This window comes from Arachis ipaensis, chromosome B7 (genome assembly GCF_059453495.1).
Source record: "Arachis ipaensis isolate K30076 ecotype BB chromosome B7, ASM5945349v1, whole genome shotgun sequence".
Lineage (NCBI taxonomy): Eukaryota > Viridiplantae > Streptophyta > Magnoliopsida > Fabales > Fabaceae > Arachis > Arachis ipaensis.
In genome coordinates, this window is record NC_142442.1 from 89121442 (window position 1) to 89193530 (window position 72089).

The 72089-nt window shown below is 37.8% G+C and overlaps 1 protein-coding gene and 2 non-coding genes across 3 annotated transcripts; all 3 read left to right on the top strand.

Moving 5' to 3' along the window:
* Window positions 1–5344: 5344 nt before the first annotated feature.
* On the top strand, window positions 5345–5452 carry LOC148553298 (small nucleolar RNA R71). Its single transcript, XR_015893751.1, has one exon. It is a non-coding gene; the product is annotated as a small nucleolar RNA R71 (small nucleolar RNA).
* A 15960-nt stretch (window positions 5453–21412) lies between these two features.
* Window positions 21413–21520, top strand: LOC148553299 (small nucleolar RNA R71). The gene has a single exon (XR_015892775.1). It is a non-coding gene; the product is annotated as a small nucleolar RNA R71 (small nucleolar RNA).
* A 21025-nt stretch (window positions 21521–42545) lies between these two features.
* LOC107607370 (uncharacterized) lies at window positions 42546–44313 on the top strand. The gene is made up of 2 exons (XM_088492919.1): window positions 42546–43046; window positions 44266–44313. The coding sequence occupies exons 1-2, from the start codon at window positions 42546–42548 to the stop codon at window positions 44311–44313; spliced, it is 549 nt and encodes a 182-aa protein (XP_088349045.1).
* The last annotated feature ends 27776 nt before the right edge of the window (window positions 44314–72089 follow it).

The following is a 72089-nucleotide window of genomic DNA, read 5'->3' on the forward strand; positions in this document are numbered from 1 at the left end:
TCATTGGTAGGAATTTTAGATAAGCGAATGGAGATGCTTTTCGTTCCTCTGAACCTCTGCTTTCCTGCTATCTTCATCCAATCAGTCTTACTCCTTTCCATGGCTGGCTTTATGTGATACATCACCACTGTCAATGGCTACTTTCGGTCATCTCTCGGGAAAATGATCCAATGCCCTATCACGGCACGGCTAATCGTCTGGAGGCATCACCCTTGTCAATGGCTTCATCTTATCCTCTCAGTGAATAATATGCTCACGCACCCTGTCACGGCACGGCTATTCATCTGTCGGTTCTCGATCATGTTGGAATAGGATTTACTATCCTTTTGCGTCTGTCACTAACGCCCTGCAATCGCGAGTTAGGAGCTCGTCACAGTCATTCAATCATTGAATCCTACTCGGAATACCACAGACAAGGTTTAGACCTTCCGGATTCTCTTGAATGCCGCCATCATTCTAGATTACGCCACGAAGATTCCAGTTAGGAGATCTAAGAGATACTCATTCTAGCTTATTTCATGTAGAACAGAAGTGTTTGTCAAGCACGCGTTCATAAGGGAGAAGGATGATGAGCGTCACACATAAGCATCACCTTCATCACGTTCTTGGGTGCGAATGGATATCTTAGAAGCGAAATAAGAAGAATTGAATAGAAAATAGTAGTACTTTGCATTAATCTTTGAGGAACAGCAGAGCTCCACACCTTAATCTATGGCGTGTAGAAACTCTACCGTTAAAAATACATAAGTGAAGGTCCAGGCATGGCCGAGAGGCCAGCCCCTCTGATCTAAGAACCAGGCGTCCAAAGATGTCCTAAGATCCTAAGATGATCAAAAGATTAGTACAAGGTCCTATTTATAATAAACTAGTCACTAGGGTTTACATGAGTAAGTAATTGATGCATAAATCCACTTCCTGGGCCCACTTGGTGTGTGTTTGGGCTGAGCCTGAGTGTTGCACGTGCAGAGGCCATTTGTGGAGTTGAACGCCAGTTTCTGTGCCAGTTTGGGCGTTCAACTCTGGTTTTGGATCCTTTTCTGGCGCTGGACGCCAGATTTGGGCAGAAGGCTGGCGTTGAACGCCAGTTTACGTCGTTAATTCTTGGCCAAAGTATGGACTATTATATATTTCTGGAAAGCCCTGGATGTCTACTTTCCAACTCAATTGGAAGCGCGCCATTTCGAGTTCTGTAGCTCCAGAAAATCCACTTTGAGTGCAGGGAGGTCAGAATCCAACAGCATCAGCAGTCCTTTTTCAACCTCTGAATCTGATTTTTGCTCAAGTCCCTCAATTTCAGCCAGAAAATACCTGAAATCACAGAAAAACACACAAACTCATAGTAAAGTCCAGAAATGTGAATTTAACATAAAAACTAATGAAAACATCCCTAAAAGTAACTAGATTCTACTAAAAACATACTAAAAACAATGCCAAAAAGCGTATAAATTATCCGCTCATCACAACACCAAACTTAAATTGTTGCTTGTCCCCAAGCAACTGAAAATCAAATAGGATAAAAAGAAGAGAATATACTATAAATTCCAAACTATCAATGAAGCAGAGCTTCAATCATATGAGCGGGACTTATAGCTTTTTGCCTCTTGAATAGTTTTGGCATCTCACTTTATCCATTGAGGTTCAGAATGATTGGCATCTATAGGAACTTCAGATTTCGAATAGTGTTATTGACTTTCCTAGTTCAGTATGATGATTCTTGAACACAGCTTCTTTATGAGTCTTGGCCGTGGCCCTAAGCACTTTGTTTTTCAGTATTACTACCGGATACATAAATGCCACAGACACATAATCGGGTGAACCTTTTCAGATTGTGACTCAGCTTTGCTAAAGTCCCCAATTAGAGGTGTCCAGGGTTCTTAAGCACACTCTTCTTTTGCTTTGGACCTTGACTTTAACCGCTCAGTCTCAAGTTTTCACTTGACACCTTCACGCCACAAGCACATGGTTAGGGACAGCTTGGTTTAGCCGCTTAGACCAGGATTTTATTCCTTTAGGCCCTCCTATCCACTGATGCTCAAAGCCTTGGGATCCTTTTTATTTGCCCTTGCCTTTTGGTTTTAAGGGTTATTGGCTTTTTCTGCTTGCTTTTTCTTTTTCTTTCTATATATATTTTTTTTCTATTTTTTTTTTCGCCCCCCCTTTTTTTTTTTTCTGCAAGCTTTGTTCTTTGCTGCTTTTTCTTGCTTCAAGAATCATTTTTATGATTTTTCAGATTATCAAATAACATGTCTCCTAGTCATCATTCTTTCAAGAGCCAACATATTTAACATTCTTAAACAACAACTTCAAAAGACATATGCACTGTTCAAGCATTCATTCAGGAAAACAAGAAGCATTGTCACCACATCAATATAATTAAGCTAAGTTCAAGGATAAATTCGAAACTCATGTACTTCTTGTTCTTTTGAATTAAAACATTTTTCATTTAAGAGAGGTGATGGATTCATAGGACATTTATAACTTTAAGACAAAGTCACTAACTACTAATGATCATGTAATGAAGACACAAACATAGATAAGCACATAACATAGAAAACGAAAAACAGAAGAAATAAGAACAAGGAATAAATCCACCTTAGTGATGTCCTTGAGCTCTTCTATGTCTCTTCCTTGTCTTTGCTGCTCCTCCTTCATTGCTTTTAGATCTTCTCTGATTTCATGAAGGATGATGGAGTGCTCTTGATGTTCCACCCTTAGTTGCTTCCAATAATTGTGTGGAAGAAAATGTATCCCCTGAGGTATCTCAGGGATCTCTTGATTTGCAGTCAAATGTTCTACCACTGAGCTATAGACCCTTGATGGAAGCTTTTGTCTTCCCTTTCCTCTTTCTAGAGGTTTCTCTGGCCTTAGGTGCCATCAATGGTTATGGAAAAAAAAAAAAAGCTATGCTTTTACCACACCAAACTTAGAATGTTGCTCGCCCTCGAGCAAAAGAAGAAAGAATAGAAGAATAAGAAGAAGATATGGAGGAGATGGAGGGAGATGTGTATTTGGCCATATGGGTGGGATTGGGTGGGAAAGAGATGTTGGATTTTGAAGGAAAGTGGGTGTTTGGATGTGAGTGGTAAAGGGTTAATTAGGGAAGAGTGTTTATTGGGAATAGAGGATGATTGAGAAGAGAGAAGAGAGTGAGTGGAGGTGGGTGGGGATCCTGTGGGGTCCACAGATCCTGAGGTGATCCTGTGAGGTCCACAGATCTTGAGGTGTCAAGGCATTTACATCCCTGCACCAATTTAGGCATGTAAAATGCCCTTGCACACAACTCTGGGCGTTCAGCGCCAGGTTGGTGCCCATTTTGGGCGTTCAACGCCCATTTGCTGCCATTTCTGGCGTTGAACGCCAGAACCATGCTTGTTCTGGGCGTTCAGCGCCAGGATGCTCCCATTCTAGGCATTCAGCGCCAGAACTATGCTCTGTTCTGGCGTTTGAACGCCAGACAGATGCTCCTCCAGGGTGTGATTTTTCTTCTGCTGTTTTTGATTCCGTTTTTGAATTTTTTTGTTTATTTTGTGACTCCACATGATCATGAACCTAAGAAAACATGAAAAACAATAAAAATAAGAATGAGATAAACATTGGGTTGCCTCCCAACAAGCGCTTCTTTAATGTCAATAACTTGACAGTGGGCTCTCATGGAGCCTCACAGATGTGCAGAGCTTTGTTGAGACTCTCCAACACCAAACTTAGAGTTTGGATATGGGAGTTCAACACCAAACTTAGAGTTTGGTTGTGGCCTCCCAACACCAAACTTAGAGTTTGACTGTGGGGGCTCTGGTTGACTCTGCTTTGAGAGAAGCTTTTCAAGCTTCCTCTCCATGGTTGCAGAGGGAGATCCTTGAGTTTTGAATACAAGGGAGTTCTCATTCCATTGAAGGAATATTTCACCTCTGTCAACATCAATCACAGCTCTTGCTGTGGCCAGGAAAGGTCTTCCTAGGATGATGGATTCATCCTCTTCCTTTCCAGTATCCAGGACTATGAAATCAGTAGGTATGTAAAGGCCCTCAACCTTTACTAATACATCTTCTACTTGTCCATAAGCCTGTTTTCTTGAGCTGTCTGCCATCTCTAGTGAGATTTTAGCAGCTTGCACCCCATAGATTCCCAGTTTCTCTATTACAGAGAGGGGCATGAGGTTTATCCCTGAACCAAGGTCACACAGAGCTTTAAAGATCATGGTGCCTATGGTGCAGGGTATTATGAACTTTCCAGGATCCTGTCTCTTCTGAGGCAATGTCAGTTGATCCAGATCACTTAGTTCATTGATGAACAAGGGAGGTTCAACTTCCCAAGCATCAATGCCAAATAATTTGGCATTCAGCTTCATGATTGCACCAAGAAACTTGGCAGTTTGCTCTTCAGTGACATCCTCATTCTCTTCAGAAGAGGAATACTTCTCAGAGCTCATGAAGGGCATAAGGAGGTTCAATGGGATCTCTATAGTCTCTAGATGAGCCTCAGAGTCCTTTGATTCCCCAGAGGGAAGCTCCTTATTGACCACTGGACGTCCCAGGAGGTCTTCCTCCTTGGGATTCACGTCCTCTCCTTTCCTCACAGGTTCGGCCATGGCACTTATGTCAATGGCCTTGCACTCTCCTTTTGGGTTCTCTTCTGTATTGCTTGGGAGTGTACTAGGAGGGATTTCAGTGATTCTTTTACTCAGCTAGCCCACTTGTGCTTCCAAATTTCTAATGGAAGACCTTGTTTCATTCATGAAACTTACAGTGGCCTTAGATAGATCAGAGACTAGATTTGCTAAATTAGAAGCGTTTTGTCCAGAGTTCTCTGTCTGTTGCTGAGTTGATGATGGAAAAGGTTTGCTATTGCTAAACCTGTTTCTTCCACCATTGTTAAAGCCTTGTTGAGGCTTCTGATCCTTCCATGAGAAATTTGGATGATTTCTCCATGTTGAGTTATAGGTGTTTCCATAAGGTTCACCTAAGTAATTTACCTCTGCTATTGCAGGGTTCTCAGGATCATAGGCTTCTTCTTCAGAAGATGCCTCTTGAGTACTGTTGGATGCAGCTTGCATTCCATGCAGACTCTGAGAAATCATATTGACTTGCTGAGTCAATATTTTATTCTGAGCCAATATGGCATTCAGAGTATCAACTTCAACAACTCTCTTCTTCATAGGCGTCCCATTACTCACAGGATTCCTTTCAGAAGTGTACATGAACTGGTTATTAGCAACCATGTCAATGAGTTCTTGAGCTTCTGCAGGCGTTTTCTTTAGGTGAATGGATCCACCTGCAGAGGTGTCCAGTGACATCTTTGATAGCTCAGATAAACCATCATAGAATATATCCAGGATGGTCCATTCTGAAAGCATGTCAGAAGGACACTTTTTGGTCAACTGTTTGTATCTTTCCCAAGCTTCATAGAGGGATTCACCTTCTTTCTATCTGAAGGTTTGAACATCAGCTCTAAGCTTGCTCAGCTTTTGAGGAGGAAAGTACTTGGCTAAGAAAGCCGTGACCAACTTATCCCAAGAGTTCATGCTGTCTTTAGGTTGAGAATCCAACCATAATCTAGCTCTGTCTCTTACAGCAAAAGGGAAAAGCATGAGCCTGTAGACTTTAGGATCTACTCCATTAGTCTTAACAGTATCACATATCTGCAAGAATTCAGTTAAGAACTGAAAAGGATCTTCAGATGGAAGTCCATGAAACTTGCAGTTCTGCTGCATCAGAGAAACTAATTGAGGTTTCAGCTCAAAGTTGTTTGCTCCAATGGCAGGAATGGAGATGCTTCTTCCATGTAAATTGGAATTAGGTGCAGTAAAGTCACCAAGCATCCTCCTTGCATTATTATTATTTTCGGCTGCCATCTCCTCTGCCTGTTCGGAAATTTCTGAAAGGTTATCTCTGGATTGTTGTATTTTAGCTTCTCTTAATTTTCTCTTTAGAGTCCTTTCAGGTTCTGGATCTGCTTCCACAAGAATGTTCTTATCCTTGCTCCTGCTCATATGACAAGGAAGAATGGACAGAAAAATGATAATAATAATAGAGATCCTTTATACCACAGTATAGGGATCCCTTTGTGAGTGGAAGAGAAGGGGGAGACAAAGAATGTGATGTAAGGGAAGAAATGCAACTGTACGAATGGAAGAGATGTGAGATGAGATGTTAGGATATGAATGAATAAATAGAATAGGATGAGAGAGAGAGAGGGAATTTTTGAAAATTATGTTTGAAAAGGAGTTAGTGATTTTTGAAAATTGGTTTTTGAAAATGTGTTAGTAATTTTCGAAAATTAAGATTTAAAAATTAAAACAATTAATAAATTAAAAAGAAATTTTGAAAAAGGGGAGAGATATTTTCGAAAAATGAGAGAGAGAGAGTTAGTTAGGTGGTTTTGAAAAAGTTAAGAAACAAACAAAAAGTTAGTTAGTTAGTTGAAACAAATTTTGAAAAGATAAGAAGTTAGGAAGTTAGAAAAGATATTTTGAAAAGATATTTTTGAAAAAGATAAGATAAGAAGATATTTTTGAAAAGATATGATAGAAATTAGTTTTGAAAAAGATTTGATTTTTAAAATCTCAATTAATGACTTGATTCATAAGAAATCACAAGATATGATTCTAGAACTTAAAGTTTGAATCTTTCTTAACAAGCAAGTAACAAACTTCAAATTTTTGAATCAAAACATTAATTGATTATGTTATTTTCGAAAATTTGATATAAAAATAAGAAAAAGATTTTTGAAAAATATTTTTGGAATTTTCGAAAATAACTAAGAATTTTGAAAAAGATTTGATTTTTGAAAAAGATATTGAAAAAGATAAGATTTTCAAATTGAAAATTTGATTTGACTCATTGGCAACAATTTGATTTTAAAAATTTTTTAAAAAGTCAACTCAAATTTTTGAATTTGATGAGAGAAAAAGGGAAAGATATTTTTTTTTTTTGATTTTTTGAATTTTTATGAAAACATGAAAAATATGCAATGCATGAAATTTTTAGATCAAAACAATGAATGCATGCAAGAATGCTATGAATGTCAAGATGAACACCAAGAACACTTTGAATGTCATGATGAACATCAAGAACATATTTTTGAAAAATTTTTAATGCAAAGAAAACATGCAAGACACCAAACTTAGAATTCTTTAATGCTTAGACACTAAGAATTCAAGAATGCATATGATAAACATGAAAAGACACAAAACAAAAAATCATCAAGATCAAACAAGAAGACTTACCAAGAACAACTTGAAGATCATGAAGAACACTATGAATGCATGATATTTTCGAAAAAATGCAAGATGCATATGCAAGTGACACCAAACTTATGATATGACTCAAGACTCAAACAAGAAACAGAAAATATTTTTGATTTTTATGATTTTCTAATTTTTTTTGGATTTTTATTTTATATTTTTCGAAAAATTATATGAAAAAGAAAATAAGTATTCCAAAATTTTTAATATGAATTCCAGGAATCTTGCCATGTTAGTCTAAAGCTTCAGTCCATGAATTAGACATGGCTCACTAGCCAGCCAAGCTTTCAATGAAAGCTCTAGTCCAAAACACTAGACATGGCCAATGGCCAGCCAAGCTTTAGTCTTTAACACGAGAGTATATTGCTCTTTATAGCAAATTGCAAGCCTCAGTCCAAATAAATTTAGACATGGCTTTACAGCTAGCCAGGCTTTACAGCTAGCCAGGCTTTACATGCTTCATGAAACACTAGAATTCATTCTTAAAAATCTTGAATAAGATTTTTGAAAACATTTTTATTTATTTTTTTTTCAAAAACATATGAGAGATTTTTGAAAATATTTTTTGAAAAATTTTTGAAAATAAAGTAAAAAGAAAATTACCTAATCTGAGCAACAAGATGAACCGTCAGTTGTCCAAACTCAAACAATCCCCGGAAACGGCGCCAAAAACTTGTTGTTGTTGCCGGGATTGGGATCTCAGACGATTCTTGGCACCAAACAGGAACAATTAAGTCCCCGGCAACGGCGCCAAAAACTTGGTGCACGAAATTGTGATGTCCAGGCTCAAACTATTCCTGGCACGTGAGCAACTTGGTACGCGTAATCGTGATTACACATTCATAAATTGTCACAACTTCGATACAACTAACCAGCAAGTGCACTGGGTCGTCCAAGTAATACCTTAAGTGAGTAAGGGTCGAATCCCACGGAGATTGTTGGTATGAAGCAAGCTATGGTCACCTTGCAAATCTCAGTCAGGCGGATATAAAACAGTTATGTGGTTTTCGAATATTAATTAATAAGATAGGGATAGAAATACTTATGTAAATCATTGGTAGGAATTTCAGATAAGCGAATGGAGATGCTTTTCGTTCCTCTGAACCTCTGCTTTCCTGCTATCTTCATGCAATCAGTCTTACTCCTTTCCATGGCTGGCTTTATGTGATACATCACCACTGTCAATGGCTACTTTCGGTCATCTCTCGGGAAAATGATCCAATGCCCTGTCACGGCACGGCTAATCGTCTGGAGGCATCACCCTTGTCAATGGCTTCATCTTATCCTCTCAGTGAATAATATGCTAACGCACCCTGTCACGGCACGGCTATTCATCTATCGGTTCTCGATCATGCTGGAATAGGATTTACTATCCTTTTGCGTCTGTCACTAACGCCCTGCAATCGCGAGTTAGGAGCTCGTCACAGTCATTCAATCATTGGATCCTACTCGGAATACCATAGACAAGGTTTAGACCTTCCGGATTCTCTTGAATGCCGCCATCATTCTAGCTTACGCCACGAAGATTCCGGTTAGGAGATCTAAGAGATACTCATTCTAGCTTATTTCATGTAGAACAGAAGTGTTTGTCAGGCACGCGTTCATAAGGGAGAAGGATGATGAGCGTCACACATAAGCATCACCTTCATCACGTTCTTGGGTGCGAATGGATATCTTAGAAGCGAAATAAAAAGAATTGAATAGAAAACAGTAGTACTTTGCATTAATCTTTGAGGAACAGCAGAGCTCCACACCTTAATCTATGGCGTGTAGAAACTCTACCGTTGAAAATACATAAGTGAAGGTCCAGGCATGGCCGAGAGGCCAGCCCCTCTGATCTAAGAACCAGGCATCCAAAGATGTCCCAAGATCCTAAGATGATCAAAAGATTAGTAAAAGGTCTTATTTATAATAAACTAGTCACTAGGGTTTACATGAGTAAGTAATTGATGCATAAATCCACTTCCTGGGCCCACTTGGTGTGTGTTTGGGCTGAGCCTGAGTGTTGCACGTGCAGAGGCCATTTGTGGAGTTGAACGCCAGTTTCTGTGCCAGTTTGGGCGTTCAACTCTGGTTTTGGATCCTTTTCTGGCGCTGGACGCCAGATTTGGGCAGAAGGCTGGCGTTGAACGCCAGTTTACGTCATTAATTCTTGGCCAAAGTATGGACTATTATATATTTCTGGAAAGCCCTGGATGTCTACTTTCCAACTCAATTGGAAGCGCGCCATTTCGAGTTCTGTAGCTCCAGAAAATCCACTTTGAGTGCAGGGAGGTCAGAATCCAACAGCATCAGCAGTCCTTTTTCAACCTCTGAATCTGATTTTTGCTCAAGTCCCTCAATTTCAGCCAGAAAATACCTGAAATCACAGAAAAACACACAAACTCATAGTAAAGTCCAGAAATGTGAATTTAACATAAAAACTAATGAAAACATCCCTAAAAGTAACTAGATTCTACTAAAAACATACTAAAAACAATGCCAAAAAGCGTATAAATTATCCGCTCATCACTATTGTTTTTGCTCTGGATAAATTCCGAGCCTACTTACTTGGTGCTAAGGTGGTAGTGTACTCAGACCACGCAGCTCTAAAATATTTATTAGCTAAAAAAGAGACCAAACCAAGGTTGATACATTGGATACTGTTGCTGCAAGAATTTGATTTAGAAATTAAAGATAGGAGTGGTTCCCAGCATTTAGTGGCGGACCACTTGAGTCGCCTTGAGCACATAAAGGATGACTCCACTCCTATCAATGATGCTTTTCCATTTGATAGCTTGCACACCATATCTGAAGTAGTCCATTGGTACGCACCTATAGCTAATTATTTGGTTAGTCATACCTTCCCTCCTAATTTCACTAAGCACCAGAAAGAAAAGCTTAAGAGCGAATCCAAATACTACATATGGGATTACCCATATTTATGGAGATGTGGTGCTGACCAAATAATTAGAAGGTGTGTGCCCCAATCAGAATTCTGGTCAATCTTAGAGGCCTGCCACTCTTCAGAGAGTGGTGGACATTTTGGTCCTCAAAGAACAACTAGAAAATTTTTAGATTGTGGATTCTGGTGGCCCACACTATTTAAGGATGCCACTGGGATGATTGGATTTTTGACGGTTTAGAATTTCACTAATGAAGTCTCGTTGTAAAGTATAGTTTCTAAACCAACAATAATCCTTTCATACAAAAATTTTGTTTGTCACAAGTACAAACCCCTAAAATTATAAACCGAAGTATTCAAACCTCGGGTCGTTCTCCCTAGGAATTGCGATAAAGTGTCTTGTTATTGGTTATGAGTTATTTTTGGGGTTTTGATAAGAGACATGAAAGATAAATGGCAAGGAAGTAAACTAATAGCTAAAAAGGTCTTGGCAAGGGTTGGTGGTTAAGGATCTCTATCCCTATCACTAACCACAACATGAGAATTGGCAAGGATCAATCCCATTAAATCATCCTTTAACTAGTAAAGGAAAGTCAAATGAGCTAAATCAATCCAAGTCCAAAACTCCTAGCTCTCCACTAATTGAATTAATGAGAACTAGAGTCAATGGCTCCCAATCATCAATTACTTGGACATTAGTAACTCAAGAGTTCCTAAGTTACCTTCCCAAGCCAAGAGCATAAAAATCTATTCTAACATCCTTCCAAGCATTTCATCAAACACTTGGAAGGCATAAAAGGAAAGCATAGTAAAATTGCAAGGAAAGTAAATCTACACTACTCAATTGCAAGGAATTAAACAACAACAATTCAAATGAACAATAAAGGAACATAAAAACATAACTTGCATTAAAGAGAAATAGAAGAACAAAAGTGCATCAACATAAAAGTAGAGAATTACAAAAATTAAATGCTAAACTAGAGAGAAGAGATGTAGAAGAAGAAGAATTACAAAAGGAAAAATGAATCAAAGCATGAAATTAACCTAGATCTAAGAATTCCTAATCTAGATCTAACATAATCCTAATCCTAGAGAGAAATGAGAGCTTCTCTCTCTAAAACTAACTTTCCCTCCAAAAACTATACTAAATAGCATCAGAATTGAGTTAGAATTGGGCCTGGAAAGCCCAGAAATTGCCCCCAGCAGATTCTCTTTAAATGGGTCACATGCGAACACCGACGCGTACGCGCACGTCACGCGTACGCGTCGCTTAGCAATTTTCCATCCTTGCGTACGCGTTATGTGCATGTACGCGTCGCCTTGCGACCTCGTCGTTTCACGTGTGCGCGTCTGCTGCTCGTGCACGAGGATTGAATTTCTCCCAATCATTGCTTTTCCATGATTTCTCCACTTTTCATGCTTTTCTCTTCATTCCATTGATCCATTCCTAGCCTTTCCAATCTGAAAGGCATATCAAGGCATCTAGTGGAATCAAGGGTGAATTAGAATTAACAATTAAGGGCCTAAAAAGCATGTTTTCACACTTAAGCACAAATTAGGAGACAATCATGAAACCATGCTATTTCATTAAATAAATGTGGGTAAGAGGTCATAAAAGTCCCTAAATTGAGCACAAGATAAACCCTAAAAATGGGGTTTATCAACCTCCCCACATTTAAACCATAGCATGTCCTCATGTTAGATCAAGAAGGAAACAAAGGGTATCAACATTTATTCAATGTAAACTAACTAAATGCAATCTACCTATATGCAACTATCTAAATGCATGCACTTGCTTGGTCAAAACAAATCAACTCCCAAGAATTTCAATATAAGCACAAGGGCTAAAGGTATTAATAACCAACCTAAACCAAAATTGAATTGAGCTAGTAAAGGTTTTACAAACTTGCAAGAAAAGTGATGATCATAGGTGAAAACACGTAATTGAGCAATCGAACCCTCACTGGAACTGTTTGCACTCTATTCGCTCAAGTGTTTAGGGTTGATTCACTCAATTCTCCCCCAATCATGCTTTCCAAGATTTGTTTTTCTTTTAACAATCAACATTTATTTCATGCCTGCATACAATTATCATAACACATATATGGTCAAATGGACTAGAAATTTGAATCTTTGATTAACCTAGACTTTCCCACTTAACCGATGACATCCTATGCAATTTAGGCTAACCTAACTACCCATTTTTCACTTTTTCACATACTCATGTATTTTCTTTTTATCATAACACATATGCATTGATCTTTATTGAGCTTTACTTTGGGGCATTTTGTCCCCTTTTTATTTCTTTCTTTTTCTTATTTTTTTTCTATTTTATTTTTTTTTCTTTTCCATATTATTTTTTTTCTTTTTCTTTTTCTTTTCTTTTTCTCTTTTTTTTTTTCTTTCTTTCAAACTATATACATGAACATCAATGCATAAGGTCAATACATTTAATCAATACATGAGCATGTAGCCAATTCCCAATATTTTCAACAAAAATATAAAACTAACATTTTCTCAACCAATGTCCCATGTTTACTGATAAACTCATATTTTATGACTAATCTTGTGCTCAATTAAGTGTTTTTATCAATTTTTCACCCACTTATACATGTAAATGGTTTTTCTATTCCTTCCATATTTTATGATATATGTGAAAACATGTTTCCTATGCTTTAAAAATATTAAATTTAATTATTATTTATTACCATTCGATCCCGTGATCTATGTGTTAAGTATTTTCAGACTTTATAGGGTAGGAATGGCTTAGAGGACAGAAAGGAAACATACAAAAATGGAAGGAAAGCACAAAAATGGAGTTTTGAAGAAAAGGCTGCGACGCGAACGCGTGGACGACGCGGACGCGTGCCAAGCGCAAAATGGCAGCGACGCGTATGCATGGATGACGCAGACGCGTGCCTAGAGCAAAACACAACTGACGCGCATGCATGACCGACGCGTTCGCGTGATAAGGAAACCTCCATGATGACGCGCACACGTGACCCACGCGCATGCGTGACAGACGCCACGTGCAGGAATCTGCATAAAATGCCCTCAGTGATTTCTGGGCCCCTTTTCGGCCCAGATCCAGACCCATAAACACAGAATAGAAGCTAGAGAATGGGGGAATCAACAAGAACAATTCATACCACATTCATAATTCATAATTTTAGGTTTAGATATAGCTTTTAGAGAGAGAGGCTCTTTCCTCTCTCTTAGGATTTAGGATTAGGATTAGGATTTAGGATTTCTATTATGATTAGGCTACTTCTCTTCAATCACAGGTTCAATGTTCCTTTAATTTATTTTCTACTTTTATTTATTCTATTACTTTAATTGTTATTTATCTTTTCAATTTGGTTTATGAACTCCATGTTAGGATTGATTTTCTTAATTAATACATATTGAGGTATTTCAGATTTATGATTGCTTTCTTTAATTTATGTTATTGATGCTTCTAATTAATCCAAATTATTTTCATTCGAGTAGATTTTCTTAATTAATACATATTGGGATTGCTGATTGATTTGGATCCCTCTAAAGTTAGTCTTTCCACAGGAATTGAGTAGGACTTGAGGAATTAAGTTAATTAGTCCACTTGACTTTCATTTAGTTAGTAAGGGTTAACTAAGTGGGAGCAAAATCCAATTCTCATCACACCTGATAAGGATAACTAGGATAGTATTTCCAGTTCTCATACCTTGCCAAGAGATTTTCTAATTATTAATTTATTTTTCTTGTCATTTAAAATTACTTGTTCCTTATTTCAAAAACCCAAAATTCTACCTTTTCCATAACCAATAATAAATCATACTTCCCTGCAATTCCTTGAGAAGACGACCCGAGGTTTAAATACTTCAGTTACAAATTTTATTGGGTTTTGTTACTTGTGACAACCAAATTTTTGTACGAAAGGATTCTCTGTTGGTTTAGAACTATACTTACAATGCGATTATATTTGTGAATTTTTTTACCGGCAAGAATCTAATTGTCAAAATGGCGCCGTTGCCAGGGTATTGCAACTGTGTGCCTTATTATTGGTTACTGTAAATATTTTCTTTTACCTGTTTATTTGTTTTCATTTTTGTTTTTAATTTTTATTAGCTACTATGAGTTCTCACCCCCATCGCTTTGAGTTTGGTTCTAATATTGTTGAAAGGAATGAAAGCTATAACAGGAATATGCATCAAGGTCAAAACAATCAGAGATGGACGGAGCCTCGAGGATCTGATCAACCCTTTAGGCAACAACACCTTCCAAGATACCATGGACGACGACCATTCAAAAATGCATGTCGAGACAATAGTTATGGTGGATCCCTTCGTGACAACCAACACCCACCAAATTACTATGGTCGAGAGCCATTTCGAGGTGCATACCAAGATGATAGATATGGTGGACCCCCTTGTAGTTACCAACAAGCCCCATCATATGCCCATAAACCACCTCCTCAACATAGCTTGGAACCACCATATTCACAAGCCCCTACCACCATTCACCTCCATTTGACCCTAACCCATATCCACCCCAATTCCAATCCAATTACTCCCAAGAACCACCGCTTCCCTATGCACCATGTCCATATCCATCGACCCGAGAATCACAGGAGCATCTCAAGGAAACAGTGGAAAATTTTCATGCAACCCTTCACCAACTGGAGCAAGCGATCAATTGATTACCTTCCCAATGTTCGGACACTCAAGTAACCCCCATGGATTTATGTGGATAATCTAATGAAGAACGTAGCATGAAGGAGATACTAGAACCTCCAATGGACAGTAAGGAGCATGACTTTGTACTGGAACAAGTGGAGGAATTGAGAATTGTGGAGAATTCCATCAAGAGGTTTGCAATTGATGCTAAGGAGGATAGTGCACAGCCCCCAAAGCAGGTATCTTACGAATAACTGGACGGAACAGCTCAAGAAGCGAGTTTCCTTGATAATGATAATCACGAGTTAGGTTCTCCTAGTAATGAACTTACATCCGCAAGTGAATTCTTTGAGTTTGCAGAATCTTCCCCAAGTGAATACGAAGATGATGCGGTGGTAGACTTTTCTGAACCTCTAAATTATGACTTGAGTGATGAGGAAGATATCGAAGACTTTGATCAAGACGTGGTCGTAGTTGAAGAAGTTTGCAAGGAAGTGGATTAATTCACAGAAGAATACAAGGGAGTAGAGCTTGCAAAACCACTGAAAACACCTATTTCAAGGCCATTACCACCCAATACAAATTTCAAGTGGGTAAAATCCTTAGCCCTTATCCTTACTTTTCCACTTGAATATGGTTTGCTTGAAACAGATGGCTAGCTTAGAGCTCTTTGTGGCTTTAAGAGCTAAAGAGAAATGGTTTGCACTCAGAGCTGGTATGCAAGATTCAATAAAGCTCCACACTTCAATTTGAGGTACATGGATTGGTTTCGAGTTCGATTGAGGGGGTCTCGGAAGATGTTTTGTCATCTTAATGAGAATTCAATTTTCGTATCACCCGGCTGGAAAACTATAGACCAAGACAAAGATGGGTACAAAAGCAAGGTTTAGGATCCTGGAATCTATTCTGACATTCAACACCCCGGTAACCCGAACACCTATTTGAACTTACTCAAGGGCTTTACGTGCCTAGTTTGGGACCCCGGAGGCTGTTAGAATTCCAAACATTGGTAGAGATTTTTGGATGAATTCAAGCACAAGCCACCATAATAGGGAGCTCAGCAAATGTCCAACTTAAGAACTTTAACCAAAAGTGCTAGGTGGGAGACAACCCACCATGTTATGATCATTCCTTTTTCAATTTTAATTTTATTTCATTTTGTTTGTTTGTAAGTTTTATTTTATTCTATTTTATTGAACCTGGAATTATTCATAACATCCATATCAGCACTGCAATTTGCAATCTGCATAAAAAAAAAAGCACCCCACTGGTGCACAAAATTGCGATCATCAACAATGGCGCCAAAGACTTGGTGCTCTCAAACGTGAATCACACTTTGTCACAACTTCGCACAACTAACCAGCAAGTGCTCTGGGTTTTCAAAGTAATAAACCTTACGTGAGTAAGGGTCGATCCCACGGAGATTGTCGGCTTGAAGCAAGCAATGGTCACCTTGTAAATCTCAGTCAGTCGGATTCAAATGGTTATAGAGAATTGATAATTAAAACATAATTAAAATATAAACTAGGATAGAGATACTAATGTAATTCATTGGTGAAATTTTCAGATAAGTATATAGAGATGCTTTCGTTCCTTCTGAACCTCTGCTTTCCTGCTGTCTTCATCCAATCATTCCTACTCCTTTCCATGGCAAGCTGTATGTTGGGCATCACCGTTGTCAATGGCTACATCCCGTCCTCTCTGTGAAAATGGTCCAATGCGCTGTCACTGCATGGCTAATCATCTGTCGGTTCTCGATCATACTGGAATAGGATTTACTATCCTTTTGCGTCTGTCACTATGCCCGGCACTCACGAGTTTGAAGCTCGTCACAGCCATCCCTTCCCAGATCCTACTCGGAATACCACAGACAAGGTTTAGTCTTTTCGGATATCAGGAATGGCCATCCATGGGTTCTAACTTATACCACGAAGACTCTAATATCTCGGACTCGGTCCCCTATATTAGATATCTAAGAGATACTCATTATGTCTTGTCTTCATGTAGAACGGAAGTGGTTATCAGGCACGCGTTCATAGGTGAGAATGGTGATGAGCGTCACATAATCATCACATTCATCATGTTCTTGGGTGCAAATGAATATCTTAGAATAGGAATAAGCTTGAATTGAATAGAAAAATAGTAGTACTTTGCATTAATACTCAAGGAAGAGCAGAGCTCCACACCTTAATCTATGGTGTGTAGAAACTCTACCATTGAAAATACATAAGAACAAGGTCTAGGCATGGCCGAATGGCCAGCCCCCAAAATGTGATCAAAGGATCAAAAGATAATCCAAAGATGATCCAAAAGATGTAAATACAATAGTAAAAAGTCCTATTTATACTAAACTAGTTACTAGGGTTTACAAAAATAGGTAAATGATGCAGAAATCCACTTCCGGGCCCACTTGGTGTGTGCTTGGGCTGAGCATTAAAGCTTTCATGTGTAGAGGTCTTTCTTGGAGTTAAACGCCAGTTTGTAACCTATTTCTGGCGTTTAACTCTGCTTTGCAACCTGTTTCTGGTGTTTAACTCCAGAATAAGGCAGAGAGCTGGCGTTGAACGCCAGTTTGCATCATCTAAATTCGTGCAAAGTATGGACTATTATATATTGCTGGAAAGCTCTGGATGTCTACTTTCCGACGCGATTAAGGACGCGCCATTTGGACTTCTGTAGCTCCAGAAAATCCACTTTGATTGCAGGGAGGTCAGAATCCAACAGCATCTGCAGTCCTTCTTCAACCTCTGAATCTGATTTTAGCTCAAGTCCCTCAATTTCAGCCAGAAATTACCTGAAATCACATAAAAACACACAAACTCATAGTAAAATCCAGAAATATAATTTTTATTTAAAAACTAATAAAAATATACTAAAAACTAACTAAATCATACTGAAAACTATGTAAATACAATGCCAAAAAGCGTATAAATTATCCGCTCATCACAACACCAAACTTAAATTGTTGCTTGTCCCCAAGCAACTGAAAATCAAAATAGGATAAAAAGAAGAGAATATACTATATATTCCAAAATATCAATGAAACTTAGCTCCGATTGGATGAGCGGGACTATTAGCTTTTTGCCTCTTGAATAGTTTTGGCATCTCACTTTATCCCTTGAAGTTCAGAATGATTGGCATCTATAGGAACATAGAATTCAGATAGTGTTATTGATTCTCCTAGTTCAGTATGTTGATTCTTGAACACAGCTACTTTATGAGTCTTGGCCGTGGCCCTAAGAACTTTGTTTTCCAGTATTACCACCGGATACATAAATGCCACAGACACAAAACTGGGTGAACCTTTTCAGATTGTGACTCAGCTTTGCTAAAGTCCCCAATTAGAGGTGTCCAGGATTCTTAAGCACACTCTTCTTTTGCTTTGGACCTCGACTTTAACCGCTCAGTCCCAAGTTTTCACTTGACACCTTCACGCCGCAAGCACATGGTTAGGGACAGCTTGGTTAGCCACTTAGGCCAGGATTTTATTCCTTTAGGCCCTCCTATCCACTGATGCTCAAAGCCTTGGATCCTTTTTATTACCCTTTCCTTTTGGTTTTAAGGGCTATTGGCTTTTTGCTCTTGTCACCACATCAAAATAATTAAACTAGTTTTAAGGATGAATTCGAAACCCTGTTCTTCTTGTTCTTTTGTTTTTTAGAACTTTTTTCATTTAAGAGAGGTGATGGATTCATAGGACATTCATAACTTTAAGGCATAGACACTTAGACACTAGTGATCATGTAATAAGACACAAACATAAATAAACATGAGGCATAAAACGAAAAACAGAAGAATAAGAATAAGGAGATTAAGGAACGGGTCCACCTTAGTGAGGGTGGCGTCTTCTTCCAATGGTGTTCTTGAGCTCCTCTATGTCTCTTCTTTGTCTTTGTTGCTTTATCCCTAGTGATTTTGGTGCTCCTATCCTTAGTTGCTCCCAATAGTTGTGTGGAGGAAAATGTATCCCTTGAGGCATCTCAGGGATTTTTTGGTAAGGGAATTCCTCATTCTCTTGTTGAGGTCCATGAGTGGACTCTCTTGTTGTGCAGTCAAATGCTTTACTACTGAGCTATGGACCCTTGAGATGAATCTCTCCATCTTCCATGACTCGGAGGTGGAAGCTTTTGTCTTCCCTTTCCTCTTTCTAGAGGTTTCTCTGGCCTTAGGTTCCATAAATGGTTATGGAAAAACAAAAAGCAATGCTTTTACCACACCAAACTTAGAAGGTTTGCTCGTCCTCGAGCAAAAAAAGAAAGAAGTGAGTAGAAGAAGAAGAAAATGGAGGAGATGGAGGTGTGTGAATGGTTTGAATTTGAGTGGGTTGGTGTAGGTGGGGTTTATGGGGAAGAGATGATGGGGAAGAGTGATTGAGGTGTTTGGTGAAGGGTATTTGGGGAAGAGAGTTATGAAAAGGTGTGAAAATGAGAGAAGAAGTGGTGGGAATCCTGTGGGATCCACAGATCCTGAGGAGATCCTATAGGGTCCACAGATCCTGAGGGGATCCTGTGGGGTCCACAGATCAAGTGGGGTCAAGGACTTAACATCCTTGCTCTAATTAGGCGTGTAAAATGCCCTTGCTGTGCAATCCTGGCATTTAACGCCAGACTGCTGCCTATTTCTGGTGTTAAACGCCCAAATGTAGCCTGTTTCTGGCGTTAAACGCCAGCTTGGTGCTTGTTTCTGGTGTTAAACGGCAGATAGATGCTTGTTTCTGGCGTTTAAACGCCAGAATGCTCCTCCTCCAGGGTGTGCTATTTTTAATGCTATTTTTCATTCTATTTTTTATTTTTCAGTAGTTTTTGTGACTTCACAAGATCATCAACCTAATAAAACACGAAATAACAAAAAGAAAATAAAATAGATATGATTAAATAACATTGGGTTGCCTCCCAACAAGCGCTTCTTTAATGTCAATAGCTTGACAGTGAGCTCTCATGGAGCCTCCCAGATATTCAGAGCATAGTTGGAACCTCTCAACACCAAACTTAGAGTTTGAATGTGGGGGTTCAACACCAAACTTAGATTTTGGTTGTGGCCTCCAAAACCAAACTTAGAGTTTGACTGTGGGGGCTTTGGTTGACTCTGCAGTAAGAGAAGCTTTTTATGCTTAATCTCCATGGTTACAAAAGGAGATCCTTGAGTTTTAAACACAAGGTTGTCCTCATTAAGTTGAAGGACCAACTTTCCTCTGTCCACATCAATCATAGCTCTTGCTGTGGCTAGGAAGGGTCTTCCAAGGATGATGGATTCATCCTCATCCTTCCCAGTGTCTAGGATTATGAAATCAGCAGGGATGTAAAGGCCTTCAACCTTTACTAACACGTCCTCTACTTGTCCATAAGCCTGTTTTCTTGAGTTGTCTGCCATCTCTAATGAGATTCTGGCAGCTTGCACCTCAAAGATCCCAAGTTTCTCCATTACAGAGAGCGGCATTAAGTTTATTCCTAACCCCAGGTCACACAGAGCCTTCTCAAAGGTCATGGTGCCTATGGTACAGGGTATTAAGAATTTTTCAGGATCCTATTTCTTTTGAGGTAATTTCTGCCTATCCAATGCATTTAGTTCGTTGGTGAGCAAGGGAGGTTCATCTTCCTAAGTCTCATTACCAAATAATTTGGCATTCAGCTTCATGATTGCACCAAGGTACTTAGCAACTTGCTCTTCAGTGACATCTTCATTCTCTTCAGAAGAAGAATACTCATCAGAGCTTATGAAAGGGCAGAAGGAGGTTCAATGGAATCTCTATGGTCTCTAGATGAGCCTCATATTCCTTTGGTTCCTCAAAGGGAAACTCCTTATTGGTCACTGAGCGTCCCAGGAGGTCATCCTCACTAGGATTCACGTCCTTCTCCTCCCTTGTAGGTTCGGCCATGATGGTCAAATCAATGGCCTTGCACTCTCTCTTTGGATTTTCTTCTGTATTGCTTGGGAGAGTACTAAGAGGAGTTTCAGTGACTCTTTTACTCATCTGGCCCACTTGTGCCTCCAAATTTCTAATGGAGGACCTTGTTTCATTCATGAAACATAAAGTGGCCTTAGATAGATCAGAGACTATATTTGCTAAGCTAGATGGGTTCTGCTCAGAATTCTCTGTCTGTTGCTGAGTGGATGATGGAAAAGGTTTGCTATTGCTAAACCTATTTCTTCCACCATTATTAAAGCCTTGTTGAGGCTTTAGTTGATCCTTCCATGAGAAATTTGGATGATTTCTCCATGAGGGATTATAGGTGTTTCCATAGGGTTCACCCATGTAACTCACCTCTGCTATTGCAGGGTTCTCAGGATCATAAGCTTCTTCTTCAGAAGATGCCTCTATAGTACTATTGGATGATTCGTTCAATCCATTCAGACTCTAAGAGATCATATTGACTTGCTGAGTCAATATTTTATTCTGAGCCAATATGGCATTCAGAGTATCAATTTCAAGAACTCCCTTCCTCATAGGCGTCCCATTATTCATAGGATTCCTTTCAGAAGTGTACATGAAATGGTTATTTGCAACCATGTCAATGAGTTCTTGAGCTTCTGCAGGCGTTTTCTTTAGGTGAATGGATCAACCTGCAGAATGGTCCAATGACATCTAGATAATTCAGACAGACCATCATAGAATATATCCAGGATGGTCCATTCTGAAAGCATGTCAGAAGGACACTTTTTGGTCAGTTCCTTGTATCTCTCCCAAACTTCATAGAGGGATTCACCTTCCTTCTGTTTGAATGTTTGAACATCCACTCTAAGCTTGCTAAGCTTTTGAGGAGGAAAGAACTTGGCTAAGAAAGTCGTGACCAGCATATCCCAAGAGTTCAGGCTATCCTTAGGTTGAGAGTCCAACCATATTCTAGCTCTGTCTCTTACAGAAAACGGGAAAAGCATAAGCCTGTAGACCTCGGGATCAACCCCATTAGTCTTAATAGTATCACAGATCTACAAGAATTCAGTTAAGAACTGAAAAGGATCTTCTGATGGAAGTCCATAAAACTTGTAGTTCTATTGCATTAGAGAAACTAATTGAGGTTTCAGCTCAAAGTTGTTTGCTCCAATTGTAGGGATTGAGATGTTTCTTCCATGTAAATTGGAATTTGGTGCAGTGAAGTCACCAAGCATCTTCCTTGCATTGTTATTATTTTTGGCCATGTCTCCTTCTTTTTCGAAAATTTCTGTCAGATTTTCTCCAAAGAGTTGTGCTTTAGCTTCCCTTAGCTTCCTTTTCAGAGTCCTTTCAGGTTCAGGATCAGCTTCAACAAGAATGTTCTTATCCTTGTTCCTACTCATATGAAAAAGAAGAGAACAGAAAATATGAAATCCTCTATGTCACAGTATAGAGATTTCTTTTGTCACAAGGGAGAGGAATGAGTTCGAATTCTTGGGTGAAAGAGGGGTGTTAGTAGATGAATAAATAAACAGAAGGGGATGAGAGATGAGAGAATTCGAAAATTAAATAAATTAAAATAAAAATATTTTTGTTTTTAAATTGAATTTAAAATAAAAATTTGAAAATTTAAGAAAAATATAATTAAATCAAATTAAAATTTAAAATAAATAGATAATTAAAAAGAAATTTTGAAAAAGTGGGAAGGTGATTTTCGAAAATTAGAGAGAGAGTTAGTTAGGTAGTTTTGAAAAAGATATGATTGAAACAAAAAGATAGGATTAGTTGGAAAGGATTTGAAATTTAATTTTGAAAAGATAAGAAGTTAGAAAAGATTTTGAAATTAATTTTGAAAAAGATATTATTGAAACTTAAATTGAAAAAGATTTGAAAAGGAAATTTAAAAAGATTTGATTTTGAAAATTAAAGTTGATTACTTGACTAACAAGAAACAAAAAAAAGATATGATTTTAAAATTTAAAGATTGAACCTTTCTTACTAGGCAAGTAACAAACTTAAAATTTTTGAATCAATCACATTAATTATTAGCATTAATTTCGAAAATATGAAATGGAAATAAGAAAAAGATTTTAAAAATAAATTTTGAAAATTTCGAAATTATGAAAGAAAAAATGAAAAAGATTTGATTTTTGAAAAGGATAGAATTTTTAAATTGAAAATTTGATTTGACTCATAAGAAACAACTAGATTTTAAAAATTTTTTGAAAAAGTCAACTCAAATTTTCGAATCTTATGAGAAGAAAAGGGAAAGATATTTTTTTGATTTTTGAATTTTTAATAAAGAAAGAGAAAAACATCAAAAAGACTCAATACATGAAAATTTTGGATCAAAACAAATGATGCATGCAAGAACACTATGAATGTCAAGATGAACACCAAGAACACTTTGAAGATCAAGATGAACATCATGACTTATTTTTGAAAATTTTTAAGAAAAGAAAAGACATGCAAGACACCAAACTTAGAAATTTTTAATTTTTAGACACTATGAATGCAAGAATGCATATGAAAAATAAGAAAAGACACAAAACATAAAAATGAAAAGATCACACAAAGAAATTCATCAAGAACACTTTGAAGATTATGAAGAACACCATGCATGAGTTTTCGAAAATCTTAAGAAAAAATAAAAATATGCAATTGACACCAAACTTAAAAATTGACACAAGACTCAAACAAGAAACACAAAATTATTTTTGGTTTTATGATTTTATAAATTTTTTTTTGGATTTTTCGAAAATTACTTTGGGAAGAACAAAAAAGAAGAAATTTTTTTTGTATTTTTCGAAAATAAGAAATAAAAAGCTTAAAATTAAAATAAAATTACCTAATTTGAGGAACAAGATGAACCGTCAGTTGTCCAAACTCGAACAATCCCCGGCAACGGCGCCAAAAACATGGTGCACGAAATTGCGATCATCAACAATGGCGCCAAAGACTTGGTGCTCTCAAACGTGAATCACACTTTGTCACAACTTCGCACAACTAACCATCAAGTGCATTGGGTCGTCCAAGTGATAAACCTTACGTGAGTAAGGGTCGATCCCACGGAGATTGTCGGCTTGTAGCAAGCTATGGTCACCTTGTAAATCTCAGTCAGGCGGATTCAAATGGTTATAGAGAATTGATAATTAAAACATAATTAAAATATAAACTAGGATAGAGATACTTATGTAATTCATTGGTGAGATTTTCAGATAAGCGTATAGAGATGCTTTCGTTCCTTCTGAACCTCTGCTTTCCTGCTGTCTTCATCCAATTATTCCTACTCCTTTCCATGGCAAGCTGTATGTTGGGCATCACCGTTGTCAATGGCTACATCCCGTCCTCTCTGTGAAAATGGTCCAATGCGCTGTCACTGCATGGCTAATCATCTGTCGGTTCTCGATCATACTGGAATAGGATTTACTATCCTTTTGCATCTGTCACTACGCCCAGCACTTGCGAGTTTGAAGCTCGTCACAGCCATCTCTTCCCAGATCTTACTCGAAATACCATAGACAAGGTTTAGACTTTCCAGATCTCAGGAATGGCCATCCATGGGTTCTAACTTATACCACGAAGACTCTAATATCTCGGACTTGGTCCCTGTATTAGATATCTAAGAGATACTCATTCTGTCTCGTCTACATGTAGAACGAAAGTGGTTGTCAGGCACGCGTTCATAGGTGAGAATGGTGATGAGCGTCACATAATCATCACATTAATCATGTTCTTGGGTGCGAATGAATATCTTAGAATAGGAATAAGCGTTGAATGCCAGTTTGTATCATCTAAACTTAGACAAAGCATAGACTATTATATATTACTGGAAAGCCCTGGATGTGTACTTTCCAACGCAATTGAGAGCGCGCCATTTGGACCCCTGTAGCTCCAGAAAATCAACTTTGAGTGTAGGGAGGTCAGAATCAAACAACATCTGCAGTCCTTCTTCAACCTCTGAATCTGATTTTTGCTCAAGTCCCTCAATTTCAGCTAGAAATTACCTGAAATCACAGAAAAATACACAAACTCATAGTAAAGTCCAGAAATGTGATTTTTATTTAGAAACTAATAAAAATATACTAAAAACTAACTAAATCATACTGAAAACTATGTAAAAACAATGCCAAAAAGCTTATAAATTATCCGCTCATCACTCACGCGTGCTTATGGGCCACGCGTGAGCATCGATTGCAAATCGGCGTCAAACATCCAACGCCCAGAAAGTTGGGCTGGAATCGTGCGGCTGTTGTGTGTTAGGCACAAATTGGGCCACGCGTTCGCGTCAGTGACGCGAACGCGTCACTTTCACTTCACACACACCACGCGAAAGCGTAGGCGACGCGTATGCGTCGCATGGAAATCTTAGCCCCCTACATGGAAACAGAGAGTTGCGCCAAAACGACGCTGGAATTGTGCATTTAGCACAAATCTGAGCGACGCGTATGCGTGCCCCACGTGTACGCATCCTTTCATTATCCCTCAATCACGCGATCGCGTGACCCACGCGTCCGCGTGGATTTGAATCCACTAACCCAACCCACACGAAACCCTAACCCTTTTGTGTCCCAAACCCCCTCCCCCTTTGCACTCTCTCTTCTTCCCTCCCCAACCACCATATCACCACCATCTCCCAACCACCATATCACCACCGTTGCCAACCCAGGCCATCGCGCCAGCCCTAGTCGAACCACCCCCCCGATCTCTTCTTTTCCCCTTCTTCCGCCTCCACCACTCTTCCCCCTCCATGACCCCCACCCCGTCATCGAGCCGTCCCAGCGCCGCCGCCACCTCCCAGAACCTCCGGCCGACCACCACCACCCCCATAACACTCACCCTCCTCGCCCCCTTCCTCTCTTCTCCCCTCTCCCCCTGCCAACCCCTACTGCTGCCAAGGACAAAGTCGCCTCGCAGCCCTGCCACCACCGCGAAACCACCAGCACCGCCGTGTCAACCACCCGACCCACTACCATCTCTCTGAGTTCAATCTTTGTGCCGCTGCCCACCAGGTTATGCCGAACACCGATTCCCTTCCAAGTTAGTTAGTTAGTTTTTCAAATTATGTTCAAATTAGGATAGTTAAAGATGCATGATCGTAGTGGATTTTAGGTGGTTAGGTTGCTAGGATGTGGTTAGTGGATTTAGGGCTGATAATTGTGCCGTTCTTGTTACTTGTTTTATCTTTTTCGCAGTTTTGAATTTGCTGTGATGACAATGCTGTTCATATGCTGTTCTTTACTATTCCTTAATGCAGATTGAGTTTGTTTATTCTAATTTCATGTGAATTACTGTTACTCTTTTTTGCACTACTTTATTACCCTATGAACTGTTTTTGTTGCTGTTTATTACCCGGTAATGTTCAATTTTTAGCCGAAATGCTACCTAATTTTTTATAGCACCTTGTTTCACTCAAATCCCATTCATGAATTTGTTTTGGAAATTTTAAGTTTTGCACTAATTGGTTTCAACCAAACTAATTCATGATTGCACGGGCTAGCTTTTTTTTTCTTTCTGATTCCCTTATTCATTAAATAACATTATTGATGATTACACTTTCATTTTGCAATTCTTTTCTATGACTAATCATCAATAATCTGCAATATTTACTTGCATGTGAGTTACTTGTTATTCAAGTATGTGCAATTTCTGTTAACTAGAACCACATTCCCATGCCACTTACTTTAACTTCACTTTTTAACTCCTAACTGCTTTAAATTTCTAACTTTTCTTTTGGTTTTTACCTAACTGTTTTCACCCTTTTCAAGGCATGATTACTGTTGTTCCTAATTAACAAAGAATTCTGCATATCATAAGATTTTGGATTGTGATTTCTATTCTCCAACTTTTAACTTGCATACATTCCAATATTTTACATTTATTTAACTCACTCCATGCTTATATTGCTCTTTTGCCACTCTATGCTTATATCGATAAAATCCTATTTACTTACCTATTTTCCTGCTTTAATTCTTAAACTGTATCCTGGAACTTCTACTTTTCAGGATGTCTAACCCTAAAAGCAAAGGAAAAGGCAAGGAAACCACAGGAAAAAGGAAAAGAGGAGAATTCGCTACCTCCATTTTGGATATCCTCCATGATGATCCCTGGCAGAAAAAGAATTTTACCCTGCAGGAAAAGGCCGATCACCTGCTCCCGAGCCCATCTATCACCTCGTGCACCGACTCTTCGCACGCCTGGATCGTATGGAGCATCGCAGTAAGCGATGCTATAAGAACTTAAAGTTGATGATCTGATCCGGCAAAGACATCCCCTCCGAGCCTGTGATGAGCGGATAATTTATACGCTTTTTGGCATTGTTTTTACATAGTTTTTAATATGATTTTGTTAGTTTTTAGTATAATTTTATTAGTTTTTAAATAAAAATCACATTTATAGACTTTACTATGAGTTTGTGTATTTTTCTGTGATTTCAGGTATTTTCTGGCTGAAATTGAGGGACTTGAGCAAAAATCAGATTCAGAGGTTGAAGAAGGACTGCAGATGTTGTTGGATTGTGACCTCCCTACACGCAATGTGAATTTTCTAGAGCTACATAACTCCAAATGGCGCGCTCTCAATTGCGTTGGAAAGTAGACATCCAGGGCTTTCCAGCAATATATAATAGTTCATACTTTGTCCGAGTTTAGATGACGCAAACTGGCGTTCAACACCAGCTCTCTGCCCTATTCTGGAGTTAAACGCCAGAAACAGGTTGCAAAGCAGAGTTAAACGCCAGAAACAGGTTACAAACTGGCGTTCAACTCCAAGGAAGACCTCTACACGTGAAAGCTTCAATGCTCAGCCCAAGCACAGACCAAGTGGGCCCCGAAAGTGGATTTCTGCATCATTTACTCATTTCTGTAAACCCTAGTAACTAGTTTAGTATAAATAGGACTTTTTACTATTGTATTCACATCTTTGGATCACCTTCGTCTGATCTTTGATCAGTTTTATGCTATCTTAGACATTTATGGAGGCTGGCCTCTCGGCCATGCCTGGACCTTGTTCTTATGTATTTTCAACCGCAGAGTTTCTACACACCATAGATTAAGGTGTGGAGCTCTGTTGTTCCTCATGAATTAATGCAAAGTACTATTGTTTTTCTATTCAACTCAAGCCTATTTCTTATCTAAGATATACACTTGTTCTTCAACCTGAGGAAGGTGATGATTCGTGACATTCATCATCATTCTCACCCAGGAACGCGTGCTTGACAACCACCTCCGTTCTACTTGCAATCGCTTAAGTGCATATCTCTTAGCCTTCTAGTTCATGACGCATGGTTGCCTCGCCTGACAACCGAGCCTTTCATTCCATGAGATCAGAGTCTTCGTGGTATAGGCTAGAATTATTGGCGGCCATTCTTGAGATCCGAAAAGTCTAAACCTTATATGTGGTATTCCGAGTAGGATCCGGGAAGGGATGGCTGTAACGAGCTTCAAACTCATGAGTGCTGGGCATAGTGACAGACGCAAAAGGATTACTGAATCCTATTCCAGTATGATCGAGAACCGACAGATGAATAGCCGTGCGGTGACAGCGCATTTTGGACCATTTTCACTGTGAGGATAGGATGTAGCCATTGACGATGGTGATGCCCTACATAACGCTTGCCATGGAAAGGAGTAGGAATGATTGGATCAAGACAGCACGAAAGTAGAGGTTTAGGAGGAACAAAAGCATCTCCATACGCTTATCTGAAATTCTCACCAATGAATTACATAAGTATTTCTATCCTATTTTACGTTTTATTTATCTTTTAATTATTAAAACTCTATAACCATTTGAATTCACTTGACTGAGATTTATAAGGTGACCATAGCTTGCTTCAAGCCGACAATCTCCGTGGGATCGACCCTTACTCACGTAAGCTTTATTACTTGGATGACCCAGTGCACTTGCTGGTTAGTTGTGCGAAGTTGTGACAAAGTGTGATTCACGTTTGAGAGAACCAAGTCTTTGGCGCCATTGTTGATGATCACAATTTCGTGCACCAAGTTTTTGGCGCCGTTGTCGGGGATTGTTCGAGTTTGCAAAACTGACGGTTCATCTTGTTGCTCAGATTAGGTAATTTTATTTTAATTTTAAGCTTTTTGTTTTTATTATTTTTATTTTCGAAAAATCTTCAAAAAAAAATAATTTTATGTTCTTCAGAATTTTTAAGAATGAATTCTAGAGTTTTATGAAACATGTTGAAGCCTGGCTGGCTGTAAAGTCATGTCTAATTCTTTTGGACCGAGGCTTCCACTCATTAGCACAGAAGCAAGTTGAATGAAGTATCAGCTATTGTATGTCTGATTTGTATCTGCTGAAGCTTGGCTGGCCATTGGCCATGTCTAGTGTTTTGGACCAGAGCTTTCACTGAAAGCTTTGCTGGCTAGTGAGCCATGTCTAATTCATGGACTGGAGCTTTAGACTAACATTGCAAGATTCCTGGAATTCCTATTAAAAATTTTCGAAATCCTTATTTTCTTTTTCAAAATTAATTTTCAAAAAAAAATCCAAAAAAAGAAATTAATAAAATCATAAAACCAAAAATATTCAATGTTTCTTGTTTGAGTCTTCTGTCAATTTTTAAGTTTGGTGTCAATTGCATATTTTTAATTTCATTAAAATTTTTGAAAACTCATGCATGGTGTTCTTCATAATATTCAAGTTGTTCTTGATGATTTGCTTTGTTTGATCTTTGCATTTTTATGTTTTGTGTCTTTTCATGTTTTTCATATGCATTTTTGAATTATTAATGTCTCAACATTGAAAATTTCTATGTTTGGTGTCTTGCATGTTTTTCTTTTCTTAAAAATTTTCAAAAATAAGTTCTTGGTGTTCATCTTGACATTCAAAGTGTTCTGGTGTTCATCTTGACATTCATAGTGTTCTTGCATGCATCATTTGTTTTGATCCAAAATTTTTATACATTGAGTCTTTTTGATGTTTTTCTCTTTCTTCATTAAAAATTCAAAAATTAAAAAAATATCTTTCCCTTTTCTTCTCATAAAATTCGAATATTTGACTTGACTTTTTCAAAAAAATTTTAAAATCTAGTTGTTTCTTATGAGTCAAATCAAATTTTCAATTTAAAAATTCTATCTTTTTCAAAACTTTTTCAAAAATCAAATCTTTTTCACTTTTTCTTTTATATTTTCGAAAATTTCAATTTATTCTCAAAAATCTTTTTCTTATTTTGTTTCATAATTTCAAAATCTTTACTAACAATTAATGTGATTGATTAAAAAAATTTTAAGTTTGTTACTTACCTAGTAAGAAAGGTTCAATCTTTAAATTTTAAATCATATCTTTTTAGTTTCTTGTTAGTCAAGTAATAAACTTTAATTTTCAAAATCAAATCTTTTTTTTTTAAATTTCTTTTTCAAATATTTTTCAAAATAAGTTTCAATCACATATTTTTCAAAATCAATTTCAAAATCTTTTCTAACTTCTTTTCTAACTTCTTATCTTTTCAAAATTTGATTTTCAAATCTTTTCAATTAACCACTTAACTTTTTGTTTGATTCTTATCTTTTTCAAAACTACCTAACTAACTTTCTCTCTCTAATTTTCGAAAATCACCTTCCTCTTTTTCAAAATTCCTTTTTAATTAATTAATTGTTTTAAATTTAATTTAATTTCATCTTTCTTTTTAATTTTTGAATTTTAACTTTGATTTTAAATTAAAAACAAAAATATTTCTATTTTATTTTATGTAATTTTCGAAAATTCCACTCTCTCACCTCATTCTAATTATTTATTTATCTACTAATAATTCTCTTCTCCTTAAAAATTCGAACCTTCTCCCTCTTTCTGTATTCGGATTTCTTTTCTTCTTCTACTCACATAAAGGAATCTCTATACTGTGACATAGAGGATTCCTCTTCTTTTCTATTTTCTTCCTTTTCATATGAGCAGGAACAAGGATAAGAACATTCTTGTTGAAGCTGATCCTGAACCTGAAAGGACTCTGAAGAGGAAGCTAAGGGAAGCTAAAGCACAACTCTCTGGAGAAAATCTGACAAAAATTTTTGAAAAAGAAGGAGACATGGCCGAAAATAATAACAATGCAAGGAAGATGCTTGGTGACTTTACTGCACCAAATTCCAAGTTACATGGAAGAAGCATCTCAATCCCTGCCATTGGAGCAAACAATTTTGAGCTAAAGCCTTAATTAGTTTCTCTGATGCAACAGAACTGCAAGTTTCATTGACTTCCATCAGAAGATCCTTTTCAGTTCTTAACTGAATTCTTGCAGATCTGTGATACTGTTAAGACCAATGGGGTTGACTCCGAGGTCTACAGGCTTATGCTTTTCCCGTTTGCTGTAAGAGACAGAGCTAGAATATGGTTGGACTCTCAACCTAAGGATAGCCTGAACTCTTGGGATAAGCTGGTCACGGCTTTCTTAGCCAAGTTCTTTCCTCCTCAAAAGCTTAGCAAGCTTAGAGTGGATGTTCAAACCTTCAGATAAAAAGAAGGTGAATCCCTCTATGAAGCTTGGGAGAGATACAAGCAACTGACCAAAAAGTGTCCATCTGACATGCTTTCAGAATGGACCATCCTGGATATATTCTATGATGGTCTGTCTGAATTATCTAAGATGTCATTGGACCATTCTGCAGGTAGATCCATTCACCTAAAGAAAATGCCTGCAGAAGCTCAGGAACTCATTGACATGGCTGCAAAGAACCAGTTCATGTACACTTCTGAAAGGAATCCTGTGAGTAATGGGACGCCTCAGAGGAAGGGAGTTCTTGAAATTGATACTCTGAATGCCATGTTGGCTCAAAACAAAATATTGACTCAGCAAGTGAATATGATCTCTCAGAGTCTGAATGGATTGAAGGAATCATCGAACAGTACTATAGAAGCATCTTCTGAAGAAGAAGCTTATGATCTTGAGAACCCTGCAATAGCAGAGGTGAATTACATGGGTGAACCCTATGGAAACACCTATAATTCCTCATGGAGAAATCATCCAAATTTTTCCTGGAAGGATCAATAAAAGCCTCAACAAGGATTTAATAATGGTGGAAGAAATAGGTTTAGCAATAGCAAGCCTTTTCTATCATCCACTCAGCAACAGACAGAGAATTCTGAGCAGAATCTATCTAGCTTAGCAAATATAGTCTCTGATCTATCTAAGGCCACTCTAAATTTCATGAATGAAACAAGGTCCTCCATTAGAAATTTGGAGGCACAAGTGGGCCAGCTGAGTAAAAGAGTCACTGAAACTCCTCCTAGTACTCTCCCAAGTAATACAGAAGAAAATCCAAAGAGAGAGTGCAAGGCCATTGATTTGACCATCATGGCTGAACCTATAAGGGAGGAGGAGGACATGAATCCTAGTGAGGAAGACCTCCTGGGACGCTCAATGACCAATAAGGAGTTTCCCTTTGAGGAAACAAAGGAATCTGAGGCTCATCTAGAGACCATAGAGATTCCATTGAACCTCCTTCTGCCCTTTATGAGCTCTGATGAGTATTCTTCTTCTGAAGAGAATGAAGACGTCACTGAAGAGCAAGTTGCTAAGTACCTTGGTGCAATCATGAAGCTGAATGCCAAATTATTTGGTAATGAGACTTGGAAAGATGAACCTCCCTTGCTCACCAATGAACTAAATGCATTGGATAGGAAGAAATTACCTCAAAAGAAACAGGATCCTGGTAAATTCCTAATTCCCTGTAACATAGGCACCATGACCTTTGAGAAGGCTCTGTGTGACCTAGGGTCAGGAATAAACTTAATGCCACTCTCTGTAATGGAAAAACTTGGGATCTTTGAGGTGCAAGTTGCCAGAATCTCATTAGAGATGGCAGACAACTCAAGAAAATAGGCTTACAGACAAGTAGAGGACGTGTTAGTAAAGGTTGAAGGCCTTTACATCCCTGCTGATTTCATAATCCTAGACACTGGGAAGGATGAGGATGAATCCATTATCCTTTGAAGATCCTTCCTAGCCACAGCAATAGCTGTGATTGACGTGAACAGAGGAGAGTTGGTCCTTCAACTGAATGAGGACAACCTTATGTTTAAAACTCAAGGATCTCCTTCTGTAACCATGGAGAGGAAGCATGAAAAGCTTCTCTCACTGCAAGTCAACCAAAGCCCCGACAGTCAAACTCTAAGTTTGGTGTTGGGAGGCCACAACCAAACTCTAAGTTTGGTGTTGAACCCCCACATTCAAAAGTAAGTAATTGATGCATAAATCCACTTCCAGGGCCCACTTGGTGTGTGCTTGGGCTGAGCTTGAATGTTACATGTGCAAAGGCTCTTTCTGGAATTGAACGCCAGCTTTTGTGCCAGTTTGGGCGTTGAACTCCACTTTGCAACTTGTTTCTGGCGCTGAACGCCAGAATTGGGCAGAGAGCTGGTGTTGAACGCCAGTTTGCGTCGTCTAAACTTGAGCAAAGTATGAACTATTATATATTGCTGGAAAGCCCTGGATGTCTACTTTCCAACGCAATTAGAAGTGCGCCATTTTAAGTTCTGTAGCTCCAGAAAATCCATTTTGAGTGCAGGGAGGTCAGAATCCAACAGCATCAACAGTCCTTCTTCAACCTCTGAATCTGATTTTTGCTCAAGTCCCTCAATTTCAGCCAGAAAATACCTAAAATCACAGAAAAACACACAAACTCATAGTAAAGTCCAGAAATGTGAATTTAGCATAAAAACTAATGAAAACATCCCTAAAAGTAACTAGATTCTACTAAAAACATACTAAAAACAATGCCAAAAAGCGTATAAATTATCCGCTCATCACAACACCAAACTTAAATTGTTGCTTGTCCCCAAGCAACTGAAAATCAAGTAGAATAAAAAGAAGAGAATATACTATAAATTCCAAACTATCAATGAAACATAGCTCCAATCAGATGAGCGGGACTTGTAGCTTTTTGCCTCTTGAATAGTTTTGGCATCTCACTTTATCCATTGAAGTTCAGAATGATTGGCTTCTATAGGAACTCAGAGTTCAGATAGTGTTATTGACTCTCCTAGTTAAGTATGAAGATTCTTGAACACAGCTTCTTTATGAGTCTTGGCCGTGGCCCTAAGCACTTTGTTTTCCAGTATTACCACCGGATACATAAATGCCACAGACACATAATTGGGTGAACCTTTTCAGATTGTGACTCAGCTTTGCTAAAGTCCCCAATTAGAGGTGTCCAGGGTTCTTAAGCACACTGTTTTTTTGCTTTGGACCTTGACTTTAACCGCTCAGTCTCAAGTTTTCACTTGACACCTACACGCCACAAGCACATGGTTAGGGACAGCTTGGTTTAGCCGCTTAGACCAGGATTTTATTCCTTTAGGCCCTCCTATCCACTGATGCTCAAAGCCTTAGGATCCTTTTTATTTGCCCTTGCCTTTTGGTTTTAAGGGTTATTGGCTTTTTGCTCTTGCCTCTTGGTTTTAAGAGCTTTGGCTTTTTCTGCTTGCTTTTTCTTTTTCTTTCTATTTTTTTTTTGCCTTTTTTTTTTCTGCAAGCTTTGTTCTTTGCTGCTTTTTCTTGCTTCAAGAATCATTTTTATGATTTTTCAGATTATCAAATAACATGTCTCCTTGTCATCATTCTTTCAAGAGCCAACATATTTAACATTCTTAAACAACAACTTCAAAAGACATATGCACTGTTCAGGCATTCATTCAGAAAACAAGAAGCATTGTCACCACATCAATATAATTAAACTAAGTTCAAGGATAAATTCGAAACTCATGTACTTCTTGTTCTTTTGAATTAAAACATTTTTCATTTAAGAGAGGTGATGGATTCATAGGACATTCATAACTTTAAGACAAAGTTACTAACTACTAATGATCATGTAATGAAGACACAAACACAGATAAGCACTTAACATAGAAAACGAAAAACAGAGAATGTAAGAACAAGGAATGAGTCCACCTTAGTGATGGTGGCGTTTTCTTCTTGAGGAACCAATGATGTCCTTGAGCTCTTCTATGTCTCTTCCTTGTCTTTGTTGCTCCTCCCTCATTGCTTTTTGATCTTCTCTTATTTCATGAAGGATGATGGAGTGCTCTTGATGTTCCACCCTTAGTTGTCCCATGTTGGAACTTAATTCTCCTAGGGAGGTGTTGATTTTCTCCCAATAGTTTTGTGGAGGAAAATGCATTTGAGGCATCTCCGGGATCTCATGGTGATGAGCTTCCTGCGCCTCTTGAGTTTGAAAGGGACTTCAGGGATCACCTTCTTCTTGACCACAACATCATAGAAGTGGTCTTGATGAGCTTTGGAGATGAATCTTTCCATCTCCCATGACTTGGAAGTGGAAGATTTTGTCTTCCCTTTACCTTTTCTAGAGGATTCTCCGGTCTTAGGTGCCATCAATGGTAATGGAAAAACAAAAAGCTTATGCTTTTAGCACACCAAACTTAGAATATTGCTCACCCTCGAGCAAGAAAAGAAAGAATTAGATGAAGAAGAAGAAAATATGGAGAAGATGGGGGAGGTGTGTTTCGGCCAAGAAGGGAAAGAGAGGGTTATGTTGTGTGAAAATGAAGAAGAATGGAAGGCTTTATATAGGGAAGGGAGGGGGTAAGTTCGGCCATTTAGGGGGGTTTGGGTGGGAAATTGATTTTGAATTTTGAAGGTAGGTGGAGTTTATTGGGTAGGTTTATGGGGAAGAGTGGGTGATTGTGAGTGGTGAAGGGTTAATAGGGAAGAGGGATGGAGGTGATAGGTGAAGGGTGTTGGGGAAGAGTGTTTATTGGGAATAGAGGGTGATTGAGAAGAGAGAAGAGAGTGAGTGGAGGTAGGTGGGGATCCTGTGGGATCCACAGATCCTGAGATGATCCTGTGGGGTCCACAGATCCTGAGGTGTTCAAGGATTTACAACCTTGCACCAAATTAGGCATGTAAAATGCCCTTGCACACAACTCTGGGCGTTCAGCGCCAGGTTGGTGCCCATTTTGGGCGTTCAACGCCCATTTGTTGCCCATTTCTGGCGTTGAACGCCAGAACCATGCTTGTTCTGGGCGTTCAGCGCCAGCTCCTCTCCAAGGTGCAATTCTGGCGTTCAGCGCCCAGATGCTGCCCATTTTGGGCGTTCAGCACCAGAACCATGCTCTGTTCTGGCGTTGAACGCCAGACAGGTGCTTCCTCCAGGGTGTGATTTTTCTTCCGCTGTTTTTGATTCTGTTTCTAAATTTTTCGTTTATTTTGTGACTCCACATGATCATGAACCTAAGAAAACATGAAAAACAAAAATAAAATTAGATAAATAAACATTGGGTTGCCTCCCAACAAGCGCTTCTTTAATGTCAATAGCTTGACAGTGGGCTCTCATGGAGCCTCACAGATGTGCAGAGCTTTGTTGAGACCTCCCAATACCAAACTTAGAGTTTGGATATGGGGGTTTGACACCAAACTTAGAGTTTGGTTGTGGCCTCCCAACACCAAACTTAGAGTTTGACTGTGGGGGCTTTGGTTGACTCTGCTTTGAGAGAAGCTTTTTATTCTTCCTCTCCATGGATGCAGAGAGAGATCCTTGAGTTGTAAACACAAGGTTATCCTCATTTAATTGAAGGATCAATTCTCCTCTGTCCACATCAATCACAGCTCTTGCTGTGGCTAGGAAAGGTCTTCCTAGGTTGATGGATTCATCCTCTTCTTTTCCAGTATCCAGGACTATGAAATCAGCAGGGATGTAAAGGCCTTCAACCTTTACTAACACGTCCTCTACTTGTCCATAAGCCTGTTTTCTTGAATTGTCTGCCATCTCTAATGAGATTTTAGCAGCTTGCACCCCATAGATTCCCAGTTTCTCTACTACAGAGAGGGGCATGAGGATTATCCCTGAACCCAGGTCACACAGAGCTTTAAAGATCATGGTGCCTATGGTGCAAGGTATTAAGAACTTTCCAGGATCCTGTTTCTTCTGAGGCAATGTCAGTTGATCCACATCATTTAGTTCATTGGTGAACAAGGGAGGTTCATCTTCCCAAGTTTCAATGCCAAATAATTTGGCATTCAACTTCATGATTGCACCAAGGAACTTGGCAGCTTGTTCTTCAGTAACATCCTCATTCTCTTCAGAAGAGGAGTACTCATCAGAGCTCATGAATGGCATAAGGAGGTTCAATGGAATCTCTATGGTCTCTAGATGAGCCTCAGAGTCCTTTGGTTCCTCAGAGGGAAGCTCCTTATTGATCACTGGATGTCCCAGGAGGTCTTCTTCCTTGGGATTTACGTCCTTCTCCTCTCTTGTGGGTTCGGCCATGGTAATTAATTCAATGGCCTTGCACTCTCCTTTTGGATTCTCTTCTGTATTGCTTGGGAGAGTATTAGGAGGGATTTCAGTGATCCTTTTACTCAGCTGGCCCACTTGTGCTTCCAAATTTCTAATAGAAGACCTTGTTTCATTCATGAAACTCACAGTGACCTTAGATAGATCAGAGACTAAATTTGCTAAGCTAGATGGATTCTGCTCAGAATTCTCTGTCTGCTGCTGAGTGGATGATGGAAAAGGCTTACTATTGCTAAATCTGTTTCTTCCACCATTATTAAAGCCTTGTTGAGGCTTTTGATCCTTCCATGAGAGATTTGGGTGATTTTTCCATGATGGATTGTAGGTGTTTCCATATGGTTCACCCAAGTATTTTAACTCTGCTATTGCAGGGTTCTCAGGATCATAAGCTTCTTCCTCAGAAGATGCCTCTTGAGTACTGTTGGATGCAGCTTGCATTCCATTCAGACTCTGAGAAATCATATTGACTTGCTGAGTCAATATTTTATTCTGAGCCAATATGGCATTCAGAGTATCAATTTCAAGAACTCCCTTCTTCATAGGCGTCCCATTACTCACATGATTCCTCTCAGAAGTGTACATAAACTGGTTATTAGCAACCATGTCAATGAGTTCTTGAGCTTCTGCAGGCGTTTTATTTAGGTGAATGGATCCACCTGCAGAAGTATCCAATGACATCTTTGATAGCTCAGATAAACCATCATAGAATATATCCAGGATGGTCCATTCTGAAAGCATGTCAGAAGGACACTTTTTGATCAGCTGTTTGTATCTTTTCCAGGCTTCATAGAGGGATTCACCTTCTTTCTGTCTGAAGGTTTGAACATCCACTCTAAGCTTGCTCAGCTTTTGAGGAGGAAAGAACTTGGCTAAGAAAGCCGTGACCAGCTTATCCCAAGAGTTCAGGCTATCTCTGGGTTGAGAGTTCAACCACACTCTAGCTCTGTCTCTTACAGCAAAAGGGAAAAGCATGAGCCTGTAGACGTCAGGATCTACTCCATTAGTCTTAACAGTATCACATATCTGCAAGAATTCAGTTAAGAACTGAAAAGGATCTTCAGATGGAAGTCCATGAAACTTGCAGTTCTGCTGCATCAGAGAAACTAGCTGAGGTTTCAGCTCAAAGTTGTTTGCTCCAATGGCAGGAATGGAGATGCTTCTTCCATGTAAATTGGAATTAGGTGCAGTAAAGTCACCAAGCATTCTCCTTGCATTATTGTTGTTGGGTTCGGCTGCCATCTCCTTTACTTGTTCGAAATTTTCAATAAGGTTGCTTCTGGATTGTTGTAATTTGGCTTCTCTTAGTTTCCTCTTCAAAGTCCTTTCAGGTTCTGGATCAGCTTCAACAAGAATGCCTTTTTCCTTGATCCTGCTCATAAGAAAGAGAAGAGAACAAGAAAAGAAGAGGAATCCTCTATGTCACAGTATAGAGATTCCCTTGTGTAAGCAAAGAATGTAATGTAAAGAAGGGGAGAATGGAGAATCCAAGCACAAAGGTGAGGATTGGAGTAGTGTTGTGAGATGAAGAGAAGTTAGTAGATGAATAAATAATTAGAATGAGATGAGAGAGGGGGAGAATTTTCGAAAATTATTTTTGAAAAAGAGTTAGTGATTTTCGAAAATAGTTTTTTTGAAAAAGGATAGTAATTTTTCGAAAATTACAATCATAAATTAAAATAATTAGTTAATTAAAAAGAAATTTTGAAAAAGAGGGAAGATATTTTCGAAAATTAGAGAGAGAGAGTTAGTTGGGTAGTTTTGAAAAGGATAAGAAACAAACAAAAAGTTAGTTAGTTAGTTGAAACAAATTTTGAAAAGATAAGAAGTTAGGAAGTTAGAAAAGATATTTTGAAATCAAATTTTTGAAAGAGATATGATTTTGAAAAAGATAAGATAGAAAGATATTTTTGAAAAGATATGATTGAAATTAGTTTTGAAAAAAGATTTGATTTTTGAAATCACAATTAATGACTTGATTCACAAAAAATCACAAGATATGATTCTAGAACTTAAAGTTTGAATCTTTCTTAATAAGTAAGTAACAAACTTGAAATTTTTGAATCAAAACATTAATTGTTATTGTTATTTTCGAAAATTTGATATAAAAATAAGAAAAAGATCTTTGAAAAATATTTTTTAAAAATTTTCGAAAATAACTAAGAAAAATGAAAAAGATTTGATTTTTTTTTAAAAAAGATTTTGAAAAAGATAAGATTTTTAAATTGAAAATTTGATTTGACTCATGAAAACAAGTAGATTTTAAAAATTTTTGAAAAAGTCAAATCTAATTTTCGAAATTTTAAGAGAGAAAAAGGGAAAGATATTTTTTTTATTTTTTTGAATTTTTATGATGAGAGAGAAAAACACTAAAAATGCTCAATGCATGGAAATTTTTGGATCAAAACAATGAATGCATGCAAGAATGCTATGAATGTCAAGATGAACACCAAGAACACTTTGAATGTTATGATGAACATGAAGACTTATTTTTGAAAATTTTTATATGCAAAGAAAACATGCAAGACACCAAACTTAGAAATCTTTCATGTTTAGACTCTATGGATGCAAAAATGCACATGAAAAACAAGAACAGATGCAAAACAAGAAAAAATCAAGATCAAACAAGAAGACTTACCAAGAACAACTTGAAGATCATGAAGAACACTATGAATGCATGAATTTTCAAAAAATGCAAAATGAATATGCAATTGACACCAAACTTTCAACTTGACTCAAGACTCAAACAAGAAACATGAAATATTTTTTATTTTTATGATTTTATGAATTTTTTGTATTTTCTTTTAATTTTTTCGAAAATCATTTTGAAAAAGAAAAATAAGGATTCCAAAATTTTTAATATGAATTCCAGGAATCTTATGCTCTTTAGACTAAAGCTCCAATCAAAGGGTCAGGCATGGCCTAATAGCCAGCCAAGCTTTAGTATGTAAATTACATCCATTGAGGTGATTAGTTGAAGACCAATCCCAAAGCAGTTTGGGTATGGCTATACAGCCAGATAGGATTCAACATGTTTCATGAAACACTAGAATTCATTCTTAAAAACTCTGAAGAAAAAATAATATTTTTGAAAATATTTTTTTTATTTTAAAAATTTTTTCAAAAACAAAGGAGAAATTTTTGAAAGATTTTTTGAAAAATTTTTGAAAACAAAACAAAAAGAAAATTACCTAATCTGAGCAACAAGATGAACCGTCAGTTGTCCAAACTCAAACAATCCCCGGCAACGGCGCCAAAAACTTGGTATGCGAAATTGTTACTCAGGTTGTGAATTATTGTTCGAAATTGATTCCCTGGCGATGGCACCAAAAACGGATGCACAGAACCATGGTCTAAACATATCTTCACAACTTCGCATAACTAACCAGCAAGTGCACTGGGTCGTCCAAGTAATAAACCTTACGTGAGTAAGGGTCGATCCCACGGAGATTGTTGGTATGAAGCAAGCTATGGTCACCTTGTAAATCTCAGTCAAGCGGATATAAAATAGTTATGGAGTTTTCGAAATTAATACTAAAATAAGGATAGAAATACTTATGTAAATCCTTGGTGAGAATTTCAGATAAGCGTATGGAGATGCATTCATTCCTCTGAACCTCTGCTTTTCTGCTGTCTTCATCCAATCCATCTTACTCCTTTCTATAGCTGGCTTTATGTAAGGATGTCACCAGTGCCAATGGCTACTTTCAATCCTCTCGGGAAAATGGTCCAAATGCTCTGTCACAGCACGACTAATCGTCTGGAGGCATCACTCTTGTCGTTGGTTGCATCCTATTCCTCTCTGTGAAAATGGTCCGATGCGCTGTCACTGCATGGCTAATCATCTTGGAGGTTCTCGATCATACTGGAATAGAATTTACTATCCTTTTGTGTCTGTCACTACGCCCAGCACTCACGAGTTTGGAGTTCGTCACAGTTATTCAATCCCAGAGTCCTACTCGGAATACCACGGACAAGGTTTAGACTTTCCGGACTCTTATGAATGCCGCCATCAATCTAGCTTTTACCACGAAGATTCTGATTAAGAGATCTAAGAGATACTCATTCAATCTAATGTAGAACGGAAGTGGTTGTCAGGCACGCGTTCATAGGGAATGATGATGATTGTCACGTTCATCACATTCAGGTTGAAGTGCGAATGAATATCTTAGAAGCAAAATAAGATGAATTGAATAGAAAACAGTAGTACTTTGCATTAATCTCTTGAGGAACAGCAGAGCTCCACACCTTAATCTATGGAGTGCAGAAACTCTACCGTTGAAAATACATAAGTAATGAAGGTCCAGGCATGGCCGAATGGCCAGCCCCCAAACGTTCTCAATAGATCAAAAGATAATCCAAAGATGAAAATACAATGATAGAAAGTTCTATTTATAATAAACTAGCTACTAGGGTTTACAAAAGTAAGTAATTGATGCATAAATCCACTTCCGGGGCCCACTTGGTGTGTGCTTGGGCTGAGCTTGAATGTTACACGTGCAGAGGCTCTTTATGGAGTTGAACGCTAACTTTTGTGCCAGTTTGGGCGTTGAACTCCACTTTGCAACTTGTTTCTCGCGCTGAACGCCAGAATTGGGCAGAGAGCTGGCGTTGAACGCCAGTTTGCGTCATCTAAAATTGGGCAAAGTATGGACTATTATATATTGCTGGAAAGCCCTGGATGTCTACTTTCCAACGCAATTGGAAGCGCGCCATTTTGAGTTCTGTAGCTCCAGAAAATCCATTTTGAGTGCAGGGAGGTCAGAATTCAACAGCATCAGCAGTCCTTCTTCAACCTCTGAATCTGATTTTTGCTCAAGTCCCTCAATTTCAGCCAGAAAATACCTGAAATCATAGAAAAACACACAAACTCATAGTAAAGTCCAGAAATGTGAATTTAGCATAAAAACTAATGAAAACATCCCTAAAAGTAACTAGATTCTACTAAAAACATACTAAAAACAATGCCAAAAAGCGTATAAATTATCCGCTCATCAAGCCTCTACTTCAGCAGGCAGACCCTCCGACACTCATACAGACTGCAGAGCCTCAGATCACCACAGAGACATCTACTGCACATCCGTCCAGAGATGACACTTCTTTACACCCAGCTTGGTTGAGCATCGAGGACGATACTATTATTTAAGTGTGGGGAGGTCGCCATCTCTAGCGAACTTTATTTTGGTGAACCACTTTCAGACTCTCTTTTATCCTATTTTGTTTGTTTTGTTTATTTTCTGTATTTTTATTTTTATTTTATCTTATCTTATGTATCATTCAGTACCTGCACATTTTTCTTTTACTGTATTTCTGCATTTTGCACTTTGGTTTATACACTACAAGAAAAATACCCATTCGGCCACACTTTTTTTAAGCTACATTTGAAAAGCGTAGCCTATTCTATGAATAGGCTACGCTTTTCTCAGTGTTGCCTTTTTCTTAGAGAAAAGGAAACACAATTCTGGCATCATTTAAAAAGTGTAGCCTTAGGTATTATAGAAATCACTTATAAAGCGTAGCCATATGTTGATATTTATGGGTACATTTTTTGTACCAAAGAGAGCGTTTTTTGAGGGTAGCCTATTTACTAAGTTTTGGGTGCGCTTCAAAAGTGATGCCTAAGATACTCACCTATACTTAAATGAATTTTGTTTTCTTTGTAGAAACCCTCGTTCTTCTCCTCCAAAAACACGCGCCTTGCTCAGCTCCTTCTCTGCTTCACGCCGTTTTCACGCCACCACCACTCGCCGTCGCCCTTCTCCTTCGTCTTCACATTTGCTCACCCCCATTCACCGTCGCCCTTCTCCTTCGTCTTCTCACCTTCGCTCACCACTCACCGCGCCGCTCCTCATCTTCTTCACCTTCGCTCACCACTCACCATCGCCGCTCCTCATCTTCGTCGCTCACCACTCACCGAGACATTGAAGAAGTTCTCTCCCTCTCAAAGAAAAACCCTAGCCGCTGTTCTCTTTTTCAAGCTGTGTCGCCGCCGTCGAATCTGGTCCAGCCGCCGTCCCCGCTCCTACTGCTCCAGCGCCGTCGCAACTTCTCTTTATCATTGCGTTGCGTCGCCTCTGTTCCACTGCTGTTGTTTGTTCCAGTTCCGTCGCCTGTGCTCCACTGCTCCCTCTCCCTCATCTTGGTTTGAGTTCTGTCCTGCATCTGAGTACGAATTCCGTCTGTTATTGTTTTTTTCATGTTTTTATTATGTTATTGTGATTTAATTGTTGGTGTTGTTGCTGTGTAACTTTTTTTTGTTCCTGTTGGTGTTGTGAATCTGAATAACAGAGAATGATGACATATTGATTCTAAATCTGAATAGTATTGATTAAGAGAAAAGCAATAATTAGAGGACATGTACTGAAATTTATATGTTAAATCTGAATAGTATTAAATCTTTCTTCCTTTGTTAGAATTTGCTTTTTGATTTTACATTTTGCTTTATGATTTTGTATATTGCTTCATCAGGGTTTATTGATTTTGCTATATTTTGCTGATTGAATCCATGTAATTGCCATAGTTTTTTTTCCCCTGGCTAGTTCAGGGCTTAAGATTTTGCACTCTAAATTTAGCTAGTTTAGTCCTTGAAATAAATTCAAATTCTGTCAAAATATTCTAATTATTATTTGCACGCAGTTTAATTACAGTTGTCTTGAGATTTAATTTTGATTCTTGTCCTCAATCATTCCCTGTGTGTTCTTTTAGGACTTATGGTTTATTACATTGCTACAAAGAATTCATTGATGATGCATAGAAAAAAGGTTCATTACAAATCTGAGCGTTGATTTTGTGTAACGAGTATTTTAAATTAATATTTGATAATAAATCTCTCCACATAAGCACACTTAATCACATTATTAACCTAATTGAGTTATCTGTAGTGATATATAATTGGCAAAGGTTGTAGCACTTTTTGGAGAAAATTAATTAAGTTTTATGTTGATTTTTTTATTTTATTTTATGTCCTGACTGCATTATAACTTGTGAATCCCATTTCCTTTTTTATATTCAATGTTTTGACAAATTGCCATGGTTTATAATCTATTGATACTTGCCTTTTTCATGCTTAATCAATCTGATTTAGAGATATTTTAGAGCTGACTAAGGCTTTTAACATGAAAGAGACAAAGGAATTAGCTGAAGTTGTTGGTTTTTTGTTGAAAAGTGGTAGTTAATTACTACACTCAAAACATGCATTAATTTTATTTATTTTTCCTAATTATAAAGAGTCACCAAAACATGTATGAATAAATAATATGTATTAATCATAAAGAGTCATCAAAACATGTTTTATAAATCATATTTTTGCCTAATTATTCTTTATGGTTTTATCCTAAGCTTAATTTAATTGGTTTTATCAGGTTGCATCCAAAAAAAGTTCAGGAAAAGTTCCTTCAAGAGAGGATTAAGGTTGGTGGCAAAGCCGGTGCTCTTGGTGATTCTGTCAGGCTCCTGTGAGAAGAACAAGAGAGGATTAAGGTTGGTGGCAAAGCTTAATTTTTTTCCCCTTAATTTTTCCTTTTCTAGTTCTTACATGTATTTGAAGACTTCCATGCTACTTCCTTACTTTGCTTTCTTCTTTCTGTTTTTGTATTTTTCCCACTATTTTCCCCTTTTTTTCACACCGCCTTTTCATTTGTGTGGTTTGGGATCTCATGGAGCTCCAGACTTAGCTTGCCCAACTAATTTTTGTTGTGCCTGCTTCTTGGCATGTTGAGGATTTTGCGAGTTTTCTTTTTTATTTGAATTTTGAAACTGTTGTTATGAATTGTATGAGTAATTGTGTATAATCCTTTTCATAAAGAAAAAGGAAGGGTTATGCCTACTACAGTGAGTATCAGAAATTAGATCTGTGTTTTAAGTATGAACTGAAAGCTTTCAATTTGGTGTTAGTAACATCCCTTATCTCTTTATATGGTTTAGTGATTTTAGTAACTCATAATTTTCATTTTCCATTTTCCATTTCTCCTTCTTCTTCTTAATTCTCTTGTATAACCAACCCAAACCTTGATGATCTTGGTTGCTATAGTCTCATAGGTGATGTTGGAATAGTTTTATTTTTCTATGATAATTTACTGAGAGTTAAAATCTGTCCAATTTCTGGAGATAATAAATTTATTTAAGGGTTAATGCAGATAATTAACTGAAGTGCTGAAGCCAATTTATATCCTGGTGCAATAATTTCGACAGTTAAGTGCTGAAGCTTAGGTAGATATATTCTAATATTTTCTTTGCTGCTCACTAATGACATTATTTTATGTTATCAGCTTCAAATTACAGAGACAATTGGATACTTACTTTCTCCTTGCTCACATGTGCTCTGTCAAGCTTAAAGAATGGACGCTTGTCCTGCTTACTCTGTTAAGAAGTTCTAAGGTACGCTTGGATTCATTGACATGATTGCAACAGCAACGGTGTTAAAATAAATGGTAAAAATGTAATAGATGATGAAAAATAGATTCCTTAATCATTTTGTTATATATATAATATGAGGTGACAAAAGCAATAACACTGACATGATATAATTATGTTAACTATGTCGAACTGGTACAAGGCTAGCCAAATGGCATTGCTATTAGACTCCTAACAGGAGAATAGTTCCAATGTCTCAGCAATTAGTGCCGTCATTTTCCTCATATCTTTGGTTCTACATTATTGTTAAATGATTTTTATAACATGCTTGGAATTAAACATGCAAATCAGAGAGGACTTTTTTAAGCACACACAGCAATAAGCCAGTAATCATTGCCTTTCTCTGCTGTCATTGCAGTTTTCCTTTTGTAAAGGGAGTCATTTAGACATGTATTTGGCATCTTTTTAATTCCATTCTAGCAAAGATTCACTTTGTTGCATTCTTCTGATGAGATTTTACAGGTGTTTTTTGACTTATTCAGACATGATGTTTGGCTGTGAAAAGCATGCAGCACCACACTGCAGGTATATATAATCTAGATTACTGTTGAAACTATAGCATGTCAGTTTGTACACTAAATTATAACTAATATAGCATATATGATATAACTATGATTCATGCCTATTATGTGTGCACTGCAGTTACACCCTACATTTGGGAACTGCTTGTTGGATAGTTAATTTATCTTTTCATAAACATTGTAGTGGCTTTGTTATATTTGATATTTTTTGTATCCTTTTTCTTGGAAGGCATATTCAATTCTGAACAACTGAAACCATTATTTTGAGTGAAAAAAGGTTAATTATATAACAGTTTAAGTAAACAACAGTAGTAGAAAGTAGAAACAAAAGCACATATGGGGCACCATTATTTATCTGTGGAAGATAAGCAGCAAAAATAAAAATGCATTCATGAATTATGTTTGTCATTATGGTAATTTCTTCTACTCTACGCTCTACTTTTCTGTAAAACAAATACAATTTTTTAAAAAAAATGAAAAAAGAAAAGGAAAAACCTAAAGAGTGTCTTAATTTTTTATTGTCTTGTATGATAATATGCTCAAACGCCTAAGGCTATTTTTATCTTTTTTTTTTTAATTATTTTCCTCATATTTGATTTCTCATTTGAAGAGTGCCACATATTTTTGCGGTTCATAAATCTTTTGCCATTTTATAAAAAGGTTCACTTTCTTGACTTGTACATTCTGCTTTAGTTCTTTTTCCAATATTACAGATTCTCTTTTACTTGTTCTCTCACAATGTGCATTCTCATGAACAAAACAGTTCCTTGTATCTGTCCATTGTAGACTCATTCAAGATTTATTGGAAGAGAAAAACTTTGCAATGATAGAAGATATATGAAGGTGAATGCAGACTTCATCTTTGCTCGATATACATCATGTTTTCATGCTGACAAAGTTATATGTTCGAGTGGTTTCTTTCACGTGGATCTACTTGAAAGATCTGATGGGTTTTATTCAAACATATGGACCATGGTTAACCATGGTTTTCATCACAAGTCATTTTCCTGGTGCTAATCTCATGAATATGCCATAGTTTGTGTGGTCAGACAAGTGCATATATTTTTTAGTTGTGGATAATTTTCTTCATTTTTCCATCCAAATTTTGTAACTTTTTTTTTCTTTCTGATTTTGTAAAATATGAACAGACCCATTTGTATATAATATATTGGTTATGCCCCTGGTACATCAGCATTCATAGTGAAATTTATTGCTTATGCAAAACCTTTTTTTTATCATTATTGTAAATATATTTTGGTTAGAGATAATTTTTATTATTTAAAGAAATTATTTAGTATAATTATGTATTTATTTTTATTTTATAATATTTAACTCATTTAAATAAAAATGCAGAATTATTATACATGTAATCATATTACTAATTATTATGTTGTATTAATAATTATTAGAAAATTATATATATACAGAAAAAAAAAATAAGGGACCTAAGGCTACGCTTATATACAGTAGCTATAGTATATATATAAAAAAAAGAGGGACCTAAGGCTACGCTTATAAAAAGTAGCTATGGTATACAATGTGGCTACGCTTTACAGGTGATGCAGTAGCGTTGAAAAGCGTAGCCTATTCTGGAAAAATGAAAGCTGAAAAGCGTAGCCTTTGGTCCTGGACAGCATCACTTGAAAAGCGTACCCTATTCCCAAACGCCAAAAGCGTAGCCCTTGGTGCAGAAAAGCGTAGCCTTTGAGAATAAGCAATGGCCGAATAGGAATCACTCCTAAAAGCGTAGCTGTAGCCCAAAAAGCGTAGCCATAGCCTAAGGCATCATTTTTTTTCACTTTTGGCTACACTTTTCAAGTGTACCTGAATGGGTGTTTTTCTTGTAGTGATATATATACATCTTAGATATTTAGTTTAGCTTGCACTTTTAGCTTATTAAGTTGTGATATAGAAAATATGGATTAATTAGTTTAGTTTACCCTTTTAACATATGATAATTTGGTTTAATTGAAAATAAAGAGTAAACTAGAAACATTAGTATAATAGAATCACAACAATCCACACACTATATATATATATATATATATATATATATATATATATATATATATATAGCAATAAATGTTGGTTAATTGACAATATTTTTCAAGGAAAATACTTATTTTATAAAGAGCCATTCAAAGATTCACATTGAGTTGAATGGAAACTCTTGATTTCTACTTGCATGACATACATAACTGATATATGGTTTTTTACCCAAAGAACACACAATCCGTGAGTTTCTTAGCTTAATTGTATGGTTACATTTAACCATAAATTTCATTCATGTGTGTTTCGCACTTCTTCTCTATGCTTGTAATCTTTACTTTGTTTCAATCTATATGTCCAATATAGAATGTAGATACATAAATGCATATGATTGAGGCCATTATTTGAATTTTTGCTCACTTATCCCAAATAAGCCTACCTCCTACATCACCCTTATTAGCCCCTTGAGCCTTTTAATCCCCATTTGTTCTATAACCACATCACTAGCCTTAAGCAGAAAAACAAATTAAAAATCCCAAGTTGAATCCTTGGTTAGCTTAAGATAGAAATTGTGTATCCACTAAATATGGGAATATGGGAACATGGGTTGATAGGAAAGGATTAAATTAAGAAATTAATCAGAAATTTGGGAGCATGCTCATGTGAAACTAAAATAATTGAAATACCATGTGCATTGAAAATATTGTGTTTATGTTTCAAAAAAAAATCCTTTTTAATTAAATAAATGAATAAGGGGACAAATTCACCCCAATAATAAGTTTAGTAAAGGAATCAATGCACATGGAGGTAAAATCAAAATAAACTTGGTACATGAGTATGTGACACAAAAGTGGGGAAATCATGGGAAGCTAAGCATAATTTTAATTGTATAGAGTATTTGTATGTTAGGTGAGATCTTAGACTAATCAAGGATTCAATTATTAGCTCACTTAGCCTTATATATATACACCCTTACCTTTACCTTAGGCCCATTACAACCTTGAAAAAGACCTCATGATGTTTGTATGTATACATTCAATATTTGTTGATTGGTTAGATAAAGAACAAAGTTTTATAAAGCATGACTAGAAAAGAATAGAGTGATTAACCCCAAACACTGAGTGATTAGAGAGTAAACCCAAGTCCAGTGAGAGTTCAATAGCTCATGCCCATATATCCATGTTTAATTGTTAATTGTCTTGCAAGTTTGTGAAATATTTTAACGCAACTCAATTGTGAATGTGTTTTAATATGGTTTGGCCTCAATTGTACATATATGATTCCTTGAAAATGTGAAACAATTTAACCACATGTAATCTTTATATATATAAGTGAATAGTAAATAGAATTGCATGATTCATTTAGGTAGCTTGCTTTTAGAATAGATTGCATTGCATAAGATTCCACCATTCTACCTTTACCATTTCTCTTGGATTTAGCATGAGGACATGCTAATGATTAAGTGTGGGGAGGATGATAAACCCATATTTTATGATTCATCTTGTGCTCAATTAAGTGATTTTATCAATTCTTCACCCACTTATTCATGTAAATTGCATGGTTTTACTATTCCTTCCTTATTTTATGATATATGTGAAAACATGTTTCCTATGCTTTAAAAATATTAAATTTAAGTATTCTTTATTACCATTTGATGTTGTGATCTATGTGTTAAGTATTTTCAGACTTCATAGGGCAGGAATGGCTTAGAGGACAGAAAGGAAACATACAAAAATGGAAGGAAAGCACAAAAATGGAGTTTTGAAGAAAAGGCAACGACGCACACGCGTGGACGACGCGGACGCGTGCCTAGTGCAAAATGGCAGCGACGCATATGCATGGACGATGCGGATGCGTGCCTAGAGCAGAACACAACTGACGCGCACGCGTGACCAACACGTTCGCGTGATAAGGAAAACTCCCAGATGACGCGCACGCGTGACCCACGTGCACGTGTGACAGACGCCACGTGCAGGAATCTGCAGAAAATGCGCTCAGCAATTTCTGGGCCCCTTTTCGGTTAAGGCAAAGTCATATGTACTTGGTATTCACAAAATTAAGCATGAAAGAATCAAAACCAAGTATCAAAATATAATCGCAATCAAGGAATCCAACAAAGATTATAAACATAATGATGTTAAGTTAACATCCTTTTTAATACTTAGTAGTAATGAATGGTAAACAAGATTAACAATCTAACACTTATAATGAAAAAGAGAAAATGAAATAAAAACTAAACTAAAACTAACTAATCAACTACCTAACTAATTAACCAACTAAAATAAATGGTTATCAATGGTGTTTGAAAGTGTTGGATGAGGGGTAAGAGAAAGGAAGAAGAAAGAAGAAGGAGAGAAATGGAAAGAAGATGAGAAAAGAAGTGTAATGAAGGAAGGGCTTCCATGCGTACGCGTCCTGTACGCGTGCGCGTGGGTGGTGGTGCGATGGGCACTACGCGTATGCGCAGGTCACGCGTACGCATAGGTCACGCGTACGCGCAGGTCACGCGTACGCGTGCATGGCAAACCAGAGAAGGGACGCGTACGCGGGGGTTGATTTGTGCCTCAGGCACAGCGTTGGCGCAGTGTGGGCACAACTCTCTGGAAAATGGCTGGGAGGTGGGATTTTGGGATCCACGCGTACGCGTGCACGTGGATTTTAGGGTTTAGGGTTTTTCAAAATTTTTCATGTTTTTGCACAAATTTAAGCATTCCAAACCTCCAAACAGCTACCAAAACACCATAAAACCTTATTTAACACACTAAACTACTAAATAAACCCAACAAACTAATCAAAAAATGAAATTAAACTACTTTTACCAATATGTACAAAAGAGAAAAATAAAAAGATGTTTCCATGGTGGGGTGTCTCCCACCTAGCACTTTTATTTATTGTCCTTAAGTTGGACTTATGGGAAGCTCCTTATCAAGGTGGCTTGTGCTTGAAGCTATCTTTGAACATCCACCAATGCTTGAATCTCCAATAAGCTCCATTTCTCAAATCTAATATCTTCAAGCCTTGATGGAGTTCCGCACAAGCTATGAGCTTCCAAAGGTGATCCTCATGTATTCCCGAATCCCATATCTTGTTTCTACACCCATCTTCAAGTTGACTATCATTAATCCATGTGGTAAGCAAGGTGAATTCTCAATAAAGTGACCAAACATCATCCTAGACCCAAGCAATCTAGACCCACACCAACCCTTGCAATCAAGCTTTGAGCATCTAACCATAATGAACCTTGATTTACGATGCCAACCACTAACCATCTCTCTTTTGCTCTTAAAGCCACAAATATGTCTAAGTTGACCCTCCGTCTCAAGCAAACCGTATTCAAGTGGAATCTTAAAGCTTAAGTATAAGGAATTTACCCACTTGAATGAAAGAATGGATGGTGATGGCTTATGGAGGGGTGTCTCCAATGGCCTTGCAAACTTTACTCCCATGTTTTCTTCCTTGGTTATTTCCACCTCTTCGCAAACTACTTTAACTTCAAATCTTTGTTCATCAATTTCATCTAACTCTTCTCCATCACTCAAATTATATATGAGAGGATTAGAGAAATCTACTTCCACATTGCTTCCTATCTCATTAGGAGAAGGTTATTCAAAACTTGTTTTGGAGGTTGTGCACTTTCCTTGGAGGAATTTTCTATGATTTTACCTTCCCATGGAGATTCCGCATCTCCTATGTCTTCAACCACTTCTTCCTTTTCTTCAATGATCATAGGCTCCTCCAATTGTTCTAACACAATATAGCATTTCTCCTTCTCCACCGGAGTTTCCAATCTCTCCCTCATGCTTTGCTCTTCAATTGATTCTCCACATGTGACCATGGGAGTGCTTTGAGTGCTCAAATATTGGGAGGCTAATCGGCTTACTACCTCGATCAAGGTAGCCACGAATTCTAGTGTCTCCCTTTGCATCTCTCCTTGCCCTTGAAGTATAAGGCCAAGGGTTTCATCCATTGAGGATTGGGGTGGATAAGAGGATTCATTGTCTTGGAGAAAGGGTTCATAATAGGAAGGTGGTTCTTCTTGGTAAGGGTATAGTGGTGTATATTGAGGTGGCTCTTGGGAGTATTGATATTGGAATGGTGGTTCCATGTATGGCTCATATGGTTCAAAAGATGGTTGGTAGGATGGATATGGATTAGAGTCATATGGAGGTGCTTGGTGAAAAGGGGCTTGTGAGTATGGTTGAGGCTTATATTGAGGGTATGGCTCATAGTCATATGGTGGTGGTTCTTGAAAGTCACTAGAGGATTCACCATAGCCTTTGGATTGATATGCATCATAGAATGGCTCTTGTTTATAGTCTATTGGTGGAGGTTGTTGGCATGAAGATTGATCATATGCATATGGTTCCTCCCACCTTTGATTGTCCCATTCTTGATACACATCCTCATGGAAGTTCTCATTTCCTACAACATAGTTAGAACCAAACTCATAGCCAAAGTGAGAATTCATGATAGCAAGAGAAAATGAAAACAAAATCAAATAAGAAGCAAGAAAATTAAATCCTAAAACTAGCAAGAACTAACAAAGAAGCAAAAGGCAAACCTATTTACAATATTCACATATATACAATAACCAATAACAAGGCACACAATTGCAACTCCACGGCAACGGCGCCATTTTGATGATTAGATTTTTGACGGTTTAGAATTTCACTAATGAAGTCTCGTTGTAAAGTATAGTTTTTAAACCAACAATAGTCCTTTCATACAAAAATTTTGTTTGTCACAAGTATAAACCCCTAAAATTATAAACCGAAGTATTCAAACCTTGGGTCGTTCTCCCTAGGAATTGCGATAAAGTGTCTTGTTATTGGTTATGAGTTATTTTTGGGGTTTTGATAAGAGACATGAAAGATAAATGGCAAGGAAGTAAACTAATAGCTAAAAAGGTCTTGGCAAGGGTTGGTGGTCAAGGATCTCTATCCCTATCACTAACCACAACATGAGAATTGGCAAGGATCAATCCCATTAAATCATCCTCTAACTAGTAAAGGAAAGTCAAATGAGCTATATTAATCCAAGTCCATAAGTCCTAGCTCTCCACTAATTGAATTAATGAGAATTAGAGTCAATGGCTCCCAATCATCAATTACTTGGACATTAGTAACTCAAGAATTCCTAAGTTACCTTTCCAAGCCAAGAGCATAAAAATCTATTCTAACATCCTTCCAAGCATTTCATCAAACACTTGGAAGGCATAAAAGGAAAGCATAGTAAAATTGCAAGGAAAGTAAATCTACACTACTCAATTGCAAGGAATTAAACAACAACAATTCAAATGAATGATAAAGGAACATGAAAACATAATTTGCATTAAAGAGAAATAGAAGAACAAAAGTGCATCAACATAAAAGTAGAGAATTATAAGAATTAAATGCTAAACTAGAGAGAAGAGATATAGAAGAAGAAGAATTACAAAAGGAAAAATGAATCAAAGCATGAAATTAACCTAGATCTAAGAATTCCTAATCTACATCAAACCTAATCCTAATCCTAGAGAGAAGTGAGAGCTTCTCTCTCTAAAACTAACTTTCCCTCCAAAAACTAGACTAAAACTAAAATATGAAGTAGTGTGTTGATTCCTCTTTATTCCTTGGGTTAAATAGCATCAGAATTGAGTTGGAATTGGGCCTGGGAAGCCCAGAAATCGCCCCCAGTGGATTCACTTTAAGTGGGTCACGTGCGAACAACGACGCGTACGCGCACGTCACGCGTACGCATCGCTTAGCGATTTTCCATCCACGGGTACACATCATGTGTGCGTACGCGTTGCCTTGCGACCTCGTCGTTTCACGCGTGCGCATCTGCTGCGCGTGCACGTGGAATGAATTTCTCCCAATCCTTGCTTTTCCATGATTTCTCCACTTTGCATGCTTTTCTCTTCATTCCTTTGATCCATTCCTAGCCTTTCCAATCTGAAATCACTAACAAACATATCAAGGCATCTAGTGGAATCAAGGGTGAATTAGAATTAACAATTAAGGGCCTAAAAAGCATATTTTCACACTTAAGCACAAATTAGGAGACAATCATAAAACCATACTATTTCATGGAATAAATGTGGGTAAGAGGTCATAAAATTCCCTAAATTGAGCACAAGATAAACCCTAAAAATGGGGTTTATCACGCTGCTTTTTGTGAATCTTGTCCCCCATGCCAGAGGTTTGGGAATATATCTAAGAAGGATGAGATGCCCCAACAACTTATGTTGTTCTACGAAATTTTTTATGTTCGGGGCATTGACTTCATGGGTCCATTTCCAAACTCTAATGGTTTCTTATATGTACTATTAGTTGTTGATTATGTTTCTAAATGGGTGGAAGCTATTTCCACCCACACTGACGATGCTAACGCTGTTGTTTCCTTTGTTTGGAATAATATTATCTGTCGCTTTGGATCACCACGAGCACTCGTGAGTGATCAAGGCACTCACTTCTGCAATAGGAGATTAACAGGTCTTCTGAAGAAGCATGGGATTGTTCACAAGGTGGCTACAACTTACCACCTCTAGACCAATGGACAAGCCGAGGTATCTAACAGAGAGATAAAGCGTATCCTGGAGAAGGTAGTCAAGCCTCATCGAAAGGACTGGAGTTCCAGGCTTACAGATGCGCTCTGGGCTTACCAGACAGCGTACAAGACACCAATCGTAACGAGCCCCTTCCGCCTAGTTTATGGAAAGGTTGCCACCTCCCCGTGGAGGTGGAGCACAAAGCTTTCTGGGTGGTATGGGAATGCAACCTAGGTTTGGCAGGAGCTGGAGCTGAAAGAAAGCTGCAACTACAAGAACTGGAGTGCCTTCGCCTAGAAGCTTATGAGTGCTCCAGACTATACAAAGAAAAGGTGAGAGCTGTTCATGACAAGAATATCAAGTGGCGAGAGTTCCGCCCTGGGGACTTGGTTTTACTCTACAACTTGAGGTTGTGTCTCATGCCAGGCAAGCTGAAATCTAGATGGGAAGGCCCCTACAGAGTGGAAAAGGCTGAACCGTATGGCATTTTCCACTTGAGCCACCCTTCCAACCCCAATGTCCTCAAGGTCAATGGTCACCGCTTGAAGCTCTACCACGGTGAGAAGATGAAGGACAACAAGGAGCTGGAGATCTTCCTCTTGGAAGATCCACCAACAGTAACGGACTAAGCTTATGGACCGTCCAACTTAAGGACGTAAAAGCAAAGTGCTAGGTGGGAGACAACCCATCATGGTATGATCGTTCCTCTTCATTCCTAATTCCATTTTATTTTGTTTTTCCTAGTGTTCGTTCATAATTTTGGCATATTCATCTGTATTCTGCATTAAAAAAAGGAGAGAGGGGGTTCGACGCGCAAGCGTCGCTGACGCGTACGCGTCATGCGTGAACTCACAACACCAAGGCAGTATACAGAGAGTTGGGCAGACCACACATGTGCGCGTCGCTTGCGCTTTCAGCAGACCACGCGTAAGCATCCCTGACGCGTACGCATAACCCAAGAAATCAGCGTCAATAGCGTGCTAAACAGAGAGTTTTGCGTGAGTGAGGCGACCTTCACGCGATTCGCACAACCCAGGCCACGCGTGCACGTGCCAAACACTTACGCGTCACTTGGATTTTACGCGACCCATGCGTACACGTACCGTTCACGTACGCATCGCATGCGAGACACAATTAAAACAGTCCACCGTCAGATTTCAATTATCCCTCCCCCAATCCTAATTCTCTCTCCTTCCTAATTTCTTTCTTCTTTCTTCTTTGTTCTTCGTTCTTCGTTCTTTCTTCTTCTTTCTTCTTCTTCTTCTTCTTCTTCCTCTTCTTCTTCTTCTTCTTCTTCTTCTTCTTCTTCTTCTTCTTCTTCTTCTTCTTCTTCTTCTTCTTCTATCTTTTCTATCTTCTTCTTCTCCTTCTCCTCTTACTTCTTTCCGACTCACATCCTCCATTACCTTTCTCTTTTCATCTTCTTCTCAAGGTTCCTTCTTCCTATCTCCTTTCTTCCTTTCTTACTATTTATCTATTCTTTTTGCATTCTTTTAATTGGTGTTAGAAATTTAAATGGGTGATTGTTTTCTTCTACATTCGCTTGTGGATATATTAGGGAGTGATTTGACAATTAATATTAATTTTTGGGTTGCATGCATATTTGCGTTTCATACTTTCCCTAACGTATTTTACATGCATACCAAGTGTTTGTGAAAAGCACGTATGGCATTGTGAATTCTTAATTATTCTATTCTTCTACTCTACTGTCTGTTTTTCACAAAACCATTGCAATCTTTTATTGATTAAATATAATTGTCAATACAAACGTGATTGTTAGTTTGTTACATTTGATAATCAAATTGAGCTATTCATGCTTGATCTATGCTACTCATGCCTTTCCCGGCATGCTAATAAACATCTTGCATCCAATTGCATTAATTTATCATGCTATATTTCCATTGATGTCCTAATTACATGGAGTCGCGACCATGTATTTACGACATTCTTCTTTACCTTGGCATTGATTATCACTTGTATTTTCCTCCTCCTAATACTAGCTATTTGATTTCATGTCCCTTTCTTTTCTCCCATTTCAGGATAGCCACCAGGAAGGGTACCGAGAAAGCCTCTAACAAGCCACCGGCGAGGAGAGGAACGAAAAGAGCACCAGCTGCGGAACCGAGAAAGCCTTTCCAGCAAGGGACACTGCACGGCTCTCTAACCGCTACTGTGAGCAGATGTTCCCCATCCTGGCTGAGTGGAACTACAACAATGAGCACCTACTCATCCTTCCTACCCACATTGTTGATTTTGTAGAGCCCCGCATTGAGCGCACACAATGGGTATTCTTACAGAGGCAGCCACGGCAGGTCAACCTCTCATGGGTAGTTGAATTCTACTCTAATTTTCACATGCCAGCCCTGCAGTCTATCTATGTTTGTCAGAAGCAAGTCCCTATATCCAAAGAGGCCATTCAGCGAGCTTTAGATCTCCCCCCGGCTCCAGAAGGATTGGACGCATACCAAGAAGCCTCTTTCAAGCGCCAGACATACCAGTTTATCTGGGACGACGTCCTCAGAGTTATAGCACCACCTGGCAGTAGATGTATCTATGGATACTATCGATCCCAACCTAAGGGCATATAGGCTTCAGCACTTACCTTGGAGGCTCGAGTGTGGGCACAAATCATGTCCCAATATGTCTTTCCGAGCACTCACGAGTCCTCCTTCACTGCGGACATGGCTGTTCTCATCTGGTGTATCCTTACAGACCAGCCTCTCCACTTACCGAGACACCTCCAGTAAGCCATGGAACACGTACAAGTTGCGGGCAACCTACCCTTTCCCACCTTGGTTTCAGATCTAGTCTCGGCAGCCAGACTCTCCTACAGAGCTGGGGACACAAAGGCCATGATTCCGCGGGATGATCAGTATGTCCCCAAAGAAAAGTACATCAGACCCCCAGCAGCTACTACCAGCTGGATTGCAGACCCGGCCGGAGATATTCCTTTTCCTTCCACATCACAAGCACCATCAACAAATCAGCTGCTCCTTCAGATACTTCAGAGGTTGGACCGGCTAGACCGGCATACAAAGCGAATGGAGCGCTGTAACAAGCGCCGATTTACATACCTCAAGGAGATTATTGTTGGCAACCATCCACCTGAAGAAGAACCAGACACTCTGGACTCCACTTCACCTACTAGCACCGGGAGCCATGACGACCCCGACTGTGGAGATGCTGTTACCAGCCCCCCTTTGTTCCTGACTGATGGCACCGAGGATGGTACCATGCTTTTAGTGTGGGGAGGTCAGTCAGTACCTGACTTCCAGAGGTAATTGCTTTCTCTTAACACCAATAGGTTATTTTTTTTCTTTTGTTAGATAGGATAGATTGCATAGTAATAAGTGTTTGCATGTATGTTCTACTTGGTTGAAAAATAATAAGTTTCTTTTCAAGACCCTATTTTTGGAAATTTCACTAATTCAAATTAAAATTCTATGTTAAACTTGTCTGAAGACTGTAATTTGGAACATGGTTTAGAGCTAGAACACACAACCTAGTGAGATTTTGAGCCTAATTTTATGGTTACATGATTTAACCATCATTTTTATTCTTGTGTGTTTTCTCTCCTCTATGATTACAATCTATGGTTTGTTCCATTCTATATGTCCATTGTTTAATGTATTCATGCATATGTATGATTGAGGCCATCATTTGTTATTAGTTCACTATCCCAAATGGCCTACCATTCTAATTACCTTTGTTCGCCACTTTGAGCCTTCTCTACCCCCTTTTGTTTTTTATGTTACCACATTACTAGCCTTAAGCGGAAAAATAATGAATTATCCCAATTGAATCTTTGGCTAGCTTAAGATAGAGATTGTGTGTCAAATTAAGTGTGGGAAACTATGGGAACTATGGTTAATAAGAATGTGTGTTGCTTAATTGATAAATATTAAGAATTTGAATGCTACTCATGTGAAATTATGAAAACCAAATGCATTGATGTTATAATGATTTCAAAAAAAAATAAAAAAAATCCAAATTTAGGGGAATGAAAGCACCCCAATGTTAAGTTCAATAAAAAGATCAATGCATGTGAGATAAAATAGAAGAACATTTAAATACATGAGTAGGTGAAAAACACAAAAGTGAGACTATGGGTAGTTAGGCATGATTTTAGAAGCATAGAGAATGTGTGTGCGTTAGGTGAGAACTTAGGTTAATCAAGGATTCATCTCATAGCTTACTTGGCTATACATATATCCTCACCCTTGTCTAAGCCCATTACAACCTTGAAAAAGACCTCATGATGTTTGCATGTGTGCACTAAATATTTGTTGATTGGTTAGATGAAGAACAAATTTTAGAACGCATGAATAGAGGAGACTAGAGTGGATTACCCTGTACACTTGAGTGATTAGAGTGCATATACACTACCAGTGAGGGTTCAATGCTTGCTTCTGTGTTCCTTGCTTTCATGAGCTATCTTCCTACAAGTTTACTTGTCTTTTATTATGTGATTTGAATTAGTGGAATCTGATTTATGTTTGTCTTGGAGAACTTATTTACTCTTGACCAAGTAAGATAGAAACATCTTCGCATATAGTGCATTCACATGTATAGGTTGCGTTGCATGAGTCTTACTTTCCCCATTCATTGTTTCTATCTCCTTGAGCTTAGCATGAGGACATGCTAATGATTAAATGTGGGGAGATTGATAAACCACTATTTTATGGTTTATCTTATGCTCAATCGAGTGGTTTTTATCAAGCCTTTGCACACTGATCCATACAATTTGCATGATTTTACAATTCCTTCCCGATTTGGTTCTATGGTTGAAAAACATGCTTCCTAAGCCTTTAAATTGTGTACTTTTAATCCCCCTTTATACCATTTGATGCCGTGATCTGTGTGTTAAGTATTTTTAGGCTATATAGGGCAAGAATGGCTTAGAGGATGGAGAGAAAGCTTGCCTAAATGGAATGAGCACAAGAATTAAAGGAGACAACCAGCGAAGAGCGACGCGCGCGCGTACCTAATGCGTGCGTGTGATTTGGAGATTTGCACAGGGACGCGTGCGCGTACCTGACGCGTACGCGTGTGATGAGCGGATAATTTATACGCTTTTTGACCTTGTTTTTTTTTGTATGTTTTTAGTAGGATCTAGTTACTTTTAGGGATGTTTTTATTAGTTTTTATGTTAAATTCACATTTCTGGACTTTACTATGAGTTTGTGTGTTTTTCTGTGATTTCAGGTATTTTCTGGCTGAAATTGAGGGACTTGAGCAAAAATTAGATTCAGAGGTTGAAGAAGGACTACTGATGCTATTGGATTCTGACCTCCCTGCACTCAAAGTGGATTTTCTGGAGCTACAGAACTCAAAAAGGCGCGCTTCTAATTGCGTTGGAAAGTAGACATCCAGGGCTTTCCAGCAATATATAATAGTTCATACTTTGGCGAGTTTAGACGACATAAAAGGGCATTCAACTCCAAAAGAAGCCTCTGCACGTGTAGACTTCATGCTCAGCCCAAGCACACACCAAGTGGGCCCCGGAAGTGGATTTATGCATCAATTACTTACTTCTGTAAACCCTAGTAACTAGTTTAGTATAAATAGGACTTTCTACTATTGTATTAAACATCTTATCATCTTTGGATCATCTTGGGATGTCTGGTTCTTAGATCATGGGGGCTGGCCATTCGGCCATGCCTGAACCTTTCACTTATGTATTTTTAAACGGTAGAGTTTCTACACTCCATAGATTAAGGTGTAGAGCTCTGCTGTTCCTCATGAATTAATGCATAGTACTACTGTTTTTCTATTCAATTCAACTTATTCCGCTTCTAAGATATTCATTCGCACTTCAACATGAATGTGATGAACGTGACAATCATCATCATTCCCTATGAACGCGTGCCTGACAACCACTTCCGTTCTACCTTAGATTGAATGAGTATCTCTTGGATCTCTTAATCAGAATCTTCGTGGTATAAGCTAGATTGATGGCGGCATTCATGAGAGTCTGGAAAGTCTAAACCTTGTCTGTGGTATTCCGAGTAGGACTCTGGGATTGAATGACTGTGACGAACTTCAAACTCGCGAGTGCTGGGCGTAGTGATAGACGCAAAAGGAGGGTGAATCCTATTCCAGTATGATCGAGAACCTCAGATGATTAGCCGTGCTGTGACAGAGCATTTGGACCATTTTCACAAGAGGATAGGATGTAGCCATTGACCACAGTGATGCCTCCAAATGATTAGCCATGCAGTGACAGCACATCGGACCATTTTCCAGAGAGGATGAAAAGTAGCCATTGACAATGGTGATGTCCTTACATAAAGCCAGCCATAGAAAGGAGTAAGACTGATTGGATGTAGACAGCAGGAAAGCAGAAGTTCAGAGGGACGAAAGCATCTCTATACGTTTATCTGAAATTCTCACTAATGATATACATAAGTATTTTATCTTTATTTTCTATCTACTTATTATTTATTTTCGAAAACTCCATAATTAATTATTATCCGCCTGACTGAGATTTACAAGATGACCATAGCTTGCTTCATACCAACAATCTCTGTGGGATCGACCCTTTCTCACGTAAGGTTTTATTTCTTGGACGACCCAGTGCACTTGCTGGTTAGTTGTATCGAAGTTGTGAATGAAAAACGATTTATTAAGACGTGCGTACAGAGTTTTTGGCGCCGTTGCCTGAGATCACAATTTCGTGCACCAGCGTGACATGCGAAGAAGACCATCGACGCGTACGCGTGACAAGCGCCACGTGCAGAAAATGCAGAAAAAGCTGTGGCGATTTTGGGCTGAGTTTTGACTCAGTTTTTAGCCCAGAAACACAGACTAGAGCTAGGGAACAGCGGGGACTCAACATACATTCACACATTCTTAGTTTTTAGAGTTTAGCTTTGAATCTTGGAGAAAGACTACTACCTCCTTCAGGGTTCTTCATAGTCACATAGTTCTAGTACTACATTTTGGATTGGATAATTACGAAGAGTTATTACCTCCGTTGAAGATCTTTTACTAGTATAGTTCATTTTCCTTTTCCCTTACTCTTTCATATCCTTAATCTGTGTTCAGAGTTATAATTGGATTGCTTTTATGAATTATTAATGCAAAGAATACTTTTCCAATTAAATTTATTATTTGTTTAATTATTCCCAATTTAATTTTGATTACCATGTCTCCTTCCTATTCCATTATTAAGTTTATAAAAATGGCATTCATGTTAATCGAGTAGATCCCAACTTGACTTGGGTGTTGATTAATAGGAGACCCTTGAGTTGGGAAACTCAATACTTAATCTATAATTGGAAGTTGTTGGTGGGGTCTCTAGTCACTTATGCTAATCCTTCCCAGGGGAGAGGATTAGGACTTGTGAATATAATTTGGTTCACGTACTTGACTTTCCTTTATTCGTTAAAGGTTAACAAGTAATAACAACAACCTTTTACCATTACTCTTGAGAAATTCCAACAAGGGTGATAGCTCATAGAGAAAGTAACAAATAAAAGCAAAAGACATAAGTAAACAAGAAAAACAAACACCTAAATATTAACAAGAACAACCAAATAACCAAAAATTAAGATATTTACATTATGGACATATTTACAACAACCTAAAGATAGCACTCAATTGCATACCCCGACAACGGCGCTAAAAACATGATGCGCGCAAGTTCGTCGGTTAAGAATTCCTTCTCAGTAAAGGAGAAATAACCTCGTTGTAAGAATAGTTCTCAACCAACAAATAATGCTTGATCAAAGTTTATAATTTCTAATCTAAACCGAGAGTAATGAAACCTCGGGTCGTTCTCCCTAGGAATGCAAATGAAATGTTACTTCTTTCGGTTGTGAAGAGGGCAAAAGGGATTTTGTAATCAAAGAACAAAAGATTAAAAAAACTTAAGCAATGAGAGAACAAAGAGATGATCAAAATTGAAATTGATGCAAGTAAAGGTAAATAAGATCAAAATAGTGAAAATGCTATAAATCCAATAAAGAGCCTTGACTTGGGAATGAGTATCCAAGAATCCTATCATCGCCATAACCACAACTATGGTAATTATGATGAGTCAATCTCGCCTAGTCAACCCCAACCATCAAGGAGTAAGTCAAGCAAGCATAATTGACCTTAATCCATAACTCCTAACCAACTTACCAAACCAGTTGATAAAAGGCTAGCGTCAATGGAAACAAGAGTCAACTAACTACCCAAGAATTATCACTAAATGTCAGACATTATGACTCTAGTATGCTAGGAACTCAAACCACAAGCCAAGGTGGGAAAATCTACTCAAAATCTAGAGTTGGCATTTTCACAAACACCTTGTATGCATGAAAGTAAAACATGGAAAATTGTAAAGAAAAATAAAAAACTATAACCAACTATCAACAAAACAAAACATAAACAAGCAATCAAACATAAAGAGAGCATGAAACATAAAATTCATCAATCAAAACTTCAAGAAACTTAAAATTGCAATTATAAACAAAGCACTTGAACCAAAGGAAATGAAAATAAAGACAATGTAATTAAAGAGGAATTAAAGAGTACTTACAATTAAAGATGATCAAAATCCCAAAATTAAGCTTGCTATAAAATGCTACATGAAAACTACATAAACCCTAGGAGAGGTCTCTACTCTACACTACTCCTACTCCTAATACTATGAAATTAAACTATTTAAGTAAGCTAAAGCCTAATGCCTTCAAATGTGCCGATATCCCCTTTATATAGCCTTTCATTTCAGCCTTCAAGCCTTCCAAAATGGGCTAAGAGACCTCCAAATTCGCACAGCACATGTTTAATTAATGCAATCACGTACAGGGACCTATGCGGACGCACAGACGTGTGCGTCCGCACACTCGGCTGAAAATTGACCTGTGCGTACGCACGCACGCGTGCGTACGCACACATGAAAATCCTCGCTTGTTCACACGCATGCAGGGCTGTGCACACGCACACTTCGCTGTGTGTGCTTTTTGCTTGTTTTCTTCATGTTTTCTCCCCTGTACATGCTTCCTTCCTCTTTTACCCATCCATTCTTGCCTTCAAGGCCTAAAATCACTCACAAACCATATCACGGCATCGAATGACATAAAAGTGGGATCAAATTGCTCTATTAAAGCACAAAATTGCATGTTTTCACATTTAGGATCAAATCAGGGATCAAACACAAAAGCATGCTATTTTGGTGCTTAAGTGTGAGTTCATGTGCTAGAATCCATCCAAATTGAGACAAATATACTATCAAATATGGACTCGTCAATTCCCCCATACTTAAACAATAGCATGTCCTCATGCGAAACTAACAAGGAGAATGATCAAATGGGTAATCAACTTATTAAATGCAACTACCTATATGTATGCAAGTATGTATATACTATATAACTATCTATCTATATGTATACTATAGTTTCCTATTGATTTGGTGAAGACAAGCAATCCAACTCCAAGCAAGTGTATAGACAATTAGGGCCAAGCAAAGAATTAATTCCATACAATCAAAATCTATTGAATTGATTTAACTCATAAAAATAAGCAACTTGCAAGAATGCATGATAAGAAGGGAGGAAACATAGAATTGAGCAATTGAACCCTCGCTAGGTGTGTATACACTCTGATCACTCGGTGTTTAGGGGTTTCAATCACTCAAGTCTCTTCTAATCATGCTTTCAAGGAATTGCTTTTCATCTAACAATCAACAACAAGTGATACATGAATGCAATTATCATGAGGACTTCATGTGGTTGTAACGGGGTTAGGGTAAAGGTGGGATAGATACGGCTAAGTGGACTAAAATGATTGAATCATTGATTAATTTAAGTATTCAACTTAACCTTTCTCAACCAAATCAACACAAAATGCAATCCTAACCTTCCATCACTTCTTTTTCACAAACACTCATGTATGACTCATCATTCACATCACATATACATTTCTTATTCATTTTCCTTCACTTAGGGGTAACTTTCATCCCCTTTCATGATGATGATTTTTTTTATTTTTTTATTTTTTTATTTTTTTTATTTTTTTTTGCAAGTAAAATGCATATGGTTTTAGTAGTTCATACATGAATGTTCCCATTTTCCAAAATTTTCAATGAAATACCCTAATTCAACATTTTCATTCACTACCAATGTTTTCCAAAATTCCCCCACACTTGAATGAAAGACACTCCTCAACCTAAGCTAATCAAGGATGCAATCCAAGGTAAATTATGGTTTTCCACTTAAGGTTGTGATGTGCTAATATCGAGAACCATGGGGTAAATAAAGCTCAACAGGGGTTAACAATGGTAGATGCAAGGGTAAGGATATATGGGTAAAGTAAGATTTTATCAAAGATGGCCTTAATTATGCTCAATGCAATTCAAAACATCAATCATTGAAAATAAAGAATCAAGCAAAACCAAGATAACAATCATAGAAGAGATATATCACACAATGAACAAAATTAGTGGTTAAGATGTATAACCACTCATTAAAGCTCAAAAACTCACAAGGTATTTGTTCTTTACTCTTCTATGTTCCATAAGGAAATCATTCAAGCATGTTTGAAAATAGTTTTCAAATCAATTCAATAGAATGCCCTTGAAGCAAAATTCTTGGAAATCTTTGTTGATTTTTTTTCACCAAAATTTATTTCCTATAGGTATGTATGTTGTGATGGATGCAAATTTTTCAAAATCTCCTAGTTCTTTTCCTAATTTTCAACAAGAAAAAATTAAGATCAACAATTAGGATCAAGATAACTAGGCATATGCTATTCACATAATCCAATCACAACTTCTATCTATAAAATATATACCATGCAAAAGATGAAAACTGCAATAGATATAAGCTATGAAGAAAATGTAATGCAACAATAAAAAACACTCCAAATATCTACAAGAAACATAATAAGAGAAAACAAAAACGACATTGCAAAGTGTTCGGAAAAGAAATTTACACCCGAATATGACGAATCCTCCCCCACACTTAAGCGTTGCACGGTCCGCCGTCCATGAACAAGATCTGGGGGGGAATGTCTCTCAGGAGCTCCATCTTCAGCTGACGGATGCAGGGCTTGGGTTGTGTGGAAATTGCCAAGTTCAATGCATTCTTGGCATCTCCATCCTCGGTGTCCTTCTCCTCTCTCGGCTCCTTGCTTTATGTCTCATCCTCGAAAAGAATGAATAAAGTATAATTAGAACTCATAGGCAAGTAGCACAAAAAAGTAAAGGAGGGAGCGATTAAGCATCTGATTGTGGAAGTTTGCATAGTAGTGTGGAATACACACAATAACCGGTTAAAGTGGCATCCATACAATCAAAGAGTAAGAATGAGTTCCACAACTAAATGGCCTAAGATGCAAGTATGAATGAGCATCAATTAAACATAAGCAAACTTAGGCAACTACAAGAGTGAATTAAATTAAGAAGATATTGGATATTGAAGGTGTGCAAGTGAAAGGAAAAATTGATATAAGATAGCACAACAAACAATAACCAATGCAATGATGAAGAGAAATTCCCTATTCATCCTTAAGAATAAGGCAATAATCACATGGGAAGGTGCTTGCTAAAAAAAGTGACAAGTCTTGATAAGAATCAAGTCAAGTCAACTCAAACAAATGCAAGGCATTAACAAGGAGCAAATACCTTGTGATGTGATTATATTGACTTAAAGACATGATGAACAAGCAATTTAATTCAATTCACTAAATTCAATATGTACTTGTTAAAAATTACACCAAATAAGAGACAAAAAGTTAATTTTTAAATCAATTTGGTGCTAGCAACTCAAGACAATGATCAAGTACATGATTGAAATTCCAATCTAAGATAACATCATAATCATTTAAAAGTGCACAATTCTTGATTAGAATGCTGAACAAGGATATAGTCTAACACACATGGTAGCTACAACACATGCATTAAACAAAATGTTAATTCAGGCATTATGTCAAACACATGGAATACGGTGCACATATTCAACAAATTCAAGCCGAAAATCAAGCATCAACAACCCATAAATGAAAAATTGAACACTTGCAATGTAAAAATAAATAAAGCATTACGCAAAACTCAAGCGAAATAACCAAAGTTAAATAATGAAAACAGAAATTAAGCAGAGAACTAAGCATAGAAAGGAAGAATAAAACAAGAGAATTGAAAAACACATCATTTATCAAAAACACATGATCAAACATAAAATTCAACTAAATTCAACCTATAATACAATCAAACTAAGCTAATTGAAGAGACAAAATTGAATAAACAAAACTAAAAGAAAGAAGGGTTGAAACGATATTACCATGGTAGGGTGTCTCCCACCTAGCACTTTGGTTTTAAGTCCTCAAGTTGGACTTTCGGTTGGTACTTGTGTCATGGTGGCTTATGCTTCCACTCATCCTTGAGTGGCCACCCATGCTTGCTCTTCCATGATCCTTCGGGATCCCACACAAAGTACATCAAGCTCTCAAGCAACCTCAAGCAAACCATTGGAATCCAAAATTGATTGTTGTAGAGTTGAATGCCCGGATCCCACACTTTGGTTTCTCTATCATCCTCTTGTTGACTTTCACTTGTGCCCTTGGATGAAAACCTCTCCAAGCACCTTTTGAGCACCCACTTGAATATTGGATTCCTCTAGATTGAACTTTGCACCACTTATGCTTTGAACTCCCTTAGCAACCAACACCCAATCCTTCACCATTTAACACTCCAAGAAGCGCCATGAGTTGATAATCCGTTTCCAAAAGAGCAAATTAATATGGGCCTATGAAGCTCATGGAGGAAATTGTTACCCACTTAATTTGTCCTTGTAGTGGAATTATCCTATTAAGCTCTTTCATAATTGCTTCCACTTCTTGGGTGATCACCTCTTCCTCACCATCCTTTTCAAGCTCTTCCATATCCCTCTCAAACTCAAGAGTGAAAGGCTCTTCTAGATTTTTAAGGGGGTTGACCAAGGTGGACAAAAAATTATTGATAATGCAATCCACTTCTTGATCAAACACCCTCAATTCTCCATTTACCTCTTCCAGCTCACTAGCTCTACCTTCCTCCTCTTGTGACTCAAGCCTTGGCTCCTCTTTCTTTCCTTGAGGCTCCATGTTCTCCTCCTCCCTACACTCCTTACTTGATTCTCCACCTTCTTCAAGGAGGGTGGCTTGAATGGTTGAGTGTAGTGAGGCCAAGCGGTTCACCGCTTCGGCTATGGTCACCATGAACTCCCCTTGCGTCCTTCGGAACCCTTCTTGCTCTTGGAAGAATGCTTGAAGGTCTTGTTGTTCTTGGGGCAAGGGTTGGAAAATATCACATTTTGGTGTAAGGGAGGGCGCAAAGGTTGGGGGAAAGGTTGTATAGTCAGAAGGTGTGTCATGTGGATGAGGGTATTAAGGTGGTGCATAAGGGTGTTCTGGTTCATATGGTTGTAACAAGGTGTACAAACACTTTGATCCCACGGGGGTGTATGGTGTGGTACTTGAAAGTTTGGTGGTTGAGGGTTGTGTGTCGGGTATCTCTCATATCCTTGGATTTGGTATTCACATAGGGAGGGTTTTGCTTGTTGTAGTAAGAAGGAGGTGTTTGCCGTGACTGTTGCTCATACACAATTGGTTCCTACCTAAATTGATTCTCCCACTCCATGAGGCAATCCCAATTTGAATTCATCATACCCTACAAAACAATCTCAACCGAGCTCCAAGTAACAAGGGTGATAGCTCAGAGAGAAAGTAACAAATAAAAGCAAAAGACATAAGTAAACAAGAAAAGCAAACACCTAAATATTAACAAGAACAACCAAATAACCAAAAAGTAAGATATTTACACTATGGACATATTTACAACAACCTAAAGATAGAACTCAATTGCATACCCCGGCAACGGCGCCAAAAACTTGATGCGAGCAAGTTCGTCGATTAAGAATTCCTTCTCGGCAAAGGAGAAATAACCTCGTTGTAAGTATAGTTCTCAACCAACAAATAATGCTCGATCAAAGTTTACAATTTCTAATCTAAACCGAGAGTAATGAAACCTCGGGTCGTTCTCCCTAGAAATGCAAATGACATGTTACTTCTTTCGGTTGTGAAGAGGGCAAAAGGGGTTTTGTAATCAAAGAAAAAAAGATTAAAAGAACATAAGAAATGAGAGAACAAAGAGATGATCAAAATTGAAATTGATGCAAGTAAAGGTAAATAAGATCAAAATAGTGAAATGCTATAAATGCAATAAAGAGCCTTGACTTGGGAATGAGTATCCAAGAATCCTATCATCGCCATAACCACAACTATGGTAATTATGATGAGTCAATCTCGCCTAGTCAACCCCAACCATCGAGGAGTAAGTCAAGCAAGCATAATTGACCTTAATCTATAAGTCCTAACCAACAAACCATACTAGTTGATAAAAGGCTAGCGTAAATGGAAACAAGAGTCAACTAACTACCCAAGAATTATCATTAAATGTCAAACAATATGACTCTAGTATCCTAGGAACTCAAACCACAAGCCAAGGTGGGAAAATCTACTCAAAATATAGAGTTAGCATTTTCACAAACACCTTGTATGCATAAAAGTAAAACATGGAAAATTGTAAAGGAAAATGCAATACTATAACCAACTATCAACAAAACAAAAAACATAAACAAGCAATCAAACATAAAGAGAGCATGAAACATAAAATTCATCAATCAAAACTTCATGAAACTCAAAATTGCAATTATAAACAAAGCACATGAACAAAGGAAATGAAAATAAAGACAATGTAATTAAAGAGGAATTAAAGAGTACTTACAATTAATGATGATCAAAATCCCAAAATTAAGCTTGCTATAAAATGCTACATGAAAACTACATAAACCCTAGGAGAGCTCTCTACTCTACACTACTCCTACTCCTAATACTATGAAATTAAACTATATAAGTGAGCTAAAGCCTAATGCATTCAAATGTGTTGATATCCCCTTTATATAGCCTTTCATTTCAGTCCTCAAGCCTTACAAAATGGGCCAAGAGACCTCCAAATTTGTGCAGCACATGTTTCATTAATGCAATCACGTGCAGGGATCTGTGCGGATGCACAGACGTGTGTGTCCGCACACTCGGCTGAAAATTGACCTGTGCGTATGCACAGGTGCGTACGTACGCACACATGGAAATCCTCGCTTATGCACACGCATACAGGGCTATGCGCACGCACACTTCGCTGTATGTGCTTTTCCTTGTTTTCTTCATGTTTTCTCCCTTGTACATGCTTTCTTCCACTTTTATCCATCTATTCTAGCCTTCAAGGCCTGAAATCATTCCCAAACCATATCACGGCGTCGAATGACATAAAAGTGGGATTAAATTACTCTATTAAAACACAAAATTGCATGTTTTCATATTTAGGATCAAATCAGGGATCAAACACAAAGTATGCTATTTTGGTGCTTAAGTGTGAGTTCATGTGCTAGAATCCATCCAAATTGAGTCAAAATATACTATCAAATATGGACTCATCAGGAATCTCGTTGGTTGAGAACTATATTCGCAAAGAGGGTTCTTGGCATAATCAGAGATGGGAGAAGCAGCAGACGATTGAGATTTCTTCCTTTTCCGAGAGGTAACCTTTGCTTTCCCTCTGTCAGTCATCTTGGAAGAACAAAAATCACAGGATATAAACAATTAAGTAAAGTAGCGGATTGTAAAGCAAGAAATTAAACATATACTGAAAACAGACAACAAGAGATTGAGATATAGTCATGAAGTGAGTGAAGGAAAAGAATTATTGGAATGCAAGAAAACAGATTTCAAACATCAATCAGACTGAATACAAACTAAGAAATTCGTGTAATAATAGTAAAGTGCTTGTTTGTTAAGCAACGACAATAGTCATGCCTCAAAAGAATGTGTAAGGGATGAAGTTAAAACTGAAAAGTAAAGTTAAAGAGTTAATTAAGTCAAAAGGTAGAGAAACGGTTTGAAATTAGTGGCATGACCATTATGGAGCTTAACCAAGAGAAATTCACAACACATAGGAAACAAGCACACTCACGTTCATGAGGATGATGCAAGTCATTGATGATGAAATATAAGTTGCATAAAGCAAACAATGGAAAAGCAAGTTATCATCAATGCTTATGGTCACTAAAATTGTAAAAATTGGTGTTCAAAGAATTAGGCTTAGCACATGGTGTAACTAAAAGAAAGTTGAAACAGATGTAATTGAAAAAAATTGACACCGGTGGAGAGCACCAATTATTACAATGTAAGAACATTAAGCAAAAAGGAGCAAGTTTAAACCAAATGGCATAATTATGGAAGTAGGCTTCATTGGTTAAGTAAGGTTAAAGATTGAACTTAAACCAAGAAGTCATAAAGCATTTGATTTAAACTGGTACTGTTGGAAACACAACAAGGTTCATATTGACATATTTAACCAAGGTTCTATTTGACACAGCAATCCGTCAAATAGTTCCTTGATCCTGTCAATCATCAATACACATGAAAGGGAATTGAATTGAAAATGGAAATGCTGACCAAATGAGCTTATGAATTGAACATGGCATAGGCTAAAATGGGTTTAAAATCAAGAGATGCCAAATCCATTCATAATTGCAAGTTAACACCCGGCAATTTTCGAAAATTTTGGGCAGCATTCCGGCAGTAATTTGAAAGTTCCCGGATAACAAACAGCAGCAAAAATTACACATATGAATCCAAGATTTGTAAATTAGGGAAAATTAAGAAATCCATTCATATGTGTGAGGCATCTTTGAGCAAAATTACATAGCATCAATCAGCATAACAGCACTTAAACAGGAAGTTGTTTCAGAATTGACAACACAGCACATGTAAGAATAGGACAGCAATATCATCATCAAACAGTAGAACAATTTAACAATCTGCCATTTCAGATAACAAAAACAGAGCACTTATCAGGCCTAGAATCCTCTAACCACATCCTAGCTACCTAACTGCATGCAATTCTATCTAACCTAATCAAACAGAAATTAATCTAAACTAACAGAATTATCTAAACAGAATAGTAAAATAAGAAATAAAATGCAGGGGGAGACAGGGAAACCTGAGGAAAGCAAAAGTAAAAATGGAAAAGGAAAGGAAGTAGAGGGCAGTGCCGCCTAGGGGTGGCGGTGACCTAGTAGAAGTGATGGCACTGAGAAGGTAGCATAGACTAGTGCCGAAATCAGTGACGTGTAGAGCAGAGAAGCAGAGCTTTTCTTCTGTCAAGGCGAGGTGAAAGAGGGGAAGAGGGAAGAGAGGATGTGGGTGGTGATTGAAAGAGGTTTGCCGGCGGCAATGGAGGACCGCGGCAGTTCTGGTGGTGGCAGAGGGGAGAAGTGGTCAAGGAAGGCGAAGAGATAACGAGAACAGAAGAGGAGAGGAAGAAAGAAAGGAAAGAAGGATAACTACAACTCAGAACCAACTAAAATGCAAAATTAACAAAAATCTTTTTGGATTTTGAAAATTTTCAAATGCAAAAACAAGCATAACTTGCACCTCAAGCAAAATGCAATCCAACACAAAGGTGCAACCTAAACCAACTAATAAGCAAAGCATTAAAACAAGAACACATGAAGAGGAAAACTACCTATAATGGCAACTCAAATAACTTATTCATTATATCTACAAGAGAGTGGAAAGAGGTTACCATGGTGGGGTGTCTCCCACCTAGCACTTTTAGTTTAAGTCCTTAAGTTGGACATTTGGGAGCTTCTCATCATGGTGGTTTATGCTTGTACTCATCCTTGAACCTCCAAGGATGCATGCTCCTCAA

Bases quoted from the DNA above. Each gene is read 5' to 3' on its own strand.
- LOC107607370 (XM_088492919.1), top strand. From the start codon at position 42,546: ATGAATTTTGTTTTCTTTGTAGAAACCCTCGTTCTTCTCCTCCAAAAA. The intron at 43,047-44,265 runs GTTTGAGTTCTG...TGGTTTTATCAG, and splicing joins GCTCCCTCTCCCTCATCTTG to GTTGCATCCAAAAAAAGTTC.